Here is a 69896-nt window from a genome sequence, read left to right as displayed (position 1 = left end):
GTAGTGGCCACCGAAGGAATAGGCTGGCCCAACGGTCAGACATTTGCACGTTCTGGAACCATCCTCTCTTCAGAATGGAGTCTTCTGGACTTTTGAGTATCCTGATACTATTCATCCTCTTTGTGAATATCCAGGGACCTGGTCTAAGTGACTGGTTCTTTCCCAGTAAGTATCGGGCCTCTGCTCTTGTCGTGGACAGAGAGAAGTTTGCTGGGAGGAAGGAACCAGGAACAGTCCCTCAGATGTGGGTTGCTTCCTCCATCTTAGCGCTGGTCCTGGGCTGGGAGAGGAGGGAGCTAATTAGAAGATCTCTTCTGTGAATGCAGGAACCCAGACCGGGCAGTTCTTGGGGCAGGGGCTGGTGGGGTGGATAATGGGATCTAGCAATTGTGGGAGGGGTTATAGAAACCTGGGAAAACTAAGGGTCCTTCCCTCGCCCACAAGAAAAATAGATCTTTTTCTCAGAATGCTATCTCGATCTTCTGTTTCTTTCCAATGTAGTCCTATGAAGTGTCTTTACATCCCCAGAGGGTTTGACTGTGGAATAAGAATAGCTAAGAGTCCCTTTAAATGTAAGACACTAATACTCCACGGATATATAAGTAATAAGGACAATTGTTAGCATTTTCTGAACACTCAGAAAAATGGGCATTTCTGAGTAGAGATTTTTAAAGAGAAAAGGATTCTGGAGTCATACTTAGAGGTTGAATCCTGACAGCCATATAACCTTGTGCAAATTATATCAATTTCATATGCTTCAGTTTCCTGATCTGTAAAATGGGGATAATAGTAGAACTGACCTCACAGAGCTGCTGTGGAAATTAAATGAGGTGATATGCTGTAAATACTTAGATGAGTGTGTGGCTTGTGGCAAATACTTACCACAACTGTGCCTCCATCACTACTACGATTGGAGCTTTACACTCTTGGTCTCGTTTCTTCCTCAAACTCCCTAAGGCCAAAACCATCTTACAAAGAAAATGAAGAGAGTAGTTTCAGAGAGGGTCAGCGGCAGACCCGTGTTAGAATTCAAACCCAAACTGACTCCAGAGTGCGATGAATCACGGTAAAATGTCGCCCTCCAGAGGAACTCGCAAACCTGGCCTCCTCAGCAAGTTAGAAACTAGATCAGCTGAAACCTGTGCCTCTATTTGTGGCAATTTTGCCCACAGGGGACATTTGCAATGTCTGAAGGCATTTTGATTGTTACAGTCGGGGAGGGGTGCACCTAATAAATTGAAGCCAAGGATACTGCTAAATGTCACATGAGCAGGATGACCCCCCTCCCAACAAATGTCACCTGCGGTTGAGAAATTCTGCCTTTGAGGGACTGGCACAGGAAGTGGGACGAGGGGCCAGGGTGGGAAGGTAGAGATGAGGCGTGGTCTGGTAGGGGGCAGTGTGGGTTGGGCTGGGAGGTGCCCAGGGGCACCCTGAGGAAGAGACTCCTGAAGGTGGCCGGAGTGAGAGCAGACCTTCCTGGCCACCCAGAGTCGGATCTGGAAGAGGGCGGGCAGGGACCCTCCAAGTTCACCCTTGTAATCCGCTCCTCCCCCAGGAAAATGTCCCAGAGTCAGAGAGCAATGTGAATTCAGAGAGAGGGACCTGTGTACGAGGGACAGACAGTGCCCGTACAACAAGAAGTGCTGCGTCTTCAGCTGTGGGAAGAAATGCATAGACCTCCAGCAAGGTAACCTTCAGAGCCCCAGGACAGCCCCGGCCCCACGCTCGCCCTCACCTTCCGCCACCGGGCTGGCTTGTCCCTGGTTCACGGAGGGCTGGTCTCTGGGCGGGATTGCTGGATGTGGGAGAACTGGGATTGAGGTTCGTTACTGCTCCTAACATGGTGTATGACATGAATTATGCCCTGATCCTATCAGGTAATGTCTGGGCCTCAGTTTCCCCAAACAAATGATGGGTAGAGCAATGGGATTGCATCGGCTGGTTTCTTGGTCACTTTTCACCCTTATGATTTTCTGAGTCCTCAGATGGGTCCTTGTCCTTTTTGTCCAAATATATACCAGTGATGTTTGTTGCTGCAAGTGACAAATTAAGAATTTTCTCTTTTTCCCTTCTCAGTATTGAGTATTGAACCCAGGGCACTGAACCACTAAAATACCTCTGAAATTCTGAAAAATATCCCCAGTCCCTCACCCCTTTTTGAGACAGGGTCGACCTCAAACTTGCAATCCTCCCACCTCAGCCTCCCAAGTTGCTGGGATTATAGGAGGGTGCCGCCATGCCTGGCTAAATCAAGCAACATATCTTTCCTATGTTTTTGCTCCTGAACGACAGCCTCTTGGCCTATATAAACTTTGCACCAGAACTTCTGCTGACTTCTCCAGACCAGAGGGGTTTTCCTCTCCATCTCCCTGGGCTCCAGAAAAGACTATCAAGGATTTTTTAGTCATTCATTTAGCTAATATTTACTGAGTGCCCCTGAGATTCATTGTATTGATCCATTTTGCATCACTCTAAGGAAATGCCTGAGGCGGGCTAACTATAAATAAAAGAGGTCTATTTAACTCACAGTTGGAGGCTGAGTCCAAACAGCATGGCACAGGCTCTGGCAAGAACCCCATGGCAGATGTGGAGCACCTGAGAGAGAGAGAGAAAGAGAGAGAGAAAGAGAGAGAGAGAGAGAGAGAGAGAGAGAGAGAGAGAGAGAAATCACATCGCCATTGCCAACAGAGGCCCAAATAGAGACTGAGCTCTTGTAGCCCCTTCAAGGCACACTGGCAATTGACCCAAGGACCTACCACTAGGTCTCACCTCTTAAAGGCATCACCACCCTCTGGACACCACCATCTTGGTGACCAAGATTCCAACACATGCACCCTTGGGGGCACACACTTAAACCATTTCCAAACCAGAGCACCCGTAATAGGATCTAACCTGCTCGTGGTGGGCTGGGAGGATAGGAAGAGCTTCTGTGGGAAAGCAAACCTGGAGTTGAGATCCGAATGAAGGGTAATATTTTAGACAAAAAAAGAGGAGGGAAGGGCTTTTCAGGCACAAGGACTAGCACAAACAAAGGCTCAGAAAAGCAGAAAGTGAACAAGAACATGGCACAGGGAAAGAAGATCCTAGGCGTGTAAAGATCAAGCAATTCAGGCCTGGTGGGCCAGATCATAGTTTCATCTTGATCCTAAGAACCAAGGAAATGCACTGGGGAAGGATAGTGACATGCCCTGGTTTGTGTGACGCCTCCAGGGTGTGCTAGGGAAAGCGGAGGAATGGAGTGTGCTAAAGGGACTCGGGAGGAAAGAAAATGGTAGCCTGAGCTAGGAGGTAGCTGGGGATGGGGTGTGCTTGAAAGATATCAGGAGGCACAGGCCTCGACCATGCATGGCGAGCTGTTCATATGCCTTCAGGAGAGGGCTGCCCAGTTAAGATCTGAGCCCCAGGTTCAACCGGATTTTTTTATCTTGAGCAAATCACAACTTTCCCTCTCTCTGCCTCAATTTCTTCAGATAACAAAGATTACTTTGAGGATCAAATAAATGGATGCTCCTGAAGTGCTTAGTGCAATGGCTGGCACATAGTAGCCACTCGATACCTACTAACTTAAATCATTTATCTTTCTTGACTGGGAAGTGCTAAACAGCAGACTGACTAGGCCTTTCCTTTGTCCCTTAAAGTGTTAGCACACAATGCTAAAGTGCCCAAGGAATTATGTACTCAGTTCAGGTCAGGAGACATTTGATTTTTACCCCCGACATTCCATAAAGTTCTACACTGTGTCAGGCCACCTGCGAGGAACTGGAATTCCAAGATGAAATCAGACTCAGTTTCCTTGTTCGAGAGAAACTCACACTCTCAGGAATGAGCCTGAAGATATGAACTAACAGTAAAGGTAGACACAGAATCAATGCAGACTTGGTTCCGGCACCTGGGATGTAGAATGGAGTCAGGAGAGACCTCACAGAGAAGTCGTTGTCTGAGAAAGGTTTTGAAGGGGAAATATAAGTGTCAGGAGTGAGCAACAGTGGGCCATGGAAGTGCAAAGGCGTGGGATAGAAGAGTACGCTGAATGTCGCTAAGCATGTAGCTCAAGGGGGTACTGAGGCAGGTGAAGAGCCAGAGCCAGGAGCTGGAGCCAGAGGATGAAGGGCCTTGCGGGGGATGGGAAGGATTTGTCATGAAGTCAAGGTAGGTCTTACCTTGGCTTGGCCTTCAGATCTATTGGTTCCTTCTCCCTGGCATGAAGGATTAGTTGGAGAGGTCAAGACTAAGATGATTCAGTAGCCCCGGTGTGAGATGCTGAGGCTTAAGTTAAAGGGACTGGAAGAGAAGTGAGCTATTGGAAAGTAGAAACCAACAAGACTCAATGGCTTAGCTGTGAAGATTCGCCTTCACCAAATTCATAGTTTGGTTGGGACCTGTGTTCTTTGCTAGGGTTGCCAGAACAAAGTAGCATGGGCCGATGGCTTAAGCAGCAGTAATGTGTTGTCTTACAGTTCTGTGGGCTTGAAGTCCAAGGCCAATGTGCCAGCAGAGTCCGTTGCTTCTCAGGATTGTGGGGAAGAATTCTGTTCCATGCCTTTCTATTAATTTCTGGTGATTTCCTGGCCATCTTTGGTGTCCCTTGGTTTATAGACACATCACTCTGATCTCTGCCTTCATGTTCCTGTGACCTTCTTCCTGTGCGCGTGCCTATGTCCAGATCTACTCCTTTTTAAAAGGATGCCATTCATATTGGATTAGGCGACTACTCTACTCCAATATGACATCATCTTAACTGATTACATCTGCCACGATCCCATCTCCAGGGATTCAGACACCTGCTCTGGGATCTCCCTGCAAATGTATGTAGCATAGCCACAGAGCCGGGCTTGCACAGTGAGACAGGGAAAGGAAGCACATTCCCGTTCATTCGGGGTGATTGCTAAGGAGAATAATAACAGCTGTTTTGTTCCGGGCTGAGCACTCTGAGTTCTCAACTCTGGGGTCTCTCTGCAGACATATGCAATCTTCCAAAAGAAGCTGGCCCCTGCATGGCTTTGTTTCGTCGCTGGTGGTACAGTAAGACAAACAATACCTGCTACAGCTTCGTGTATGGTGGCTGCCAGGGAAACAATAACAACTTCCAAACCAAAAGCATCTGCCAAAATGCCTGCCAACAAAGAATGTGAGTCTTGGGGCCCCGATCTCCCCTTGTCACCAAAGCCATACTGGGAGGTCTGCGTACCGATTGATCCAGTCCAGGGTAGCTAAGTCCTTGATAGACCAGTGCCAACAGAACCAGCTTCAGTCAGGAGGGAAGATGGCACCTGGCAGAGGGGAGTCGGGGCTTTCTGGGAACCGAGGATGGGAAGGGACACGGAGGTGAATCAAAGCCAGCAAACGTCAGGGGATTTAGGCAGTCTGAAGGGAGGATGCGGTGGTGCCATTTCAGAGACCAACTAGAAAAGTCACGGAGCAGCCTCCCTCGCACTGGACACGTTGCCCAACCGATGGTTCCTTGCCATCTGTTTTCTCATTGCAGCTCTTTGCCAGCAAAACAATCTCATTCATTTTTCCTTGAAAGAGACTAATAGCTCCCCAATGCACACTCAGTTTTATAATCTCCTCCTGTAAAAAGATGTATAAACATAATCTCAAGCTTCAAAGCCCAAGACGCTCCGCTACTTTTTATACCTACACTCTCAACAGGCTTCCTTTCCTGAATGGATAAGTGTACCTGGGAGCAACCACCGGGATTTGGCTCCTGCTCCAGGCTCTAGGTACCTGACCGATGCTCCAGGTTGACTCGCTGTTCCACGCTCGGCGCTGCAAGGTCTTAGTGCTTCCCAACAGTGAACCCCAGGATCTGCCCTTCTTCCTCTATCTCTGCCTCTTTTCATGCATAATACCTTTCACTTGGATTCCATCTCTCTGCCTAACCTCCACCATCTCTAACTCTCAGAAATTCTTATTTACCCCTGTGCGGCTCCCAATTTTTTTTCAATAAAGTGCTTGGTTTCATCCTGCGCTTCTGAGGCTGAGTAATTCACATCTGCTTGGCATGTTACACTTTGCAGAGAATAAGGGATTGTTGAAGCTTCCAGTAACACCATTTGAGCAAGTGAGGACAATCAGAACCTTGAGAGCTGAGAGCTCCAGGGATATTGTTATTCTCCTCCGTTTCTTTAAAAAAAAAAAAAAATGAAACTCTTAATACAAGGGTCCAGGACATTGCCTTAATTTGGATGCCCCAGAAAGGGACTATGGGACAAGGGCATGGGTGCACATAACTGATCTGGGAGATGTCCCAAGAAGCACAAGGTGGAAAGTGGGGTGATTCAGGGAAGGACAGGATTCGATTATGAGCTGGTTGCCACTGAGGGCCACAGTGGCTCAATCCTGCCAGGCACCTTCCCAGGAATCACGTGAACCATGTAGAACATGCCTCCAAATCTCCATCTGCCTCCAGTGACGTGGAAGCTGAGGTGTTGATCCACTGGTTCCCACTGGATACCTGGGGCAACGAATCCCTCACTATCAGATAGTTCAACATGCAAGCTAAGGAAGCTCCTAGAGAGTCAGAGAGAAACCTTAGCAGAGAAGTAGGAACTCTGCCCCTTTGAAACAGGCAACTCTGTGTGCCCTGGCTGTTATTTGGCCATAAGCAGGAATGCCACACCAGTACACACTACACTGTGGATGAACCTCAAAAACATCACACTACGGGACAGAAGCCAAGAACGACAGTTGAGTCCATTTATGTGAAGTATTCAGAACAGGTAAATCTACAGACATCAGAAGCAGTTGCCAGGGGTTAGAGTGGGCTGGGGGGAACTAAGGAGGGACTGCTCACGGGTCCAGGGTTTTAATTTAAAGTGACAAAAATGTTTTATCACCTTGGAATTAATGGAGGGAGTGGTCACACAACTCTAAGAATGTACAATAAAAGCCACTGAATTCTTCACCTTGAAATGGTTAGTTTTATGTGATGTGAAATCTACCTTGATTTAAAAAATGAATTAAGAAAAAAATGTTCTCTGGGACTGACTGTCTCTTGCAGCTGCAGGTGACACTGAAGGTAAGCCGAGAGCATGCTGGGATGTGGCAACAGCGGTCCCCACTGCAACGCACCACTCACTCTCTCTACTGATACTTCAAGACTTAAATTGATGCAGCAATTCAGGAACCAGCAGTAGAACATTCTTCAGGCTCTGCTGCTGTGGTGGGCTCTGAAACTATAACTGACGTTTATTATTACTTTCTTGAATCTCGTATTCTAATTTGCATCTGATATTACAAGGTCTTGGGAGCTCTAGAATTCTTTCCTGCTTGATCTAGACAGATACCCTGTAGACTCAGTTCAACTTGGAGTTAATCTTTCCTAGCCACCCTTACTCACGGCGATATCTTTACTCTTTGAAAACGGCTAAAGAAAAGGGGTTAAGTGGGCACAGCTGCACACACCTGTAATCCCAGCAACGTGGGAGACTGCAGGTGTGTAAGCAGGAAGCAGGTGCTGAGGCGGGAGGAACCTGTTCTAGGCCAACTCGGGCAATTCAGCAAGATCCTGCCTCAAACTCAAAATTGAAAAGGGCTGGGGATGTAGCTCAGTGGTTAAGCACCCCTGGGTTTACTCCCCAGGACTGCAAAGGAAAAACAAAAAATGGACCCAAGAAAAGAGAGAGGGAGAAAGAAGGGAAGGGAGATAGACACACAGTGGAAGGGAGTTGTTGAAAAGGAAGGGGGAGGGGAGTGGAGCAAGGTAAGAACACAAAGAGGGACAGAGAAGGGAAAGAGAAACAGAAAAATAAACACAAATCGATGCACCAAGAGAAGAATAAAATCAGAAAGAGGGAAGTAGGATGCACTCAGCCTCCAAAGCACCCCTGCAGAAAGGAAGGTTCTGGAGTTGTGCCTGCCTTCTGCTGGGGGCTTCTGGAATGCCCTGGGCAAGTGTGACCCCACCCCCCACCCAGTGGAACAGAGAGCCTTGGATTGCCAAGTGTTGGGAGCAGCCTATCAAAAGTCCCTTCCCCCAGGGTTGGTATTGTAGGTGCCAGCTGGCCCCACTGATGACCTGGGGGAGGGAGTATGGCTGGCTTGACTCCAGAGTTGTTTCTTGGACTGTGCCAGGCAGCCATCGCTCAGAGGCAGCTCAGGGAGCAGCAGGACCTAGTCTTGGTGCCATACGCCGGCACCTCCTAAAATGAGACTCTTGGGACTTCTACCATTCCTGGTACCACTCATCCTCCTGGGGGGTGTCCAGGAACCTGGGCTGGTGGAGGGGCTCTTTCTCAGTAAGTATTGGGGACATGGTCCCTCTAATGCAGAGAGAGAACTTGATGGGGACAAAGGACAAAGAAGAGTCCCTCAGAGGAGAAATGCTTTCCCCACTTTGGCCTGGACCCTGGGCAGGAGAGAGGGGAGGTATTTGGAGTCCTTTTTCCAGTCCCCTTTCTTCTAGCAAGACACCTCTGTGAAGGCAGGAACCTGTCTGTGGCAGTTCCCCGCCCCCACACCCACTGCATCCCAAGCAGTTCTTCTTGGAGGTGCCTGGACCTCGGCATAAAGTGGACTTGAGGAACTAGATAGCCAGAGGGACTTTCCCCCGAGGACACAACACTCCCTAGCAGCATCCCCACTGACTTCCACATTTCCACACTGAAGCTCCAAAAAAGTTGCCCCACACCTATGCCCCCACCTGCAAAGGAGCCTTGCTTTTGTGGTAAAGTATTGTCTCCCAAAGTCCCTTGTAATATTGAAATAGAAAGATTCCCACATTAGTAGGTAAATATACCGAGCACTGAAACAGCTGAGGTTGGCAGTGAATTCTCAGGGGCCACATGTGGCCCTGACTCCACTCTTAATAGTTGTGTGACCCCAGATGAGTTCACAGAGCCTCCCTATACTTCGGATTCCTGCTTATGAGATGTGATATTAATAGGATTTACCCGTGTATTGGGAATGAGGATTAAGGAGAAAAGTCCAGGGGCATAGTAAGTACTTCATCAATACATTATTATTTTGTCCCAGGCAGCTTGACGATGGCTTTTCAAACTTTGGAATGACCCTCTAGGCAAATGAGAAAAGGAAGGTTCAGAGAGGGTGCCCACCATACCAAGGGTTGTAAGAATCCTAAAGCCCAGCCCTCTGATGCGCAAGTGGAGATCTCAATTGGCAGGAGCTACAGCGCCCCCTAGGGGAACCTCCCAGCACAACAAAGCCGAGTGCCCATAAGAGTCCTCCTCCCAGTAACCTTACAGGTGGTGGGGAGGAGGCTTGGGAGTGGGCTCAGGGATTAGGTGATGAGTCACAGGGTCGGGAATGTGGCTAGTGTTGTGAGAATCCTGAGTCGCCTGAGGGTTCCTATCCTCCTGGGACAGGAGAAGGGAATCAAGTTTCCTCAACTCTGCGGAGGTGCCCTGGGCCTGGGAAGGGGGAGAGATGCCCACTTCCAGAACTCAAGGGAGCATATCTTCTCCTCTCTAGAGTCGTGTCCCAAAATCAGAGTAAAATGTGAAGTCGAAGAGAGGAACCAATGTACGAGGCACAGGCAGTGCCCAGAGAATATGAAGTGTTGCATGTTCAGCTGCGGAAAGAAATGTTTAGACCTCAGAAAAGGTACCTATGGATCCCGGAACAACCGCAGCCCTCTCTCTCCCCTCCCTGCCCCTTTCCGCACCTGAACAGTCCAGATGCATCTTCTCCTTGACACAAATCGCGGCAGTGCGGGGCTGGGAGACCTGGACTCTATTTCAGTTCTGCCCCTATTCTGTATGTAATGGGAGCGATGAGGCTCTCCCTCTCTGGACTTCAGTTTCCCCCTCCGTAAGTTGCACATGGGTACTGGACCACATGGTCTTCAGGTTCCTCTTTGACGATCTTCTGAAATGCCAAGTAGCCACCAAAGTCCTGTCAGATGCCAACATCGCGTCAGGTTATATGATCACGTAAGACAGGAGGATGACTGGTATTTCCTGGCATTTGTCCCCAGCCCTCTCGGACTATATATATCCAGGCGACTTTCCATGATCACCTTTGACCTCTATACTCTTTCCTCTCTGCCCTATATAATTGGACTCTGAAGAAGTCCATCAAAGACCACACATTCATTTATTCAATCAACAAATATTTATTGGGACCTCTGTCACCCACTTCACTCGCTTGCTGTGGCCAGGGAGGGCTGGAGAGATTTTTCTAGGACAGGAATCCATGGTTTATGATCTGAAGGATGGGTAAGTATGTAGGCAAGAAATGGAGGGAAGACTTTTCCAGGTACAGGTAACAGCATGAGCAGAGACCCTTTGTGAGGAAGCAGCAGGCTCAGGCCTCAAAAAGTCAGAAAGCAGAGGAAGTCTGAGAGGACGAGACGAGAAAGATGGGGCTGGGTTAGCCAGAGCCCAGGGGTCAGTCTTGGTCCTAAGTGTGGTGGATTATCTACATTTGAATCCCTTATCATTCACCTGGCTTCACTTTTGTCATCTGCATGGCAGGAGCAGTAAGAGGGACAGCCACATAATATTAAATGTTAACACATTTTAAATGCGAAGAACATGACTGACATTTTAAAAAATGCTAAAATTGTTTTGATGTGGTCCAGACTGGAATTGCTAAGGACTGTATTTGTACCCCTTAGCACTATGGGCAAAACAATGCCTCTTTAAGTTCTGGATACATTCGTTTTGACAGTGAATACTCCTATAACATCCTCTCTGTGCCAGATCTGCTCAAACTGCTGTACAGAGATGGCCTAAGACACAGTACCCACTAGAAAACCTTATATTCTCATAGAGGAGCCAGAAAATATGAATGAACAATTACACTGAAGTGGTTAATGTGTGCCACAAAAGTGACAAATGTGCAAGATTTAAAAGCAATAAAATAAAAAGCAAGGAGTAAAGAATGAAAACAGGAAGGGCATCACAAAGATTTGGTGTCTGGGAAGGGTTTTGAAGGATGAATAGGAGTGCACCTCATTAGTGAGAGAGGGATAGACATTTGGGTAGGCATAAAGGCAGAGATGGGTAAGATCATGATGTTCTTAGAGCATGAAGTTAAAAAGGTGAGTATGAGGCACAGCAAAATAAATAAAGTCGAAGAGAAGGAGAAGATGGGTTCTGAGAGAGACTTTTTTTTTGCAGGGGCGAGTGCTGGGGATCAAACCCAGGACCTCAGGCAGGCAAGGCAGGCACTCTACCCCTGAGCTATAGTCCAGTCTAGGAAATGGGTTCTGGAGTCCCTCTGGGTAGAACTTTGTCTTGATCCAGTGGATCAGTTCTTCTGGAAACCAATGTGGAGTAGAGCAGAGAAGTGTGGCATATCAGTCAGTAACCTTTCCAGACAGTTCTAGAAAAAAAAAAAATAGTGCTTGAATTAAGAAAATGATAGAAAGGGAGCAAAAGGAGAAGTACCTCACTCTCAAAATCATGGAGATCTTAGTTGCTCAGATGTTGAGGAGGCATAACAAAAGAGTCCATGTGGTATTGTCACATCTGCTTCTTACAACAGCCCTGCAAGATGAGCAGGGTGGCATTTATTTTGATATAGTATCTTTATTTTGTTTATTTATTTTTATGTGATGCTGAGGATCAAACCCAGTGCCTCACACGTGCTAGGCAAATGCTCTACCACTGAATCACAACCCCAGACCAGGGTGGTATTTTATATTCCCATCTTTTTATTATTATTATTTTATTGGTTCTTTTTAGTTATACATGCCAGTAGAATCCATTTTGATATACAAGCATGGATATATCTTGTTCTAATTCAGACCCCAGTCCCTCTCCTTGCCCTTCCATTTTCCTACCCTCTGTTCCCTTCCCTCTGTTGATCTGTTCTGCCATTTACCCATAGTTATCTTTTTTAATTAATTTCTGTGGATGTACAGGAAGTCAAGGACCAGAGAGGTTAAAGTGAGTGCTCAATGTTCACACTGAATTGGGAACAGAATTCTGAGACAAATATGCTTCTCAGTAAGGACAAGGGGAGCAGGGGTCAGAGGTAGGTGGAGGTGGACATTGTCCAAGGAGACAGTATCCAAACAGCTCTGCTCTGTGATCTCCCTGCAGACGTATGCAGTATGCCAAAGGAAACTGGTCCCTGCATGGCCTTTCTCCCACGCTGGTGGTTCAATAAAGAAACTGAGATGTGCTCCAAATTCATCTATGGCGGTTGCCAAGGGAACAATAACAACTTTCAGACTGAAGCTATCTGCATGGTTGTCTGCCAAAAAAATATGTAAGTCCCAGAGGTCTCAGGCTTCATGCTCAACCGGGCCTCACTGAGAGAGCTGGGTGTTGGTCCATTCCAAGACCGCAGCAGGCCTGGGGCTGACAGTTCCCATCAGGAGATAAGGGTGCATCTTGTGGGAGGGCGAGTAGAAGGATGATTTGAGAAAAAAGGATAGGAAGGAGCCAGTAGGCAAAGGGAAATTGGCACGTATGAGGTGAGAAAGGGATGCAGAGAAAGTGCATCTGGGAAGTGGTGGAACGTCCCAGACCAAGTCAGATGGCAGTCTAGCCCTGGGTGTCATTCGGGACCCAATCACGACAGTCTTGACTTCTCATCAAAACTTGTCACAACTTCCCTTTCTTTGAAAGATGATTGAAGGCCAAAGCAACCTGATGTCCTTTCTTGGCCAGACCAAGACACTTTGGAGACACTTAGGGTTGTCATTAATTATTTTATTACTCTGTGACATAAACAGACATAAGTTGGGACTCTGCTGGGCAAATCAGGAACACATGATCACTCTGTGGGCCCCCAAACTCAACTCACTTTGGTTTTCACTTCCTGCCAAAAAATGTAAAAATGATCATATCTCCTTTTTTCCATTTCCAAGCATCTCACCCTTTTATCTGCTGTCTTGCAGACACAAATTCCTGGTAGGATAAGGAGGAGCTGAAGCCATCTTGGGGCTTGCTTTGCAGTCCAGGACTCTCTCCATATGTGCCTGACCAAAGCTCCATATTGGCTTCCACTGGTCACCTTCTGCCACTCCAATGTTGGCTGCTCCAAAAACTGAACCCCAGGATTTCCTTACTCCTTTTCTCTTCTTGACTTCTCCTCAAACATGATGGCCTTCACCACGTGGGCCTTCCTCAGTGTGAGACCCTATTTCTTCAACTTTCAGGATCCCCATATATCGCCGTGAAGTCTCCAGTTTCCCCTAATAAAGTGCTCTGAGTCCCAGTAGCCTGATTCTGAATGATTCCCGCTGTAATATGCAGGTATGCACGTGTATTCCCATCTCCTTCTATGCAGTTTTCAGAGAACAAGAGGTTATTGGGTTTCCCAGCATCAACAAGGAAGGAGAGAGGAGAAGGAAATGCTGGAAAACAAAAAAACTGATGGCACAGTCACCCTGGTCAAATTGTCACAAGATGCTTAAGAACAGCCTGAGAAGATCTGGGCTTTGTATGATCTACAACTGATACGCAAAAATACCACAAATCGCACAAAGTCCATAGAAATTAATTACTTATTTACATTTATGATGTTAATTTTGCAAAACTCAATCTCTATAGAGAGCTTGGAAAAGTGATTCAATCTTTCATTCAACACCACTGATCAACCATGGTTATATTTTTAGTCTGATGATAGTTGGGATGCATAAACCCTGTGCCTGGCAAAGCCACTTTTAATATTTGTAGTTTTATTTACAGGCTTGTGTCTGAAAGCACAGGAATCTTCATAAATTCTCTTTTGTATAATCCCATCAAAAAGAAAATATTCATGGTAGAATACTAAATTAGCAAGGATGCTCTTACTAGTAAAAAACTTCTGACCAGGCTTCCATTAAGAACTGATATATTTTTTTTTTTTTGTTTATCATTTGATGTAACTGATGTTTGGAAGAACTTTCCAGAGACTTTCAAAATTTGTTTCTCCTCACTACTCACAGACTTCCAGGGCTAGGTACATTCATACTCCAGTGCAACCTCAAACTCCAGGACAGTGTCATGATGTCAAGGGACGACAGGAGTACTCTTTGAGGCCATGCCAACACCACCTGGCCCAGAAGAAGTGTGACAGGGAACTGGAGTGGGGAGTAAGGAGGCCTGGTTGGTGAGAGCTAGAATATCTTATTTCTACAGATGTCACAAATCATGTGACCATGTCCATATATATCTAGAGCCACTCTCAGACTCTTAAAAGGGGCCTGATCAAGTGCGGACCCCTGAGGCTTGAGCTCCATCCATGTCATGGCAGTCTATCTCTGAAAGGGCTCGTAGATTTGTTTTCTGGGGCTTCAGTAAAGGAGGCGGTTTCACAGTGTGGTGCAGAAACTCCACCATGGTCACTGATCATGTCTGAAAATGTCAGTAGACATCACATTGGAGCCACTTGGGAGGGGGAGGTTGGTTAAGATGGGAAGCCTCCAGATCTGGTAAATTGCTGTCCCTGAGGAGGGCCCAGACAGGGTGGGGTGGAGGGATGCTCCTCTGAGGACACATGTCCCATCTATGTGATGAAGGTGATGGGTTGATGATGTTAAAGGGGACTTAGAAGTTTGAGAAACTGTGACAGCAGAGGAATTTTGCCAAATCTGATAAGCTCCTGCTGCTTGGTGTTCACCCGTCCCTGGGCACCCTTCAGTCCCTGATTGGAGCTGACACACATGAATGACTAGAATAAACTGCTCTGTCCCAGGAGCCTACGCACCCAAAAGGCCCTTCAAAATGGCCAGAGTGCCCTGTGGTTGATAGTATCTGCTCACCTGCTCTGCTCAGGGGTGAACTCCGAACCCCTGCCGTACAGGACACCTCAGTGGAGCTAGAGGGTCCTGGGTTCTTGAATACTGACTGTTGGGTTGTTACTCTGCCCTTTAGATCCCATAAGATACCTCAAGTGGACTCTGGAGGTGTTTCCCAAAGTACTATGCAGACCCCGGACCCCTCATCTTCCTTTCCTACTTCTCTCTTCAAAACTGCCTCCAAAACCAGAAATGCCAAGGGGAAGCTTAGATGATTTAGAAATTCAAGGTATGTCTGAGCTGAGAGGCCTGGAGAACTCCACCAGTTCCAGTACAACTTCTAATGGAGAACGGACTTGTCTGTGATCACAGAACATTGGTAGCAAAACTGGAGCTAACATCCAGATCTGAAAAGGGCTAGGTGTTGTCAGATCCGGCAACCAGGATCTGGAAATCAGGGCTATTTGTCATCTTGCTTTTTAATATTCAACATCTAAATCTTATTCCTGTGGTTGAAGGATTCCCTGCTGGGGGAGCATTTCACTATAAGAGCTGAAAGGGCCAGGCTCTTGGTCAGGGTCTAGTAAGGAACACAGAACATACACCAAGCATTCCAAACAGAAAGGAGTCAATACTGAGAACCAGGTGCATGAGTACTGGGAGGGTGAAAGGGAGAGGAGCTGCTGAGTCACTCATTGCTCCTAGATTTGGAAAAATAAGAGATTATTACTGGGAGAATCTAGAACTTTATAGAGGAGGTACAGCTGGTGCTGAGACCTCTGGGGAGGACAGAGAGGCAGGAGCTATGTGGCTGAATCCTCCTCCTCTCAAGTGCTACACCTGGCATTCAGACCTCTGAGGACTCAAATGGTACTTGGTTCCCCTGGTGGGGAGGTACTAGTGTCTTTGGCAGGGGTGGAGGGTTGCAGCGCAACTGGTTTGGAGAGTGCCCAAAGGATCCAGAGACTGTAGCTGTAACAGTTTTCTGTAGCTGCTGGACAGAAATTGGGAGGAACCAGAAACCAGATGAAAGCTCCTTGTCCCCTTATTTCACCTGTCAATGTCTTCTTGGTGGTTTCCATTCAGAGTCCAACTTGAAGCAAACTAGGAAAAGATAAAGGAGAAACCCAGTGTGCAGAGTCCCATTCCCAGCACTGTGAAAAAGACTACAGAAGGATGGGCTTGGAGCTGAGATGCAGGAGATAAGTAACCAGCATGTTTGCTTTCCCAGCCTCCCTTGCAGCTAGGAATTGGGCACTCGACTTAGGCTGTCAATCAGACACCCTGAGACAGTAAATTGAAACCTAGTGAGGAAAAGCAGCACAGACAATGGAGAATTCATTCTGATGGCAGCAGCAACAGCAGGCAGTCTCCTCCTGTTTCCAGGGAGCAGCAGTAGCAGAGATGATAGTGATGGGTACCCAGTGCCCCGTGTCCTGTTGACTGTGGCCCTGGGCAAACAGCCTTCCTCATTTCCACCCATTCTCCATTCTCCTCATTTTCTAATCTTTTCCAGACTTGCTGGTGATTCTATAAATTACCCCAATTTTTAAAAAATAAATTTCCTTTGTTTAAAATAACCAGAGTTGCAAAGGAGTTCTCCCATGATGACCCACTGGGAGGTCCTGAGCAGAAGCGGACCTTCCTAATTGTCTCTAATCAAGGGAAGGGGGTCAGTTGCATTTGGCCAGTTACTGGATGTCGGTGAAGTGGCTCCCTTTGACCAAGGTCAGTTCCCACAGAGAAACTCACTTGTGAGCCTTCAGTGGCCAACAGTCCCAGCAACTGGGGGAATGAGCGCCTCAGTCCTGAAGGGGAATCTGAGTGATGCTCCCTGGGACAACATGACATTACACACTAGGTGTGAGATTGTGTAGGTATTAGATCCGGGAGTTTCTGAACCCTATCCAACTTCTTATTCTCTGAAGGGGTTCCCCACTTTTGGAGAAAATGAGATCAAAATATGAAACAAAGTCCTACTATGAAATACATGGGCAAGATTTTTTGATTAAAATGGGGTTTATCACCCGGCTTAGGCTCTCAGCTCCCACCCCACATCTGAATTTGACGTGTTTGGGCACGAGTGCTTGTGGGGAAAGAGAGATGGCCAATCTTCAGAGTAGGTGACAATTCAAATGCAGATAAGAATCCATCATCCAAACAGGACATTTCTGAGAGAATAAGAAGGGGCTGTTAATAATGGCAGCAGACCATGGGTTTAGGATGTATAGTCACCCTAGTTATTGTTAGCTAACTTGCTCATCCGATTGCAAACTGTGGGGAAATGAGAGGAGCAGTTCTGTTCTTAGGTGTGTGGCAGGCAGCCCGAGAAGTGCTGAGTATGGATACCCATCTTAAAGTCACAACAGAGAGTAGCCACATTCACACAAGCACACACGGGTACGCTTACACGTACCTGTGTTTACACATCTCACCTCCAGAAAGTAATGAAATCGCTTATATTTGAGGAAGAGGCTCATTAGAGGATAAATGTATCCTAGATATTTATCCCAGGGAAGGACTTCCAGTAATGGTGACCTAAAAAGGCCAAGTACTTTCTCACTACAGAAATCAAGTGTAAAGCTGAATAAAATCATCCAAAACAAATCAAGATACTGGAAATTTACCAAAATAAAACAACAAATTATGAAGCATTTATTCTTGCAAGACAGAGTTTCAGTTCCAAGAAGCTTAATGAACCCCATGTAGATTAAACATAAAGAAAACCACACTTAGACACATTAGAGTCAAACTTATGAAAAACAAATAAATATTTGAAAAAAAGCTACAGAAAAATGACTCATTATTCACAGATGATCCATAATAGAATTAATAGTTCAGTTTTCATCATAAACAAATGGAAATCAGAAAGTATTGAAAAACTATGTCAACATGCTGAAAGAAAAAAACTATCAAAGAATAATTCTATCCTTCAAAGCAATAAATTATACATACAATAGCTAATGTCTATAATGAATGAAGAGCTCTCAAAACTCGATAGTTCACAAATAATTCAATTAGAAAATGGGTAAATGACCTGAACAGACATTTTGTCTAGAAGGAGACACATACTAAAAACACATGAAAAGACATTCAATGTTATTGGACATTCCTGAGATGTGAATTAAAATCACAATGAGATATTGCTATACACAATACATCAAAATGTCTAAAATTTTTTTAAAAGGGAGACAATAACAACAAATGATGACAAGGATTCAGAGAAACCAGATTACTCCTGCATTGCTGTTAGGAATGTAAAATGGTACAAGCTCAGAAAACATTTCTTATAAAGCCAAATATTCAATTATCATACAACCCAGCAATTTCACTCCTAGGCATTTATCAGAGAAATGAAAATGAGCGTTCACATGAAGACCTCATAACAACATTATTCATAATAACCAAAAACTGAAAAGAGCCCAGATGTCCTTCAACAGATGAATGGCTAAACAAAACTCAGGAGCATCCTGAACCACTACCCAAAAATACAGAGGAATGAGCTCCTGACGGATGTAGGAACTTGGACGAATTCCCATAGAATTGTACTGGGGAAAAAGCCAATCTCAAAAGGTTAAGTATATGGGATTCAAATCATAGAAAATTTTTGAATGATAAAATTTTAAAAACAGCACAGGTTGGTGGTTGCCAGGCACTATGATCTAGAGCAGGAGATGGGGGCGGGAAGGAGAGGATCGTGGAACAAAAGGGAAATTGGCAGTCCCTGCAGTGCTGGATCTGTCCAGTGTCTGACATGTGGTGACATGCACAAGTTCACACACGTAATAAGCTCTACTAGAACTAAGTACTTACATGCACACACACACGAGACCAGGTAAAACTGGGGAAATCTGAATGAGAACAGTGGATGGTTTCAATGTCAGTATCCCAACTCTGATATTGTTTCACAAAAGAGTATCATTGGGGGAAACTGGATAAAAAAGTGCAAGGGATGTCTGCACTGTTTCTTACAACTGCATGTGAATCGACAATTATTTCAATAAAAATTCCAGCCAAAGAAAACAGACTTCCCCATATCGACAAAAATCCATTTCTCTCAGACCAGACCAGGCTGAAATTACCAGGTGGTAATTTGGATTCATAGGAAAGAATAAAGAACACCAGAAACGGTAAATATATGGTAAATACAAAAGTGTACGTGTGTATGGTTCTCTCTTGATTTCTTTTAAAAGGATAATATTTTTGAAGCATTCATTATAACACTTGTATTTTTAGGTTTATAACATACATAAATATAATGTATATAATGGTAAAGCCCAGAGGAGGGAAGAGGAGAGAGCTATACGGGGGCAAAGTTACTAAATTTTACTGGAGTTAAGTCAATGTACACACCCAATTCTATCTCTAGCCAACGCCCCTAGGCGTTGCCCCACCAGACCCTGCTCTATATGTTGTTGGTTTCTTTCCTTGTCTTCTACCAGACTCCATTCCTAGAAGGAATAAAGACCAAAACTGGACATGAGGTAGTTAGCAGAGAATCCAGTGAATCCAGTCTGCCTGGGATATGAAGTGACAGAGGGCATTGGTCACACTGTGGGACAAAGAGCCTTGCAGGGGAAGGGGCTGGAAGGACTGGGAATTATGACTTTACCAAGACTTGAGTCTGAGAAACTTTGAGTTAAATCTCAGTCAAGTCACTAGTAAACTAAATAAATTTGTCTCAGAACTTCCCCGGGTCTTGGTTTGCTCATCTGCAAAATAAGCAAAACAGTAAAACTGTGCTATACAGTGTTCCTCAAGATCACTGAAGGGGACTTATGTAACCTGCAGAACGTACTGCTCAGTATGTACAAGATGTTCCATAAACAATCAGATGAGTATTGCTTTCAGTGCACGACAGATGCCACTTTATGTGACTACTGAGATGCAAACCCCCAAGGTCACAGCTGCCAGGGAAAGGGTCAATCTGAGCCCCCACAGTAGGAATTGCCCATATTTTATGTTAGGGGTCCTGAGCTCTACAGACATTTTCTGCCCTACTCTACAGTACCTATTTGCATTCAAGCTATTAGTCATAGAATGCTAAAAATTATTCTGTGCTAAAAATTCCACTTGAATTTTTGAGAGCATAAATTGAATCTATTCTTAAAGTGGCCAGCCCTATTTTTCCTCTCTGGACATTTATTTTATCTTATTTTTATTTCATTTCATTTTGATGTTGAGGATTAAACCCAGGGGCGCTGTACCTCTGAGCTAACATCCTCATCTCTTTGTACTTTATTTTGAGACAAGGTCTTAGTAAGTTGCCCAGGTTGACCTGGAATTTGAGAACCTGTCTTCTCAACATTCCGAGTAGCTGGAATTACAAGTGTGCACCACCATGTCTGGCTGGACATTTATTTTAAACGTATATAAGATAAAAAGAAAAACAGACACTATTGACATGTGTGTGGTTATGATAACTATATTAGTTCTATGTACAAAGCACGGTTCCTTCCTACAACTCATTCTCCTGCTTGATAAGATGAGGACGACAATAATATCTGTCCAAGAACTTTTCCTGAGAATTTACTTAGGCAAAGCAGAAAACTGCCTGACATCTAGCAGGTGCACATATTATGTCAGTCCCCTTTCTCCTCCTAGAAAAGGGAAAGGCTAAGTAGAGGTTAGGATCCAAATGGAGAAATTATTCTTTTTTAAAATATTTTTTTAGTTGTCAACAGACCTTGATTTTATGTATATGCAGTGCTGAGAATTGAACCCAGTGCCTCACACATGCTAGGCAAGCTCTCTACCACTGAGCCACAACCCTGGCCCCGGAAATTTTTCTTTAAAATCCCACCTTCATTTGCTTCTCCCAACCCTACACCACCATCCATGGGTCGCAATCAAAACTCAGTATCTTTACACACATGCCATGCATGTGGTTGACATAGGGTGAAACTCCTTCTGCAAGCGCAAGGTAACTCTAGCTTCTGTATGTACTTTTTAAAAATTATTATTCATTGTACACAAATGGGGTACAACTTTCATTTCTCTGGTTGTACATGAAGAGTCACACCATTCGTGTAATCATACATGTACATATGATGTTTGTCTCATTCTATTATCTATCTTTTCTCCACCCCACCCTCTCCCCACCCCTCATTTTCCTCTTCACAATCCTTCCTTCCTCCATTCTTGCCTTAACCTCCCCCCACCCCCCATTATGTATCATCATCCACTTATCAAGAAATCACTCAGCCTTTGATTTTTTGGGATCGGCTTATTTCACTTAGCATGATATTAAGTGTTACACTTGGCCTCCACCTTCTGGAATGACAAAGACACTGCCACCAGATCATCTGTGGAAAGCCTACGTCACTGAGTCATGATGACAGTGTTCCCAGGGAAACCTGGGTACACAACGCCTGCTTTTCAAAGGTTGGTGTGTCCCAAACCCACTTGCCAGGCTCATTTGACTAAATAAGGACAGGCACCCCCTCATCAAGCACTGTCGCCTGCTGTCCTGAGCCCTTATCACACTGTTAATGACAAAAATAAGTTTTTCTTTGTTGCTGAGGATCAAATCCAGGGCCTCATGCATGTTAAGCAACCACTGTACCATGGAGCTACATTCCAAACTCAGCGATGGAAATATTTCATATTTTAAAAAATTTTTAGATGTTCATAGACCTTTATTTTATTCATTTATTTACATGTGGTGCTGAGAATCAAGCCCAGTGCCTCACACATTCTAGGCAAGCACTGAGTAACAATCCCAGCCCCGATATTTTATATTTTAAAAAGGTATTTATTACCCATAATTCTTCTGCGGGGTTTCCTAACAGTCTTAACAATCGCATTTAACATTTAAGCGATAACTCTTTGTCGGGGGTGGGTGCCCTGGGCATTGTGGGATGTTTGGGAGGATCCCTCCTTCTACCCACTAATACAGATAGGCGCTCCTCATTCCCAATTTGTGACCATCTAAAATGTCTCTAGACATTGCACATGTCCCTAGGCTGAATAGTGTGCTAAAGGCAGCTTTTCGCTTCCCTAGCTGCTCCAGAAGAGAGAGCTTGGTGGTGAGCCCCTGCCAAGAAGCACCAGTAGGCACCCCTGCCTTTCCTCTTCCTGATTAGTGGTTGCCAGTCAACTCACCCCTGAGAGGCCACCTTCCGCCACTATTTTGTTTTCTGATGAATAGACTAGACCATCCAAGAGGATAAGGATGGAAATACCGGGACAATTCTGGTGAGCCCACCAAAGTGCAAAAAGATGTTCACACGTAGGCTTCAGAAGTGTCTTCAAGGAAATAAAGATGGAGTAAGATCAACATATGACAAGAGACTTGACCAGCAAGCACGTGGACTGTAGTTGGAAGATGCAGTGGCCAAGGAGTGAGCATTGTGGCTTCGGGGATTTAATGTGCAAAGATGGAAACACATTGCTACAGGGATCGAGTGTGGAGCTGACCCAGGCAGCACTCTCAGCTCCAAAACGGCATCATGCCACACACGCTCACCAACGGCATGAACCCGTGCATGAACCCATAAGGTATGAAGCATTTGACTATTCATTGGACTTTTGTGCCAATTCTAGGAAGTATACTACTAGCATAATTAACTGAATTTAGAGATAAGAAAAACCGAGGCTCAAAGAAGATAAATGACTAGTCCAAGGTCAAGAGTAACCAGACTTGAATCAACTTAGGTGTCCATCAGAGGCCGACTGGATAAAGAAAACATGGAAGCACAATGAATACTATTTAGTCTTTGAAAAGAAAGACATCCTGCCATTTGTGACAACATAGATGAACCAAGGGAAATAAGAGGGGCACAGACAGAATGACAAATACTACATGATCTCACTTATATGTGGAATCTAAAAGAGCTGAACTAATAAAAACAGAAAGTACAATGGTGGTTACCAGGACTGGGGATGCAGGTTGGAGAAACATTGGTCACAGGATACAAATTGTCAGCCAGATAAGAGAAACTGTGGAGATCTGTTATACAACATGGTGACTATAATTAGTGACGATGTATTCTATACTTAAACACTACCAAGAGAATAGATTTTAAGTGTTCTCACCACACATACCCACACACCCTGACACACGCACGTGCACACAAAGTGCTATAGGTATGTGAGATAATGCGTATGTTAAGTAGCTTGTTAGTTGGGTCACAGTGTACACCTTTGTCAAAACATCATGTTGTACGCCATAAATATACCAAACTTTTGTCAATTAAAAATAAATGAGGACTGGGGATTTAACTCAGTTACAGAGTGCTTGTGCTAGCTTGCCTGGGTTCAATCCCCAATACTGCAAAAATAAGTAAGTATGTAAATAAAAGAAATACGATAAGATGATTGATTAAAAAAAAAAAAAGAGTAACTGAATTCAAGCACAGCTTCAGACTTCAGATCCAAGGCTCATTAAATCCCACGAATGCATGCCAACTTTGTCTTTTAAAAACAATTAGATCCAGGCAAGGAGACAGGAGGGAAATGTGCTGGACTTAGGACTGTATGTGTTTCTAGACAGAACGACACTCTGAACCACCCGAAGCCAGGCCCACATTGAGCTATTGACATTTCCTTTTATATATACCAAGTCTGCTCTTTTTCCAAGGCGGTAGCCGTTTCTGACCTCATACAATATATGCATGCTGTCGCCGTAATTCCTTTGGAGCACCCAGCTAGCACAGAGGTTGCACCTGACACTGTGCCCAGTGCACTGTGGGTACTTGATGACTGTTTGCTGATTGAAGGAGAGACACAAAAGCAGACTTGGGTCTCAGGATGGTTCTGAAACTTGCTATCCATGGTCAGAGAAGTGCAACCTCTCCTCATTTACAAAATATTGGTCAATTTTCCTTTGCTATAGCAAAATACCCAAGTCTGTGTAACTTCTTCTCTCTTTTCTTGTACTGAGGATTAAACCCAGGGGTGCTCTACCACTGAGATACATTCCCAACCCTTTTTATTTTTGTTTTGAGACAGACTCTTGCCAAGTTGCCCAGGCTGACCTCCAACTTGTGATCCTCCAGCCTCTGTCTGCCGAGTCTCTGAGATTACAGGTGTGCACCACTGTGCCCAGCTGTGAAGCTCCTTTTAAAAGAGGTTTATTTTAGTTCACAATTTTGGAGGCCGGAGTCTTGCAAGATGAGGTGGCCCTCCCAGTGTGTCCTCTGGTGAGGCCCTCTTGGCTGGGTCCCATTATGGCAGTGGCATCGTGGCAGAAGCACATGAGAGAGGGAGAGATGACCCGGTGAGAGGGAACCAGAGCAACTTAGGGGCCAGGCTTCCTGTCTCCACAACAACCTGCTCTCAAGGGAACTAACTGGGGTCTCATGAGAGAGTCATTAACCCCTTCCAAGAGCAGCACCCAGTGACCCCATCACTTTAACTAGTCTGTTAAGGCTCCACCCCCTCCCACATCACCATGCTGGGGACCATGTTGAACCCCCAGACAACACACTCAACCCATATCCAAACCATAGCATGGAGTTCCTAAGTCCTGAGGGGTTCCTGTGTGGATTCAAGAGATAGACAATGTATAAATCATATTTTAATTAAAAAAAACACACAAATAAGAAATAAAGAGTGTTTTACATGGTGCCGGGGAAAGTAAAAGCATTTGATGCATGTTTTCAAATTTTTAAAAGGGTTTTTCCCCCTGTAGTGGTAGCAAATTGACCTGGTGGCCAGATCAGATAGGTCAGGAGGAGAAAAGAACTGAGCTTTAGACACTCTGTTCCAAAGGCAGCTACCCCCCCACACACACTCCATCCCTGTGAGTAGCAGGAGTTAGGAGTGAATGAGCAGAATATGGGGTCATCCCCAGCCCCTTTATTGTCCCCTTTCTCCCTTGAAAGGCAGCCCTGGGCTGGGCCACTTTGAGCAAAACCATGGACTTCCAGATTCTTTCTTATTTCTCCCACTTCTCACCTTCGAAGAGATTCAATCTCAATCTGAAACAGGTCAGCGTGGAACGTGGGATCTCAAAGAGTAGACCAGGACTAGAGCAGAGGCAAAGTGCACTTCTCTTCTCACAGGATTAAGGCCAATTCACTTAAATATACGTGGAGTGCATGTTACGTGTCAGCCACTGTCCTAGGTGCTGGGGTTAAGGCTGGAGTCGAAGGCCCTGCCTTTGTGGAATTCATAGTCTAGTGGGAGAGAGACGTATAGTATGGAATATAGATAATAGCATGCTAGATGATAAAGTGTTGTAGAAAAGAGAAAAAAGTACATCAGGGAAAGGGAGCTTCAAAGTCTGGGCTTGTGGTGGCCCAAATTTAAGAGATTTGGTCAAAATAGAAAGCTTACAGGAAGGGGCTCCTTCCTGCTTCTCCATGATCCTTCACCCTTGGAGTCAGCCTTGCAGGAGGGGGATGAAGCTTTCTCTGCCTGGGCTGCCGCCTGAAACGCTGTCACAGAGAGGGAGGATAGAATCCCTGCGAACCTGCGCAGCTAGTCTATGGTGAGTTTGATTCGAGGTCCCACCCCTTCCCCACATGATGTCAGGGCAGGCACTTGATCTCTCTGACCTTAGTTTCTTCATGTAACGTTGGAAGTCTTAATAGCTGCTGTCAAGAGTAAATACAAGGATAAAACCACTCAGATGGTGACAGAAAGAAGCTCCAACACTCCTCAGAGGAGCTCCTAGTTATTGTTCTCTGTTAACAAATATTTACTGACAACTAAGAGCCAGGCCCGCATTAGGCAGTAGGACTGCAGAAACAGCCCAATGACATGCCTGTGCTCAGGGGTTTTCTTGGTTAGGAAAGCAGCTAAGAACAGTCACCAGTTAGCAGTGATTTTCATTGGTTATCTCTAACCCCTCAATAAGCCTAAAACGGGGATATTAGACACCTGTTTTACAGTGAAGGAAAATGAACGTCCCAGAGATCAGTCATTTGTCCACGGTCACACAGCTAGAAAGTTACCGAGTCAAGTCTAAACCCTCCTCTCAGGTTCAAAACCTGCCCTTTCCCCTGGGGCTATCTATTCTAGAACTGACTTTGAGACAAGAGACAGAAGCCTGATGGATCTCACTCTAGAAAATCTGATCTTGAAAGGTACTAGGAGATGCGAAGTTGGACTCCTTAACGTTACCCACGAATAAACAGACACTTGAGTGGAAATCTCCAGTACGAGATCTGCCCCCAACTGGCGATGTGATTTGGAAAAGTAACTTGGCCCCTTGGCTATCTCAGTTTTACAGGGTGTGAAAAGTGAAGTTTGAGCTAGAATAAAACCAAATGGGTTGGCTGGGGTTGTAAATCAGCTGGTAGAGGGCTTGCCTTCCGTGCAAAAGGCCCTGGGTACAATCCCCAGCACCGCAAAAAACGAGGCACTACTTCAGGCAACTTCTAAAAGCGGAATCTTCAACTTCTGTGGACTGGAAGGAGTGGGACAGAGCCCAGCTGCTGTGGGCTGTCACACCATTGTGCTCTGCGTCACCTTGGCCCCTGACAAATGGGTTCGGACAAGGGGAGGGGTTTGGCTGCCCTCAACTGCTTTCTCTCTGCAGATCGGAGTGTATGCAAACTGCCTCTGGGCTCCCGTGGAGCCACCTTGTACAGGTGACATTATAATTCAGACACTAACCATTGTGAGTCATTTCTCTTCAGGAGCTGCAAGGGCAACAGATTTATGGAAAAAATACTGTGAGGAAGCCTGCAACATCACCTGACTTCCCAACAAGAACACGGCCCTCCGTAGAGTCAGGGTTGCCCAGGGCGGTTGGAGGCGTCTTATTTTCCCCTCATAATAGAAGATTCATTCTTCCACCCCAAAATTTATTCTCCATGTGTTCCTAATATCACTTCATCTCCAGGCCTGAGATAATAAAAATGTGGACATTATGTTTAAGTCTCAAGAGTTTCTTTGTAATATACACCCATGGGAACTAAATTTAAGAGAACTATGAATCACTGCTTTGCCCACTGGAAGATAGAGGCTTTGAAGGGGGAGGGAGTGAATGTGGAAACCTGGGGCAGGGTATTGAACGGGCTTAAGTGGCTAAGGAAAGGCTTCTGGAGTCTTGTGACATAGGAGATAAAGGAACAACAGAAACTGGGAAAGAAAGGGAAGAGGAGGGAGGACCTGAAGATTTTTAAGGCCATTTTTAATAAAAAATTAGTGCATTTTTAGGAAAGCCCTTGTCTGCTAAGCCTATACCTCACCTTCCAGCCTCTCCGGAGAGCGCCGAAGAGCCTGGTCTAGAGTGCCTTGGTTGGCCTTAAGTGAGGTCAGTGGTCACCACTTGGAGGAAGAGGAGAAAACCATGAGGTGCTCTTTTCATTTATTTCAAGAGGAATAAATGAGCCTCAAAGATGGGTAGGAACTTCTTTAAAATCGCACATTGGGAACCAATCAGAGACATCCCTAATCCCAAAAGTGTCCCTTCTCATGCACTACAAAGCTCTCCCCATCATTTTCTCAGACTTTCCCTGTCCTCAGGACTGGAGGGCAGAATGGAAGCAGGTGCATTCATTTGGGACTCACCTTCCCCTGCCAGTCTCCTTCAGGGGCCTGTCTTCAAGCCCACATGAGTCATTTCTCACTGTCCAAGGAACTTGATTCTCATTCACCCAGCCAGGCACTGTGCTATGCTCTTTATGAACAATACACATAAACCTCAGGGTCACTCTGAAAATTAGATTGGCCCTCCGGCAGCACCATCTTCTTCCTTCTGTGTGAGTCTATAACTTGGGACTTCTCTTAATTATTCTGAGGATTTTGAGTAGCCAGGAGACCTCATGATCCAACCTCCCAGCACTGTGTCTGGCACACGGTACACACTACTGCTACCATCAGATGCCCGGCAGTGAACTGGAATGACTTTGGAGGCATTCCATCGTTTCTCTGACCTCTCTTCTCATTCATCACCTTTGGAGAATAATGACCGACCTCACAGGATTGGTGCATGAATTCATCAGGAAAGTGCGAACACACAGAGACCAGGCTGAATTCGTGCTAATCATTTCAGAGCTAAGCCCGCCCTGAATGTCATGCCTAGATGATCTGGCTGCCCCCCACTTGCCCACCCACCTCAACCCAAGTCACGGGAAACAGGGACAGAGTGATAAGAACAGAAGCAATGGCTCGACCAATGCTGAAAGTGGTCACTTTATTGGTGGGAGAAAGGAGAAGCCGTGGTCAGCCCAGGAAGGAATGCAGGACCACAAAGAGAGGAGGGTGGCTCTGATGGAGCCAGGTGTGTGGCCTGGCAGAAGCTTCCCTTCCCCTTTCCTCAGGCTGGTGGTGGCTGGAGCTGAAGGAAGAAAATCACAACAATAGTGTCAACAATGACATCTAGCATACTGGCCCAGAGTGCTCCTCCCAACCCACCCGTCCCACTCACACCCAGCAATGCTTCAACTTTTGGGGACCCTGCTTACATTTCTGTGAAGGTTCTAGATTCATCTCTTCTGCTTCAGATCATCCCCAGGACACACCTGAGTGTACCATGTTCCTGACTGACCACTGTGACCTTCCTGAGGGACTGTAGGCATTTACCTCCCTAGGATTCCCTGTCCCACTAGGAACTTTCATTGTGGTGTCATTCCATAGACTAAGCCGAGATGAGCTGATCAAAGAGATCTTGTTTATTCACATTCTAGAAGCAAAACAGTTGTGGTTCAGGGAGGTGAAAAGGTTATTTAAATGTCAGAGCTGAAATTGGAACCTGGGTCTTCCTGCCTGCAGAACCCACCCGTGTGCCTGGCATCAGAGGACAGCTCTGGGTCCTGGGGAGACCAGGGCTCCCGCCGAAGCACTAAGGAGTACATTTTGAAACAGCAGGACCTGGGGTAGGTCCTCCCTCTCGGGCTTCAGTTCTCTCATCTGTGCACTAGTCGATTTCATCAGGTGACCTTCAGGTTCCTTGGCTGAAACTGTTCAACCAAAGGGCACTTCCAAGTTCCTCTTCTTCCTTCTGCCTGAACAGCCACCCGACCCCGCTGCACTGGCCCACCGACCTTTGACTCATCTTTTAATTGAGGCTCAGGTCACCCCTCTGCGAGGCCTCCCCCCACTGGTCTGCTCCATCTGCCACCCGCCCCCACCCCGTCTGTGTGACGTTTCCTCCTGTTTCCCACAGCACCAGGAGCTGACTACCGGCACTGGGCATGTCATCCAGCCATCAGCCTCAGCTCCTGGACTACAAGCTCCCAGGAGGAGCAGTAGTCACCTTTCTGTCCCAGCACCTGGCATGGCCAGTGACACAGTACAGGATCACCCAGTGGGCCAACCAAGCTTTTGCTTTGTTTTTGCCTTTCCTTCCTTACACTTACTTTACAGATCAGTATTTATTATTATTATCTTTTTTTTTGGGGGGGGAGGCTCCACAATCTTTTCCTTTCAGGGCCTCAGTCATTAAGGGTGGCCGACTTTAGCCCTGGTCTACTTCAAACATGTGATGAATCGAACTGAAGTTAAGTGATCTCGACCACATTTGTCCCCCAAATCTTGATGAAAGCAAAGATCAAATCTTCTGCCTCCCCTGGCCTAGCAAAGACCCTCCTACCTCCTCCCCATCGCTTTCAGCCTCTCTCCCCGCCCCCAGGGCACAGCTGCCCTCCAGCTCCTGACTTACTGAGGCACCTCTGAAACAAAAGAAGGAGACCTCCTGTTCTCACAGTCCAGTCCATCAGCAAACACCGTGCCACCCACCTCTGCCACATTCCAAACCCAGCCACCTCTCTGCCCTGCCTCCATCCTGCGCTAGGGCATCTCTCTTCCTGAAGAGCCCCAGGGATGCTCCTCTGCCTTAGCACCCACAGCTCCCTGTGCTTGAAACTCCCTGGACCTCCCCACTTTCTTGGGCAAGCCTTCACTGTCCACCACGAGTTGCAACACTGTCCCGTCTTCCCCTCCCCTGGGTACTTTCTCCTTGTAACATGCTACAAAATCTGCCTGCTGACTTATTTTGTTGATCACCCGCTAGACTCTAAACCCCACCAGGGAGACATTTTTGTCCGATTTGTTCACTCATGGAGCATCCCCAGCCCCCCAGAGTGTCCACGGCACATGACCGACATTCAGTACGTATTCCTTGCGTGAATGAAAGTAAACAAGTGGACAGAGGCATGCGCTCCGGAGCATGTGCGCGGGCCTCCCTTTGCACCTGTTGAAGGCGCCATCATTCCTGGATATCCATGCACCGCCTTCCTCTCTCCCCACCTACCTCAGAAGTTGGGTGTGACACAGGACACCTTTCCACAGCCATTGCGGCAGCATTTCATCAGGCCGGGACACTGGCTGTCCTCCTGGCACTGGTCCTGACAGATGCCAAGTTGGGGTAAGTCCACATTGGGACAGGAACCTGGCTTCTCTGGGTAGAAAAAGGAGTAAGAGGAGGCCGATCAAAGGGGTGCAGAGAGGTGGTGACCAAAGCAAGATCCCCCACAGCCCTTCACCCTGATTCATGAACAGTAGAGCTACCTTGGGGTTCTGATTTTGGAGACCTGAGCCAGGGAGGTCACCTGCAAATCCCTCCTTCTGCTCCCAGATGGTTTCAGAATCATAAGATCCCCCAGGTGAGTCCCTGCTCTGCCATTCGTGGACTGGGGCCAGAAATCTCTCAGAACCTCAGGGTCTTTACACGTCACATGGTATCAGTGTTGCCCTCATGGTGTGCTTGTAAAAGCAATAGAGGCAAACATACACTGTTCTCCCCCAAGGATCAAACTACTTTGCAATAAGAATGAGTAGTCACACCATTGAACACTTCATTCCCTGCTGCTGTCTGCCAGGCTTTACTCTAAGCACTTGACGCATATTAGCTCATCTGATTCTCAGAATGTCCCTAAGAGAAGAGGAGGGACCTGTTAATAGTTCCTCGTGTTACAGAAGAGGAAACTGAGGAGAAGAAGAGTCTTTTGGTTCTTCCCGAAGTGCTCCGGGATGCTCCTGCTTTCATGCCCACTCTGCTAACCTCTTTAACAGATAAGGTTAAGCTGTCTGAGGTCACACAGGATTGAGGCAAGATCTGAGCTGCAGGAAATCTAGCTCCAGAGGATGTGCGTGGGCCAGTGCGCACTGTGCACTGTGCTGTGCACATGCGAGACACACTCAACGTTCTCTTCACTACCTCCAATGACTTACTCTCAATTACAGTCACTCAGCACCATGGCTATCCGTACTTAACACACAGATAAAACCACAAGTCCTCAGAGTGGGAGAAAATCTTTTCCATACACACTCAGACAGAGCACTCATCTCTAAAGTTTATAAAGAACTTAAAAAACTTTACACCCAAAATACAAAGAACCCAATCAATAAGTGGGCTAAGGAAATGGGCAGACACTTCACAGAAGAATATATACAGGTGATCAACAAATATATGAAAAAGTGCTCATCATCCCTAGTAATTAGAGAAATGCAAATTAAAACCACCCTAAGATTTCATCTAACTCCAATTAGAATGGCTATTATCAAGAACACAAGCAATAGTAAGTATTGGCATGGATGTGGGGAAAAGGCACACTCATACATGGCTGGTGGAGTTGCAAATTGGTGCAGCCACTCTGGAAAGCAGTATGGAGATTCCTCAGAAAACTTGGAATGGACCCACCATTTGACCCAGCTATCCCACTCCTTGGTTTATACCCAAAGGACTTAAAATCGGCATACTACAGAGATACAGCCACATCAATGTTCACAGCAGCTCAATTCTCAATAGCTAGATTGTGGAACCACCTAGATGCCCTTCAATTGATGAATGGATAAAGAAACTGTGGTATATATACAATGGAATATTACTTGGCAATAAAGAAGAATAAAATTATGGCATTTTCTGGTAAATGAATGAAGTTGGAAAATATCATGCTAAGTGAAACAGGCCAAGCCAAAAACACAAAAGGCCGAATGCTTTCTCTGATAAGTGCATGACAATATATAATGGGGTGGGGGAGAGAAGAATGAAGGAACATTGGATGGTGTAGAGGAAAATGGGGTGAGGGACAGAAAGACAGTAGAATGAAACAGTATTGCCCTGTGTACATGTATGATTACATGAATGGTGTGAATCTACATTGTGTACAACCATACATTGTGTACAACCATAGAAAATGAAATGTATCCCATTTGTATACAATGAATCAAAATGCACTCTGTAAAAATAAAAGAGATTTTAATTAAAAAAAAAAAAAAGGTCAGGCGCCTATCATCCGCCATTTGCCTGCCTCTCGCCTGTCCATCGCCTGCCTTACACCTATCCATCACCCAAGGCACGAGGTTCACCTCCCGATCATCCGATGACAGTCAGCAAACTGATCGCCGACCGCCAGTGGAGCACCAGCTGCCTGCTGTTGCCTGGAAGTTCACTGTCACAGTACCTGCAGGTTTGATTATACGTGGCTGCCACATTTTGAGACAACAGCCAGGCTCCATAGGACCCCTGGCCGGACTGACTGAGCCCCATCTCCAGGATCCCTCAGCCCGAGCGATCACTCCCTGCCTCTGGGGCCCTCACATCGACTGACTGCTCCCTGCCACCAGGACCCCCAGACCAACTGACTACGCCCTATCACCGGGACCCCAGACCGACTGATTGCACCCGGCCTCCAGGATCCCACAACCACACCAAACACAGTCAAACTCCAGGACCCCTGCCTGACCAACTGCATCCCACCTCCAGGACCTCCTGCTGACCACGGCCACACCCTGAGCTGCAGCTCCCCATTTGCCAACACATTTGGAAGCCAGAGCAGCCATCTTGGATAATCCTGGAAGCCTTAGCTCCGATCTTTAGGTGGGGCAAATCCCATCCTGAGATGCCTGCTGGAGGCTTGAAACTCATTGTCAGGTACCTCTCATTCATCAGGCTGCTGAAGACTGGGAGGTTTCATTACTATATGACTGTTACGCTGCATATTTTCTTTTTTCTCCTTATTGAAAAAATTTTATTTCTTTATTTTTCTTGTTCTCTTTTCCTTTTGTTTACCTGTTCCCTCAGAGTCTTTTTCTCCCTTTTTTGCATGCTAACATCCAATTTCTTTTGATTACACTCTCACCCTTTCTATTATCTAGAACTTCTGTATATTCTTTTCTTATCCCATTAACAGCCACATTCTACATCCCTGCATCCATACTCTGCATCCTCTTTGTCCTCCATTTAAAACTGCAGACCTTCTTGCAAATCTGTTTGTTTTACTGAAGATAACATTTGAACTCATTCTGTTTATTATGACAATTTTGTTATTGTCCTCATAGGGGCTATTTGGTCTAGGATTGCATAGTGTCTGAATTAGGCACTGCTAATATTGATCTCCCCTTAAAGAAAGGGTTTTGGAAACTTATAGGGCCACTATAAGCCTATAGGGGGAAATCTGCAATACCCCAGATCTGCACTGCTAGAGGGGAAGATAATACATAAACAACATGAAAAAACAAGGGAAGAAAATGATCCGAACAAATCTAGATTCTATATTAATAGAACCCAATGACAGTATGTTAGAAGAAATGTCAGAAAAGGGCTTCAGATTACATATGATTAGGATGATTCACGAAGCAAAGGATGAGATAAGAGAGCAAATGCAGGCAATGAAGGATAATACCAATAAGCTGAAAGAGCAACTGCAGGAAGCAAAAGATCATTTCAACAAAGAGACAGAGATTCTAAAAAAAAAAAAAAAAAAAAAAAAAAAAACAAAAAACGGAAATCCTTCAAATGAAGGAAACAATAAACCAAATAAAAAGCTCAATGGAAAGCATCACCAACAGACTAGACCACTTGGAAGACAGAACCTCAGACAATGAAGACAAAATATTTAATCTTGAAAGTAAAGTTGCCCAAACAGAGAAGATGGTAAGAAATCATGAACAGAATCTCCAAGAACCGTGGGATATCATGAAAAGATCAAATTTAAGAATTATCGGGATTGAGAAAGGCACAGAGATACAAACCAAAGGGATGAACAACCTATTCAATGAAGTAATATCAGAAAATTTCCCAAACCTGAAGAATGAAATGGAAAATCAAATACAAGAGGCTTACAGAATATCAAATGCACAAAATCACAACAGATCCACACCAAGGCACATTATAATGAAAATGCCTAACATTCAAAATAAAGATAGGATTTTGAAGGCCACGAGAGAAAAGCATCAGATTACATATAGGGGGAGACCAATATGGATAGCAGCTGACTTCTCAACCCAGACTCTAAAAGCTAGAAGGGCCTGGAACAACCGTATTTCAAGCTCTGAAAGAACATGGTTGCCAACCAAGAATCCTATACCCAGCAAAACTAACCTTGAGATTTGAAGATGAAATAAAATCCTTCCATGATAAACAAAAGTTAAAGAATTTACAAATAGAAAGCCTACGCTACAGAATGTTCTCAACAAAATATTCCATGAGGAGGAAATGAAAAACAACAATGGAGGTCAGCAAAGGGAGGAACTTCCTTAGAGAAAAAACACTCAAAGGAGAAACCAAGCCAACTTAAAAACCAAAATTAAGCCAAATGACTGGGAATACAAATCATATCTCAATAATAACCCTGAACGTTAATGGCCTAAACTCATCAATCAAAAGATAGACTGGCAGAATGGATTAAAAAGAAAGACCCAACAATATGCTGCCTGCAAGAGACTCATCTCATAGAAAAAGACATCCACAGACTAAAAGTGAAAGGATGGGAAAAACCTACCATGCACATGGACTCAGTAAAAAAGCGGGGATTTCCATCCTTATATCAGATAAAGTGGACTTCAAGCCAAAGTTAGTCAGAAGGGATAAAGAAGGACATTTCATACTGCTTAAGGGAACCATAAATCAGGAAGACATAACTATCATAAATATTTATGCCCCAAACAACGGTGCATCCCTGTACATCAAACAAATCCTTCTCAATTAAATAGACCACAACACAATAATTCTGGGTGACTTTAATGCACCGCTGTCACCGCTAGATAGATCTTCCAAACAAAAACCACCCAAGGAAACCATAGAACTCAATAACACAACTCAATAACCTAGACTTAATAGACATATATAGAATATTCCATCCATCAAAAAGTGAATTCACTTTCTTCTCAGCAACACATGGAACCTTCTCAAAAATAGACCATATGTTATGACACAAAGCAGCCCTTAGTAAATGCAAAAAAATAGAGATACTGCCTTGTGTTCGATCAGATCATAATGGACTGAGAATAGAAATCAATGACAAAATAAAAAACAGAAATTACTCCAACACCTGGAGACTAACTAATATGCTATTGAATGAAACATGGATAACAAAAAACATTAGGGAGGAGATAAAAAAATTCTTAGAGGTCAATGAGAACGACGATACAACATATCAAAATCTCTGGGACACTATGAAAGCAGTACTAAGAGGAAAATTCATTGCATGGAGTGCATTCCAGAAAAGAATAAAAAGTCAACAACTAAATGACCTAACATTATAGCTCAAAGCCCTAGAAAAAGAAGAACAGAATAACAGCAAAAGTAGTAGAAGACAGGAAATCATTAAAATCAGAGCTGAAATCAATGAAATTGAAACAAAAGAAACAATTCAAAAAATTGGCAAAACAAAAAGTTGGTTCTTTGAGAAAGTAAAAAAAATAGACAAACCCTTAGCCACACTAACAAAGAGGAGAGAGAAAACTCAAATTACTAAAATTCGTGATGAAAAGAGAAATATCATGACAGACACCACTGAGATACAGAACATAATGAGAAGCTACTTTGAAAATCTGTATTCCAACAAATTAGAAAATACCAAAGACATTGACAAATTTCTAGAGACATATGATCCTCCCAAACTGAACCAGGAGGACATACACAATTTAAACAGCTCAATATCAAGCAATGAAATAGAAGAAGCCATTAAAAATCTACCATCCAAGAAAAGTCCAGGACCAGACAGATTCTCAGCCGAGAATCCTTCAAAGAAGAACTCATTCCAATACTTCTCAACCTATTCCAGGAAATAGAAAAGGAGGGTACCCTACCAAACTCATCCTATGAAGCTAATATCACCCTCATACCCAAACCAGGCAAAGACACATAAAGGAAAGAAAAATTTAGACCAATATCCTTGATGAATATAGATGCAAAGATCCTTAACAAAATATTGGCAAACCATATCCAAAAACATATTAAGAAAATTGTGCACCACAATCAAGTGGGGTTCATCCCTGGAATGCAAGGATGGTTTAACATCCAGAAATCAATAAATGTAATCCCTCATGTCAATAGACTTAAGGATAAGAATCATATGGTTATTTCAATTGACGCAGAACAAGCATTCAACAAAATACAACACCCCTTCATGCTCAAAACACTAGAAAAAATAGGGATAGAAGGAACATACCTCAACATTGTAAAGGCTATTTATGCTAAGCCCATGGACAACATCATTCTTAATGGAGAAAAACTGAAACCGTTCCCTTTAAAAATGGGAGCAAGACAGGGATGTCCTCTTTCACCACTTCTATTCAACATTGTCCTCGAAACTCTAGCCAGAGCAATTAGGCAGACCAAGAAATTAAAGGGATACGAATAGGAAAAGAGGAACTTAAGCTGTCACTATTTGCTGATGACATGATTCTATATTTAGAGGATCCAAAAACCTCCTCCAGAAAACTTCTAGACCTCATCAATGAATTCAGCAAAATAGCAGGATATAAAATCAACACGCATAAATCTAAAACATTTTTATATGCAAGCGACGAAACAGTTGAAAGGGAAATGAGGAAAACAACTCCATTTGCAATAGCCTCAAAAAAAATAAAATACTTGGGAATCAGTTTAACCAAAGAGGTAAAAGATCTCTACAATGAAAACTACAAAACATTGAAGAAAGAAATTGAGGAAGACCTTAGAAGATGGAAAGATCTCCCATGTTCTTGGATAGGGAGAATTAATATTGTCAAAATGGCCATACTACCAAAAGTGCTATGCAGATTCAATGCAATTCCAATTAAAATCCCAATTACATACCTTACAGAAATAGAGCAAGCAATCGTGAAATTCATCTGGAAGAATAAGAAACCCAGAATAGCTAAAGCAACCCTTAGCAGGAAGAATGAAACAGGGGGTATCGCAATACCAGAACTTCAATTATACTACAAAGCAATAGTAACAAAAACGGCATGGTATTGGCACCAAAAGAGACAGGTAGATCAATGGTACAGAATAGAGGACACGGACACAAACCCAAATAAATACAATTTTCTCATACTAGACAAAGGTGCCAAAAATATGCAATGGAGAAAAGATAGCCTCTTCAACAAATGGTGATGGGAAAACTGGAAATCCATATGCAACAGAATGAAACTAAACCCCTATCTCTCACCCTGCACAAAACTCAACTCACAGTGAATCAAGGACCTTGAAATCAGACCAGAGACCCTGCATCTTATAGAAGCAAAAGTAGGTCCAAATCTTCAACTTGTTGGCTTAGGATCAGACTTCCTTAACAGGACTCCCATAGCACAAGAAATAAAAGCAAGAATCAATAACTGGAATAGATTCAAACTGAAAAGCTTTCTCTCAGCAAAGGAAACTATCAGCAATGCGAAGAGAGAGCCTACAGAGTGGGAGAATATCTTTGCCTCTCATACTTCAGATAGAGCACTAATTTCCAGAATATATAAAGAACTCAAAAAACTACACCAAGAATACAAATAACCCAATCAACAAATGGGCTAAGGAAATGAACAGACACTTCACAGAAGAAGATCTACAAGCAATCAACAGATATATGAAAAAATGTTCACCATCTTTAGTAATAAGAGAAATGCAAATCAAAACCACCCTAAGATTCCATCACACCCCAATTTGAATGGCGATTATCAAGAACACAAGCAACAATAGGTGTTGGAGAGGATGTGGGGAAAAAGGTACACTCATACATTGCTGGTGGGACTGCAAATTAGTGCAGCCACTCTGGAAAGCGGTGTGGAGATTCCTTAGAAAACTTGGAATGGACCCACCATTTGACCCAGCTATCCCACTCCTTGGCCTATACCCAAAGAACTTAAAATCAGCACACTACAGAGACACAGCCACATCAATGTTCATAGCCGCTCAATTCACAATAGCCAGACTATGGAACCAACCTAGATGCCCTTCAGTTGATGAATGGATAAAGAAACTGTGGTATATATATATACAATGGAATATTACTCAGCTATAAAGAATAATAAAATTATGGCATTTGCAGGCAAATGGATGAAATTGGAGAATATCATGTTAAGTGAAATAAGCCAATCTCAAAAATCCAAAAGAGGAATGATCTCACTGATAAGCGGATGATGCCACTTAATGGGGGGTGGGAGTGGGACAAGAATGGAGGAAGGAGGGACTGTATAGAGGGAAAAGAGAGGTGGGAGGGGTGGGGGGGAAGGAAAAAATAATGGAATGAATCGAACCTCATTACTCTATGTAAATTTATGAATATGCAAATGGTATGCTGTTACTCCATGTACAAACAGAAACAATATGTATCCCATTTGTTTACAATAAAAATAAATTAAAAAAAAAAAAAACTCTACACCAAGAATACAGATAACCCAATCAACAAATGGGCTAAGGATATGAACACACGCTTCACAGAAGAAGATCTACAAGCAATCAACAAACATATGAAAAAATGTTCACCATCTTTAGTAATAAAAGAAATGCAAATCAAAACTACACTAAGATTCCATCTCACCCCAATTAGAATGGTGATTATCAAGAATACAAGCAACAATAGGTGTTGGAGAGGATGTAGGGAAAAAGGTACACTCATACATTGCTGGTGGGGCTGCAAATTAGTGCAGTCACACTGGAAAACAGTGTGGAGAGTCCTTAGAAAACTTGGAATGGACCCACCATTTGACCCAACTATCCCACTCCTCGGCCTATACCCAAAGGACTTAAAATCAGCATACTAAAGAGATACAGCCACATCAATGTTCACAGCTGCTCAATTCACAATAGCCAAACTGTGGAACCAACCTAGATGTCCTTCAATTGATGAATGGATAAAGAAACTGTGGTATATATATACACAATGGAATATTACTCAGCTATAAAAAAATAATAAAATTATGGCATTTGCAGGCAAATGGATGAAATTGGAGAATATCATGCTAAGTGAGATAAGCCAATCTCAAAAATCCAAAAGGTGAATGATCTCACTGATAAGCAGATGATGACACATAATGGGGGGTGGGAGGGGGGCAAGAATGGAGGAAGGAGGGACTGTATAGAGGGAAAAGAGGGGTGGGAGGGAAGGAAAAAATAACAGAATGAATCAAACCTCATTACCCTATGTGAATGTATGATTATGCAAATGGTATGCTGTTACTCCATGTACAAACAGAAACAACATGTATCCCATTTGTTTACAATAAAAATAAATTAAAAAATAAAATTAAAAATTAAAAAAATAATAAAAATAATATTAGGGCTGGGGATATAGCTCAGTTGGTAGGGTGCTTGCCTCACAAGCACAATGCCCTGGGTTCAATCCCCAGCACTGAAAAAAAAAACAAAAAACAAAAAAAACACACACACATCCTTACACACACACACACCAGAGTGAACACTGCAAAGGCGTGCTGTGTTCTCTCTATGGAAAACTGTTATCTCCTTTAATCTTTATGTGAACTATTTCCATTATAGGGGATTTTCTCTCTCTCTCTCTCTCTCTCTCTCTCTCTCTCTCTCTCTCTCTCTCTCTCTCTCTCTGTACCAGGGCACTTTACCACTGTACCACACCCCAGCCCTTTTTCAAAATATTTTCTTTTCAGTCAGTCTTGCCAAGTTGCTTAGGGCCTTGTTTGGTTGCTGAGGCTGGCCTCAAACACACAATCCTCCTACCTCAGCCTCCCAAGTCACTGGGATTGTAGGCATGGGCCATCACACCCAGCTGTAAGGGATATTTCTAATCCTATTTGTATCATGCATGAGAAAAATGAGGCACAGAGAGGTGCCACCCAGCAGCACCCTGCTGCTCAGGAGTAAACTAAGACCTGAGCCCAGTCTTCTACAATCCACATACATACAGACAGACACACATACACACACCACTCTACTTACGGGGTCAGGGAGAGGGAAACCAGGCCCAGGCAAATGTAAAAATGGGCAGAGAACTGGGTGATTAGCTGCAGAGGAATGCGCTTGACAGAGTCCTAACTTCCTAATACCAAGAAACGCATTCCCTTGAACAGGGCAGGGGCTCTCAATACCAGGCTGCCCCGGGAGAAGGGCATAAACAAGGAACCGCTCTGTTAAGAGTGAGCCACGGTGTGTAAATGTCCCCGTATTAATTGGAAACTTCCACGTCCCACTTCATTTAGCTCTCATATCAATCCCACTTTGTGGACAAGAACGCAGAAGCTCAGCGAGATAAACAACTTGTCCAAGAGCACATGCCTAGGGAAGGTCAGAGCTAGGATTCTAACCTCCAGGCTCCTTCCCTGGTCCAGGCAGCCCTCTGGCCTGTCCCTCTTTATCCACCTAACCACACACAGACACCTTCTGCCCCTCCACCTGGCTCATGGTCAGTCTGCCTCTGGCTTCCTCTCCCAGTCTTCGTGTCTCCTTTGGTCCTCCCTTCTCAGGTCCCCAGAAGCTGCCCTTGATAAACGAGTCCTCCGTCAGCCCTCATTGTTCTAGAGTCTTTAGGAAAAATCGCAGAGGCTGTATTCTGGATAAAGACCAGTAATTACAGTGCCTTGTTCTCTACACCCGCCTCCCACGCCTGCCCCTTCCCCCAGATCATATCCCTGCTGTTCGTGTTCTTCCCTTTGGGAAACGAGAAGCCTGGATTTCATGCCAAGGCCACATCCCACCCTGATCAGGGTTCACAGCCCGGGGCAGAGAATGAAGCCCCAGGAAGCACCCCGGACAGAGAACCTAGGCTCTCTCACTGGGCACTTAGGATGGAAGAGACAGAGATTCAAAGATCAGGAAGGAGGATAAGGAGCCTGGCGAGGAGTCCTGACATTCTTCAAACCTCTCAGCCAATAAGTGGCAAATGGAAGGAAGGAAGGAAGGAAGGAAGGAAGGAAGGAAGGAAGGAAGGAAGGAAGGAAGGAAGGAAGGGAGGGAGGGAGGGAGGGAGGGAGGGAGGGAGGGAGGAAGGAAGGAAAGAAGGAGGGAAGGAGGGAAGGAAGGGAGGAAGGGAGGAGGGAAGGCAGGGAGGAAGGGAGGAAGGGAGGAAGGAAGGAAGGAAGGAAGGAAGGAAGGAAGGAAGGAAGGAAGGAAGGAAGGAAGGAAGGAAGGAAGGAAAAGGAAGGAAGGAAGGGAGGGAAGGAGGGAAGGAGGGGAGGAAGGAGGGGAGGAAGGAAGGAAGGAAAGAAGGAGGGAAGGAGGGAAGGAAGGGAGGAAGGGAGGAGGGAAGGCAGGGAGGAAGGGAGGAAGGAAGGAAGGAAGGAAGGAAGGAAGGGAAGGAGGGAAGGAGGGGAGGAAGGAGGGGAGGAAGGAAGGAAAGGAGGGAAGGAGGGAAGGAAGGGAGGAAGGGAGGAAGGGAGGGAGGGAGGAAGGAAGGAAGGAAGAAAAAATAAAATTGAACTGTCAGCCACGGGATGGCGGTGCGACCTTGGGCAAGGACATTTCTTCCTCCGCGGCTCACGTCCACAGTTTAAAATGCGGGCGCTCATCTAACTCTGTGAAGTTGTGTTTGTTTTGTTTGTTTTGCTTGCTTGCGTGCTTGCTTCCGCCCGCCGGGAGGGAGGAACCTGAGGCGTCTTGCCAGCCCGGGCTCGCAGTCCCTCGCCCAGGGTCGGGAGACTCGAGCGAGGGCTCTGGAGCCAGAGAGCCCGGACCGCCCGCGCAGCTCGGGTGCCCGCCGGCCGGGAAGGAAGCCGCAGCCGGGTCCCCGGGCTGCCGGGAACAATGTCCCGCTGTGCGTGCCCGGAAGCCCGTCACGCATCAGAGAGCCGAACCCCGCCGGGCGAGGGCCGCCTCCCGCTCCGCCCGCCCCTGGACGCCCGTCTCCCCCGGGCCACGCCGGGCGGGCGCGGGCGGATCCGGTTTCACCCGGGGTCCCCGGGCGTCGGGCGCCCTTCTTCCCGGAACGCGGCGCCCCGCCCGTCGCCGCCGGTGGCCGCGGGTACCGTTGGGTACGGAGCAGACCGTGCCGCAGCCGGCCTGGCAGCACTTGCGGTGGTCGGCGCAGTCGCTGTCCACGCGGCACTCCTTGGTACAGTTGGCGTCCGCCTGGAGCTGCTGCGGGCACACGCCGGCCCTCTGCACGCCTGCACCTGGGGGCGGGGGGACTGTCAGGCCGGGGGATGCCCACCTCCTACCCCAAGGACCCCAGATCTCGACTCCTAGGCATTCTCACTTTCGGGCCTTCGGGGTCCCCTAAACTCCTAGAGGGCCCGCCTCCACTCCAGGGCTTCCCGCCCCCTGGCAGTACCGGGGTTCCCAGGCGTGGCTTCGAACCCTCAAGTCTCAGTGCCAGGGGACCTGCACGGCTGAGCGCCTGGGAGCCTCCGACGTCTAGACGGCTCCCCGCTCCAGGGCAGCCAGTGCCCGCCCTCCGCGCAGGCCCCCGCCCCTCCAAATGCTAGCCCTGGGGAGTCTCGCCAGCCCCCGTACATCGGCTCCCACACCCCGACTCCAAGGGTCACTAGCTTTAGGCCCCAGAGGTCCCCAGATTTTAGTTTTCATGGGTGTCCCCACTTCCGCCCCAAGAATCCCCATTTCCCCAGCCCCCAGAGAGGCTACGCCTCTGCCCGACTCTGCCTTACGCCGGTGGCTCGGCCCTTTGGGCACCGGGCCTTTCCCCGCCCCACTTACCTGTGGCCGGAGGGAGGCCGAGCAGCAGCAGTCCGAGGAGGAGGGCGGCGGCCAGCGCGCAGAGGCGAGGGACAGGCATGGTGCTGCTCCGGGGCGGGGTGCAGGTGCAGCTGCAGCCTGGTGGGGGGATTTAACGGCGCGCGCGGGGGGCGTGGGGTAGGGGCGGGGCCGAGAGGGGGTGCGGTGGGGGCGTAAGGGCCCAATGGGCACCGCGGGAGCGCTGCCACCTCATGCCATTTCACAATCCCCCGGGATCAGGTGTCACTCTTGGCCCCGGTGGGAACCAGGAACCTAAGCAGCTTCCAGGCCAGGAGCAGCTCGACCAGCTGCAGCCGGACCCTTGTCCACCCCTCCCTCGCTTCCTCCCTCCTGGGGCCTGAGGGCAGAGCAGGGCAGCGGGAGGCCAGCATGGTCCAAGCCTGGGCTCCACTTTGAGACCGAAGATCTCCCTGGAATGCCCAGGGCTTAGGGTTGGAGGGGGAAAGGGCAAGGCCACAGGGAGGCAATAGACCCTGGGGATTAAGTGACTGGGCTTGGGGTCAGCTGGATCATAGGCAGATCCCTGTTTGGGGATTAGTGGTGGAGGGCTGGGTGGTGATACAGCGCACATAGCACAGGCTGTAGAAATAGCGCTTGTTGGAATAAATGAACCCATATGACAGGGAACAGGCCCATGAAGCGGAATCTGTCAACAGTTCAGCCATGCCGGGTATATCTTTCTGCCTCTTCCTCACATCACGCTGTCGGGGTTGACTGGGCACCAGGTACCCGTGCTCCTTGCCTCAAGGAATCTCCCTGCGGCCTTTGACAAGACAGCTATTCTTGCCAGCTGGATATGACAAACTGTATGTAGGGAGGGTTAGGAACACCCCACCAAGGTCCCATGCAAAGCTGTGCAGACAAGCCTTTATACCCAGATCTCTCCCTGCGGGCCTTGTTTGGAGACGCTTTCCCCCACACCATCATAAATATTTGCTGGGCGTTATACACATACAGATACGTGCCATAGAGAAAGTCATCGACGGGAGTCATCCAGCTCTGTTTTTGGTGACAGGGTCTAGGTTTGACACACCTCCACCACTTTCCATCTGAGAGTCTTTAAATGACTTATTTCTCTATTCAGAACAGCCATTTTGCCATCTACAACATGAACTTGAATATAATGTTCCTGCCGTGGAACACATATGCACTCATGGAAGGTGAGTTCACATTAATTGACCTAGGAACCCCAGGCCTGGCACATAATAGGTACTACATAAACAGCCTCTAGTGCTCAGTACACACTCGTTTCTTTCTATTATTCCCTAAACAATACAGTATACAACTACTTACATAGCATTTACATTGCCGTGGGTATTCTAGGCAATCTCTACAGGATTTAGAGTATATGTGAGTGTTCCCAGGCCATATTCAAATATTACTCTATATATGAGGCATTTGCGCATCTGTGGATGGATGTACGCAGGGATCCTGGAACCCATCCCCTGCAGGTACTTAGGGACAACGGTGTATACCGAGCTTTAGAATCCAGGGTGGTAAATGTCAAAACCCTTGCCAAGGGAGTTAGAAAGAAGTGCCTTCACACATTTTTCTTGCTCCAGTGATCTGAGGTTCTGGAAGCCCCGGGAAGTCTTTGCTGCTGGTGGCTGGAGGGGTCTGGGACAAAGAAAATCAAGATGATAGGTGAGTAGTTTGGTGATGTGGGTACAACCAGCCACTGTTCCTTTGATGGGTGTCCATGAAAGAACGTCTGAGAAGTCTCCCCCAGCTTCCCATGCCCAACCTCAGCACTGGAGACATGCCGTTGCAGGGAGGGGCCAGGACTATTTGCTCTGAGCTCAGAACAGTCAACATCAATGAGGGCAAGAGCCCTGGGCAGACTCCTGAAACTCAGGGCACGCAGAGAACACTTTGGTGAGCCCCTGGGTTCAGCCTGTGGACACTGCTGCCCACTGCTTTCTTCCAGGACTTATCCAGCACCCCCTCGACAGGAAGCCGCCAGCCTCGCCCCTCCCACCTCTTCAGAGCCCCCCTGCTGATTGGCTCGCTCCTAAAAGAATGCGGATTAGTGTGAGGCTCAGGAAGTGGGGTGGGGTGGTAGAAAGATGGAGAAGAGTTCCGTAGGCCGATAGGCGTGAGATGTTTCAGATGAAATTCATATTGTTTTCTCTACTGCATAAGTTAAAAGAGCAGCGACTTTAAAACCAACGCATCCAGGTCTCAATAAGGGGTTAGCCACTTTCTGGCTGTGACTTAGAGCAGCACTTCACTTTTAGGACCTACATCTTCCTCCACGAAATGAGCATCATCATAACATCTTATGATTATTCTAAGGATTAAAGGGAAGAGCAGACACCAGAGGCTGCAAACCCAGCTATAGCACATGTATTATCAGCCCACACAGTACATTTTTAAAATTTAAATTAGTTGCCAAGATTTAAACGTGGGGAATTTCAATAAAAATAAACCTCTTTCATCTCTTGGAAGAAGTATAAGGCTGGCAGCACGGTCCTGCAGTCCTGCAGCCTTCACGTAGCAGCCGTCAGACAGAGTGTGGCTCTCAGAACAGCCTATATCAGAGTCACTTGGAGGGCTTGTTCGAACACTGGTTGCAGGATCCCACCCCACCCCCAGAGGTTTTGTGGGTTGTTTCTGTTTTATTTTTGGTACTGGGGATTGAACACGGGTGCGTTACCACGGAGCTACAGTCCCCAGTCCTTTTAATTTTTTATTTTGAGACAGAGTCTTGCTAAGTTGCAGAGTCTTAATAAATTTCTGAAGCTGGCCTCAAACTTCCCATCCTCCTGCCTCAGCCTCCAGAGCCACTGGGATTATAGGTGTGCACCACTGTGCCTGGCACTCCCCGGAGTTTTTATTCAGTAGGTCCAGGGTGGAAATGTGCGTTTGAGAGGTTGCCAGCCAATACTGCTGGCTAAGGGATCACACTTTGAACGTTGTGACCTAGAGCTAAATGGAGCTGCCCTCTTTATGAAAGGAGCATTCTTTCCATTTCCCCATCATCTCCACCATTCCCTATTGTTTCACGTGCCCTGCCCCCAGCCACTTCAGTTGATGTTACCTGCTTGTCCGTGGAGGGCATTTAAATGTGTGACCAGTGGGTGAGCATGTAGTAAGTGTTCAGTTAGCTTGCATGAATGTAACTGTCTTATGGAATAAGTATTTTACAGGTAAAGAAATGGAGATTCAGATAGACAAAGTGACTGACTGAAGAGACACAGTCAGTAAATCAGAAGAACGGTATCAATACTTTTTGCATATGTGGTCCCAGTTATTTCAGTATTACACACACACACACAAATATTTGCACACACAAAACTATTTGAGGTTAAAATAGATGATACATTCAAAAATTTGGAAATGACTTCATGAGTGTAAAGCAATGTTTATCAAGGAAGAAGAGAAAGGAAATAGGAAAAGAAAGAAGGAAAGGTTTATAAAGGGAGGTGATGTTAGTCACCTGTAGCCACGCCTACTCTAAACAGACTGTAAACAAGTTAATGGTGAAGATTTGAGAAATTCCCAGGAACTAACAGGGTGTCTTTAACTGTACAATGCAGCCTTGTCCTCTTGAACTGTTGGACTCAATGAAATTTCATTTTATGGAAACCAACCTCCCTCTGTCTCTGCCCACCCCCCCCCCCTTCTCTGTCTGGGCATATTGGCTATTTTGTTTTGTCACCTACCATCTGTTTATCTTTTTTCTGATAAAGTGCCCTGGTTTGGGTTTGGCAGAGTGACACTTCCTCCACCAGGATGGGAAACCATCAATCCAGGCAGAAGGGCCGATCAGATGTTGTCCCTGGAATTTTCATCTTGAACAAGGAAGGACAAAAGACCTGAGCTCATTCCAAGGTCTCTACCTTGTTTACTATCTTTTCCAAACCAGGTTCTTTTGGGCTTCCCTTCAGTTCTGTGAGCTAAACGAATCAGTTAGTGCCGTTGGATGCCCCGGCTAACTTAAAGGAGCTGTTTGTTAGAAGGGGAGTGGGTACTGGGCACATCTCCGTGCCACTTTCTTCAATGCCTTTGTTGATCAGTGCAAACTTAGCAACTGCAGAATTAAAAAGGACTTTGTTTGGGGTCTTGGTAATTGGACCTCAGGAGACACAGATTCAGGGCACTCTGAGTCCTTGTTCCAAAGAAGTCAGGGCTTAAGTGGACAAACAGTGCAAGAGATGGAATCCCTCTGCAGGCAATTCTGTTGAAATTGAGAAAGATCAGGCACCGAATGACAGGGGTCAGATCAAGAAAAGAATGTTCGTCCATAAAGCAAAAGTCCAAAAACCTGTCGATAGGCATCTTGAGTCTCTGGGCATGATGTAATCACCTGTTCAAGATGCATGTAGTCAAAGGGCGAGGGTAACCGAAGTTCACACTCCTAGCAGCAGTTTGAAAGGTCTGCTTCCTAATGGCCTCCTGAGTTCATTTCGAAAAGCTCCTTCAACGTTGCTTTCATCGTGAATTTTCCTTTAATTTTAGTGCCATCTCTGCTTACAGTAACCAGTTGGTTTCTGTTGTGAGCACCAAAGTGTTCTGACCTGGGTCACCATGAAGTTCCTCATTTCTAAATTCAATGGCTTTTTCTCAAGCCTCTGTTCTCGCCTAACTCATAGTAAGGCCTTCATGGAATATGGAATCAATGCAATAATGTTCAAACCACATCTTTTATTAGAAAAAAAAGAAGGTGTTTTCTCATGATTTCAGTGCAAAAATCCATGAAGAGCAAAGCTTCGTTACTTGAAGTGCCTGCAGTCTCCCCTTATGTCTCTCCAGGGTCTTTAAGGACACAGTTTTAAACCCTCACGTTTGGAGAACAGCTTTGGAGTCAGAGTCCTGAGTTGCCAACTCCTGCCATCAAATGCAAGGTGACCTTGGAGAAGAGTTTAACCCTCCGGGCTGTGGCTTACTGAAGATCTCTGTGCAATACTTGGCAGGAAGTTCCGCCTCTAAGTGGTAACGGGTGTTGGTTACTATGTTATACCTCGCTTCCCCTCAGGGATCCTGTCCACTCTGGGCTCTGACCTCCACTCAGAACCAAGAACTCACTCTGCTGCTTTTGCCCTCTGTGGTGTCCAGCAAACCCCTCACCTCCTCTGGGTCTGTTTCCACACACGTAAAATGGGATGATGCCAGTCCCCGGTGGGCACCTTTGCAGAGCTATTCATGATCACGATCCTGAAGCACCAGCAATGTGTCTGGCACATAGTAGGTGCTCAGTCTGCGTCCATTTCCATGCCCAACCCCTTCTCTGAGGCCGAGACGCTCAGGGTCTTTTCCATCCTCCTTCTCGCTTTCTTCCTCAATTGTTGGCCTTGCTTGTTCCCGCGACAGGGCATTTCTGCTCCAGCGTCCCCTCTGCTCCCGCTCAGCGCCTTTGTCAGAAGAGCAGCTGTGGCTCCTGCCTCGTCTTTGAGGACAAGAGGTTCGCGATCAGTGCCCCTTTTGACTCTTCCTCTTCCTCCCTGTCCTGTCGCTAAGCCCAGCCTTCCCACTGCATGTCTTCCCATCTGTCTTCTCCTCCATCCTCTTGCCTCTCCGCGGGAGAGGTTTCTCGTTCCCGGAGCCCGAGCCCAGGCGATGGCATCCTCCTTAACTCCCTGTGTCCTGGCTGAGGCGCCCGACATGCATCCCAGGGCCACGTTCACCTACTTTTCCCAGCTCAGTAAACCACAGCTCCGATTCCCCAGGTGCTCAGGCAAAAAAACTCAGGGTCACCCTCAACGACTCTCTTTCTCTCGGAACCCAGAGCAGTGGATCTGCATCCTCGCTGGCTCTGCCTCCCGCTCTCCAAACACCTCCAGGATCCCCTTCTCAGAATCCACTTGCAGCTCCCTGTCTGGGCCGAGTGTTCTCACAGGGCACCTCTCCCTCCCCGACCTCCTTCTTTCCCGTCCACTCTCCACGGGCATCCAGAGCAGTGCGTTCTCACGCAAGCCAGACCGTGATGCTCCTTCCTTGCACACCCCAGTGGCTCTGTCTCATTCATGGGTCCAACTGACCAGCCTCGTCCGGCCATTTCCCCTCATAACACTGTCCAGCCAAACTGGCCCCTCACCCTTCCTGAAATCCACCAGCACTCCTGCCTGAAGTTCTTTTGCACCTGCTGGTTGTCCCCCGGCCTGACACGCTTCTGCCCTCTTCCCCCAGAAAGCTGCCAAGGCTTACTCCTTGTTCAGACATCCTCAATAAAGCTTTTTCTGGTCATCCAATTCAAAATGACAGCCTCCCTCACTTTGCATTCTGTGTTTCCTCTCCATGTTTAGTTTTTCTCCATCGCTCTTATTACCATCTGATGGAACACACATTTTATTTATTAGCTATTTATTTGACTGTGTCTCATTGTAGAGTAAAAGATCAATGAGGGCAGAGGACCAGTTTCATTTTATTCCTGGCTAGATCCCAGGTCCTAGGAGGGGCCTGGAGTAGGACTTGGTATCTGGAAAGAATGAGTCAATATCACGTCCTCAGGGTTTATTCCCCACAGGGCCATTGCAGGCTACTGTTGGGTTATGTCACTTCTCTGTTCAGATCCTCCGATGACTGCTCATCGCATGTAGAATAAAATCCCAAATCCCACCCTTAGCCGCAGACCCCACCTGGCTCCTATCTCCAGCTGTTTCCTGGCTCCTCCCCTCCCCTCACTCTCCAGCTCTGCGAGTCTCCACACTCTTCCTTGACCTTGCAAGCGGGTCCACCGCAGGGCCCTTGTGCTTGCTGTTCTCTCTGCCTGGCAGTCTCACCAGAGAATCACTAGCCTTGACCTCCTCCCTTAATTCCGGCCTCTGCTGAAATAGCATTTCCTCAAGAGGACTTCACTGACTACTCCGCTTATTTCCTCCACAGTGCCACCGCTAGCTGTCACATTACATATTTGTGGATTTACTGTTCTCTCCCTTCTAGAATCTTAACTCTATGTCAACAGGAATGTTCTTTAGTCTCTGCTATGTTCTTAGCCCTGTGTCTAGGTAGCACTTCCTGGTAGCAAGCACTCACTAAATATTTGTTGGATGAATACATGGAATAAACTCATTATAAAAATAACTCTCATTTTACCAAGTTCCTCCTCTGATTTGCCACTATATATTGATTATCTCTCTTAAACTTAAGAAGTCTTCCAGATGACTGTTTTTACCTGCTTTGTGAAGGCGGGGAAGGAAAACCAAGAGGTTACAGACATTGCCCAGGACTCGTGACCTGGTGGCTAAACTAGGATGCAAAACTAGTTCTGTATCTATGAGACTTTTAAAGACATTATGTTGATTCCACCCCAAGCCAAATAATCTCCTACGGCCCTGCTCTCTCCATGTGAACTCCCTGACTGTAAACTTAACAGGCTCTCCATGGCCTACAGGACAAAGACCAAGCTCCTTAGCCTGATTTTTTTTTTCTTTTTCTTTTTTGTTATCCAGAATTGAACCCAGGGGTGCTTAATCATGGATCCATATCCCCATTCCTTTATTTTTTTTTTTTTTATTTTAAGACAGGGTCTCACTAAGTTGCTTAGGGTCTCACTAGGTTGCTGAGGCTGGCCTCAAATTTGTGATCCTCCTGCTTCAGCCTCCCAAGTTGCTGGGATTACAGGTGTGGGCCACCAAACCTGAACAGTTAGTCTGACTTTTTTACTGAGTCCAGTTTTTACTTCTAGCCACATCCCTTGCTCTGTGCTGCCTAGACTTCCCTGGGGGCTCATTGTCCCATCAAATGTTCCTTGATCAAGCTGACCCCAGAGTTTTCTTTCCCAACAGCCCCCAGCCACCAATACATAGAAGCTTACAGTCAGATTCCCCCAGAATGTGGAGGAAAAGTCAATGGCGGGGCAGAATCAATGCAATATGCAACAGTTAAGCTCAAGTTTTTATGATCTCACCCTGAAGGCTAGGACACAAGAAGGTAAGACAGTTTCAACCTATGGACTGGGAATTTTCTTTTGCACAAGAGATGACCCGTCCCATTGAATTTACTCATTAAACAAATATTTATTGTGCCCTCAACACATCTGATGCCGTAGAATGTTAAAACGACAACGTGGCAGGTCATATTTTCTGAAGACTGTGGTGACATAATCGCTCACCCCGAACCTCGTCTGCACATTATGTGGCCCTCCCTTCACTGGGGAGCTTATTTCTCCACTCACTTGAATCCAGCCGTGTCTTCTTCGTGCTTTGATCGATTGCACTAGCTTGGCAGCTTCCATTTCCGGCCTCTTGAGACACTAGCTTTGGAGGCATCCACCACTTTGGGGGCATCCGTCTCGGAATCCAGCCACCATCCTGTGAGATGCCCAAGCTCTCCAGGTGCTCCTTGGTGACAGCCCCAACTGAGCTTCCCACCAAGAGCCAGTGCTTCTCTAGAGAGGGATTCGGCTTGGGGGGTCAAGCCCAGTCCAGCCTTCAGGTGAGAGTAGCCCCAGCCACCTTCTGACATAAGTGGAACATCCCCCATGATCCAGGGGAACCACCGACCAGGAGAGGTGGTAAATTGTCACTTGTCTGCCCACTCTCCTCCTTCAGTACTGCTCTGGGTCTCTGAGCTCTGTGCTCTGGTTCCTGCTAAGCTGATACCACAGGGCCCTCTCTCCAGCCATCACGATGACCTGCCTGGACCTCATCAGCATCATGTGTTCTCTGACATTTATAAGGGCCAGAAGACCACTGAAGGGTGGGCCTGGGAATGGAGGGCCAATGGCCAGCAGGACAGATGGCGACACCCTGGACTCACTCACTACTGGAGCAGCCCCTGCTGACAGTCCCGAGAGCAAGTACCAGAGCACAGTGACCACTGGTGCTGATGCCGTCACCAATCATCTCTGGCAGGAAACCAGCCTCACAGAAGAAGCCTGTAAGAAGTACGTGGAGAACTGCATGAAATCTACCAGAGCGGAACTGAAAGAGCAGAGGCCAGAAGAGCGCCACCTGCTAGGTACAGGAGCTGCGCAGATCAGGCACATCCTTGCCGATTTCAAGAACGACCACATCAGCAGGCACAGTGGCTCAGGCCTGTAATCCCAGCGGCTCAGGAGGCTGAGGCAGGAGGATCTCTGAGTTCAAAGCCAGCCTCAGCAACAGTGAGGCGCTGAGCAACTCTGGGAGACCCTGTCTCTAAATAAAATACAAAACAGAGTTGGGGATGTTGCTCAGTGGCCGCGTGTCCCTCAGTTCAATCCTCAGTACTCCCACCCCCCAAAAAAACCAATCAGATCAAAACATGAACCCAGACCGCGTGCTTGCCCTCTGAGGACAGTGTGACCCCTAACTGACTTTCTTTAAGGAGGGTTTAGAAATGGAGAAACATTAACCAGTTGGGCAATCACTGTGGGCCCATCGCCTGTCACCACACTGTCTGCTGATTGTCCTCACACCACATGGGGTCTTAGTGCGAAGGGCACGAACGTCATCCTGAGTTCTTCGTTTCTTTTGACCGTTTCCTTGAAGTGGAAGCATCGTTTTTAAGGGAGGAACATGCCGTCTACGTTGTCCAGAACATAAAATTCACTGAGACTTTTTTCAGAGAATGTCCCTCAGTTTAATACACATTTATCCTAAATCTAGTCTCTAGTGCTGTGTAGGAGCCAGAGCCTGGGTGGGGACCACACTAGGAAGCCGAAGGCTGGCTTGAGGTGAGCAATAATCAGAGCTTTGATTCTGAGTTTTAGTAAAAGCAGAAAGACCAGGCCCCTAGCAATGCCAGCGCTGTGAGGCCTTATGCATTATATCACTCGCAGCAGAAGTCCTAACTCTGGAAGAGACGACCAAGAGAATAAAAAGAGACTAATTCAGCTAGAAATGATAATAACAAATTGTTGTTTTAAACCACTAAGGTTTGAGATGTTTCCTTACACAGCAATAGATTACCAGGACAGTGATAAATCATGAACAAGATCTCTCCTCTCATGGACCAAACTCTATAGTGAAGAAAATAAGCAAATAAATTAGTAAATGGAAAATATCAGCTGGGTGCTGTGGCGGACTCCTGTCATCCCAGTGACTCAGAAGGCCGAAGCAGGACGTTCACAAGTTTGAGGCCGGCCTCAGCAATTTAGCAAGACCCTGCCTCAAAATTAAAAAAATAAAAATAAAAAAACATGGGTACATGCTATAAAGAAAACAAAGTAAGGTCACATCATTGTAAGTTGGGGGTGAGGGAACCAGGCAAGGGCTCTAGGGGGGTGAGATGTCTGTGCATACTGTCATCTGGGGCGAGGGTTACAGGAAAAGGTTAGAAGGAGTCCAAAAGCTTCAAAGCAGGAACAAGCCTGGTGAGTTCCAAGAACAGTAAGAAACCAGTGTAGCTGGAATGCAGTGAAAGGAAATGAAATCAAAGAGCTAAGCAGGGACAAGATCATGTAGGGCCTGAAGGCAATAACAAGCAGTACGGATGTCTTCCGGGTACGACGGAAGTTGTGGGCTAGTTTCAGCTAGGAGGCTGGGTACAAAATCATCTTGATAACTTTTGAAAATCATCCGGCTGCTCCGAGGAACAGATTATAAGAGGGCAGTCGTGGAAATTTGAGTAGTAGGAGGGGAATTTTTGCAGTTGTCTTAGCAAAGGATGGATGGTAATGGCTCCTTTAATTAGGCAAAGGATAATGAATCACTTGGTGCTGGTCAGTCTGGGAGACAGGTTGATTTATTAGACTTGCCCCCCAGATAAAGTCCCCGGGAGCTGAGAGGTTACTGATTCATCTGTTAGTAGGATGTCGACCTCATGACCCTGACTCTGGTGGTTCCTGGGATTGAAAGGATGGGGTTCCATGTGATCATCATGAAGACCATATCCACCCCAAAGGAAGCATGTTGGGGATCCATGAGATTTCTTTTTTTTATTTTTAATTATTATTTTTTTTACAGATTGCATTTTGATTCATTGTACCCAAATAGGGTAAGACTTTTCATTTCTATGGTTGTACACAATGTAGATTCACACCGTTTATGTAATCATACATATACATACTGTGTTTCATTCTACTATCTTTCCTTCCCCCACCCCTTCCCATCCTATTTTCCTCTACACCATCCAAAGTTCCTTCATTCTTCTCTTCCCCCCTACTCCCCGCCACCCCCTCATTATGTATCGTCATCCACTTATCAAAGAAAACACTCGACCTTTGGGTTTTGGGGCTTGGCCTACTTCACTTAGCATGATATTTTCCAACCTCATGCATTTACCAGCAAATGCCATAATTTTATTCTTCTTTATGGCTGAGTAATATTCCATTGTGTATATATACCACAGTTTCTTTATCCATTCATCACTTGAAGGGCATCTCAATTGGTTCCACAATCTAGCTATTGTGAACCATGAGATTTCTTATCCCGTAGCCAATAGTGATGTGGCAGTTTTGAAACACGACCACAAGTGTTTTGATATTTCTCCAACTGAGAGATGAGCTCTCTGTCTCCTTCTCTTGGATCTAGGCAGGTTTGTGAGTGCTTCAGCTAACAGAGTACAAGTGATATTCCATGACTTCTGAGGCTAGCTCAGAAAAGCTCATGCAGTTTCTGCCCTTTCCAAAAAAAAAAATGTAAATGTTTAGCCTGACATGTTGGCACATGCCTGTAATCCCAGCAGCACAGGGGCTGAGGCAGGAGGATTGAGAGTTCAAAGCCAACCTCTGCAACTTAGCAAGACACTGTCTCTTTAAAAAAATAATAAATAAAAAAATAAAAAACATTTTATAAAGGGCAGGAGATGTGACTCAGTGGAAGTGTCCCTGCTGCAAAAAATAAGTACATGTTTATATTGTTTTGATTTTCAGACGATGCAAATACAGTCTTGCAGTTGTTCAACAAATTAAATATAAAAAGAAAGCATATAAAAATACATCAGTGACTTGGACATTCTTGCTGGGGCCGCAGGTGTGGACTGCTCTAGAAGTCCTGCGATGACAGAGATGTCCCTTTTTGTTTACATTTCTGAATCAAGTCATGCCCCCATTAGTCAGACAACGAAGTCAGTAAAGGTCCACTTCCAGAGTCCTCACCTGCTGGTGGATCTTACAAGCACACCAGGATCAGGTCCAAGCTAATTAGAAAGGATTCAGGCTTCAGTCCATGCAGTCAGTATTCTAATTTTTTCTTGAGCCTGTAGGGCACAGAACCAAGAAGAGCCTCCATAGCTCATTGCCTACACTCAAAGTCTGCTTCTGCCATTCACTGGCTGTGTGACCTTGGACAATTTACTAAACTTCTCTGAGCTTTAGCTTCCTCATCTGAGAACTGGGGCAGGACCCAGAGGTCTATATCTGCAGCCAGCCTCTCTGCTAATTCTTAGGCACACTGAGAGCAGAAAACCTCTGCATTCGGAGCAATTCCTTGAGAAAAGGAAAGAAAGATGCCTTCCATGCCCTTCCAATGAGCCTGAGAAAATCAAATTAGAAGAGGAAAAACTTGCTTTGATGCCGTTTCAGAGGTTTCCATCCACAGTCAGCTGGCTCCATGGCTTTGGGCCTGAGCGGAAGCAGAACTTCATGGCAGAAGAGCATGATGGAGGGAAGTTGTTCAGATCACTGCAACCCGGAAGCAAAGAGAGGAAAGGGCCGAGGAGAAGATCAGCCCTTCCGGGGCAGCTCCCCCCCAACCTACCTGCTCCAACGAGGACCCCCTTCGGGTAGTCCATTCAGGTTTCCGTGGCTTAACCCACTGGTGCAGTCAGCGCCCCTGATCCAATCAGCAAAGCCCCACCGGAACACGGCTGCACTGGCGAGCATGCCTGTACTGCACGAGCTTTGGGGAACATTCTAGGCCGAATCCTAGCCATCCCACCCGCTCCAGTGAGGCTCAGGCAGTCTCAGGCCAGGTCCTCCCTCCCTCGCTCCCCATCCATTCACGATGCCCCCAAATAATTTTTCTTTGCTTTGTAAAGTCAGGTGTGGTGGTTCCTCTGCCTGATCTCCCTGAGAGACGCTGTAAGAGACCATCCCAGACATCCACCCATAACTGTCCCTCTTCCTCACTGATGGCTTGAATGTGTCCCCCACAAGTTCTTGTGTTGGAACCTTAATTCCCCATGCATGGGGACAGAGGGGGCAGAGCCTTTAAGAGGTGGTTAGGTCTTTACAAAGGAATAATGCCCTCGTCTTGCAGGGGGCCCTCCTCTTACAGGCCCGGATGAGCTACCAGGAGATCGGCTTGTTATAAAGCAAAGCTGCCCCTATGCTTTGCCCTTCCCAGGCACCTGCTTCTGGTCCGGTTTCCCATCATGAGGAGAAGCAGCTTGTGGGCCTCACCTCATACAACTGCCTTGGTGTTTTCCAGCTTCCAGAACTGTGAATCAAAATAAACTTCTTTATGAAGTCTTAAATCTCAGATATTCTGTTTTAGCAACAGAAAATGAACCAAGACCCTTATTAAAAATAAGGCTTCATTTTGCAACAAATACCCTGCTAAAAGAATAGGCCCTGTTGACCTCCCTTGCAGCTAAGAGTGTTCATGAGACACAATTTTACCCCATGGCGCATAGGCAGAAGTTTGTGTTTCTATGTCCCAATGAACTATAAAAACTCAAAGAAAGAAAGTTTGGGGTTTTTCCCCTTTTTTAAAATTGAGATTAGAGACATGATGCCTAGGGAAACAGCAGCCATCTTGTGAGCATGAGGTAACAAGCATGAGTATAAAATTCTTTATAAACTGGAAATCTGGAAAGCCCCTGGTGGCACCAGGAGAAATATGCTACATATGACTACCTACTCCAGACTGTTTTGTTCTTAAGACTATTAGACCTTTTTATTTTTCTTTTATTTTATAAATGTTTTAACTGGGAATTGAACCCAGGGGCACTTTACCAATGAATCACATCCCCAGTCCTTTTTTTTTTTTTTTTTTTGAGACAACTCTTCACTAAGTTGCCTAGGGCCTCTCTAAGTTGCCGAGGCTGGCCTGAAACTTGCAATCCTCCTGCCTCCCAAGTTGCTGGAATTATAGACACGCACCACCATGCCCAGCTTAGACCCTTTTTGAACTTAATCCACAGTCAGATTTTGTTTTTCTAAGTTATAACAACATTTACCAGGGTAGGAATTAAAGCCAATAACTTTAAAAAGTACTTCATTTTAAAACAATAAATCCATTATGTTTACTTCTTTAAAAGGTGAAAAATGACCCTATTTTTCAAAACAAAACAAAATCAGTGCAGAGAGTGTGGCAACACTGTTCCACGCTTGCGAACCTTTCGTGTCTGGCTCTGGGGAGGCAGCCGCGTCTGCTGCTGCATCTGCTCTGCATCCCCAGATGTGTAGTTGGGCAAAGCGTGGTCCTTGGGCCACACTTTGGAGGGCATTGTGTAGCAGTTGACTCTAATCCTTACATTCTAGAAAATATAGAGAACCAAGCAAAACTGGAGGAGGAAGAGACATCCCAAAAGTCCCAGATCAGGAGTCGGAGGTCGCAATCCGTGAAGCAGTTGCGGAACGCCTCAGGGAAGGGAGCAGCCACTGTTGCTTGTACGGTTCGGTGTGAGCTGACGGGATGCTGATGGGAGACTTATTTTTGAGGTAACTTGGGAAGAGGGGTGCATGCCAGACAGCCAAGGAGCGGGAGCAGGGACTTCTGTGACTCTGGCTCCTCCGTGTCTGCACCCCTCCTCCGTGGGCAAACCCTCTGGTAGTGAGTTCTGGTGTGGTCCTGCCTCTTCCAGAGCCACGGGGGCCAGGCGACTTCTCACATTCTGTTCCACAGAACAGCACACACCCGAGGCCCAGCTGCCACATCCTCCCTCATGGCAGGAGATTGCCGACTTCCCGCAGCAGCCAATGACAGCCTCTTCGAGGAGTGGTCCCTAGGACCTTGACTGGGTTTCCAGTAGCAACTTCCCAGGACCCCCTTGTGCTTGCTGGACTTGACCCCAGGCTTCCTGCCGGTCTGTGACTACCTGTATCCTCAGGGTCTCTTCTGAGTCAGAGCCCTGGAGAGGGCTGGAGGGTGGTCCCCACCCGGGCCTGGCCGCAGCCCGCTGCTTTCCTGTTCCCAGCACCCGCCACCCAGCTGGTCTCCCGGCTGCAGCCGTGACCTGCCACAGTATCCAGCATAAGCCTGTGGAGAAGCCTCGGGACCACAGCACGTTCAGAAAATTGTCCCCGAAGGAGCAGCCAGGTGGCACTAGTTTATTGAGAGGTCTGAACGCAGGGTTCTCCCCTCACACCTCAGATCCCCAGCAGATTCCTTCAGCTGGCAACAATGAAACTTACTTTAAAATCACAGAGAATTTGTAAAACAGAGGGCAAGAAAGTAACTCATGATCTACCACTTATTCTGTGATTCCTTTAGAACGACCTGGTAACGTTTTAAATTCTTGGGCCAACAGCCCCCTGTGCAGATCGTGTTCTTGTTCCTTGGGCTGTCCTGTCTTTCTCCAAAGAGGTCACAGGCTTGGTCATGTGCTTTGGCCACCAGAATGCACAGACGTGACACATGTCCCATGCACGAGCAGGACGTAATACCCTGCACTGCAGAGAACTAGAATACACGTGAGCTATGTTTGTGCTCGGAAGGTTGAGCTTGGCCTCCTTTTTCTGCCGTGGGAAAGAGGAAAATGACTCAGGGGACTCGTTCTTTCAGCCAGGCACCCAGAATACAGGCACCTAGTGAGCAGCACAGTCGGATTTCCCATCATTCATAGCCAAACAGTAACGTATTCCTTTCCTACAGCTGCTGTAACGTGAAATAAAATAAAATAAAAGCCACACTCCCTGTGGCTTAAACAACAGAAATGTATTCTCTCTCAGTTCTGAAAGTCAGAAGTCCAAGATCAAGGTGCTGGCAGGACCCCCCACGCCCTTCCTCCAGCATCCCGAGACTCGTTGGCGATCCTTGATGTTCCCTGGTTTGTGGGAACATCGCCTGATCTCCACTTTCACCTTCACATGGCGTTCTCGGACACGTATTGGCCCCCAAATTTCCTCTTTTTGTAAAGACATCATGCATACTGAATTAGCGCCCACCCTATGACCAAATTTCAACTTGACTTCCTCTGTGAAGAGCCTATCACTGGATCAGGACCTATTCTCACATTTGCAGCCACGGGACTCCACCTATGAATTCGGGGAGACACTCGAACCCCTCGCAGGGACCTCAGCCCTGTGTCCTCAGCTGCAACGCTCCCCACGGCCTCTCCCACTGCTGTCTTTTCCAGGGCCCGCCCAGCTCCCGGCTTCCTTTCCTGGTAAGAGCCTTGAGTCTCCCGACGTGCTGAGGGAAGACAGGTATCCTGAGCCCGGTCCTGGGCCTCACCGGCACGTGAGCCTCACTTTGGCTCCTGCCTAGTGTCTCACCCAGCAGTGTCGCTCACCAGGCCACCAGCCATGACGTTTATGTGTCTGTTTTCTCCACTGGCCTGAGGTCTCCCCAAGAACGGAGACCAGGAGTGAATCACAGGAACTGAGTTCAACTCCTGCCCAGATTCTCAACTCCCAGACTCTCAGATCAGACGCCTGGATTACCGGCTTTTGCCTGACTTGAACCTTAGCTCAAGCCCGTAGGTACGAGTACCTGCCAGGCCCCCCTCCAGGAGTTTGTGTCTTGTGGAAAGACAGTAAACACGATGGCAGCGAAGTTCTTGCACTTCACGCAGGGGAGGGACAGAAGGCGCAGAATCGGGGTGATCAAGTAGGGAGACGGGGCCTTCCAGAGGGGCGCGGTCCTGAGGAGCAAGGAGTTTCCTGGTCAGCGGAGGAGTGGAGACCAGCATAAGCAAAGACCCCGGATTTCTGTGGCGATGGCTTCACGTGACTGGGGAAAATGCCCCGGGGGTGCCATGGAGCAAGCGGGGAACGGGGGGGGGGGGGGGGGGGGGGGGATGGCGGCTGACCCTGCAGGACCTTGCTTTGGGTGGATTCCGTTGAGGACAACTAGCGACAGAGTTGGCAGGGACAAGGAAGTGGGAGTAACGCAGGGAAGGGAGCTGCCGAGGCCTGGCTGAGTCAGCGGCCTTGAGATGGAGGAAGACGGCTGAGTTTGGGAGACGTTGAAGAGTAGAAGCTTCTCTCTGCCCGTTTGTTCTTTCCGTTGGTTCCCAAAACCACGCCTCCTGCTGAGCCTGAGGCCACCTCTCAGGTAATGAGTGATTTGCTGCTGAAGAGACACCCTGGTCTGATAGAGGAGACTCCAGGGTCATGGTGTGGATCCCCACCATCCTCTGTTGGAGGCTTGGTTCCCACTGTGCCAGTGTCCACAGGTGGGGCTTTGGGGGTGCGATTGGGTCCCCAGGGCTCTGACTCATCAGTGGACTGACCCACTGGATGGACTACTGATCTGAGTGGACTGCTGGATGGTGACCACAGGTACCTGGTTGGAGGATGCAGATCATGGGGCCATGCCCGCGGGAACCTGGTCTTGTCCCCCGCCTCCCTGTTCTTCCTGGTTTTATGTGTCTAGCAGCTTTTCTACACCGCACCCTTCCACCACAAGGCCTGCCTCGAAGTCAGTGAATCACTGACTAAAACCTCTGGAACTCTGACCCAAACAAATCTTTCTCCTCCAAGATGTTTGTGTCCGGCATTTTGGTCACAGCAACGAAAGGCTGGCCCACCCTGGGTATTCAGAGGCCTGGAGTGCGATTAAAGTCAGGAGAAACGAATGCACTTTACTTAAGTGACTCGGGAAGGGTGGCAGCAGGTTTGGGGTCCATCCCACAAATGTGTACTGTATGGTCTTCCAGAGGGCCAGACACGAGGGACATAGCCATGATTAAGAAATAGACCAGGCACAGTGGCGCATACCTGTCATCCCAGCGGCTCAGGAGGCTGAGGCAGGAGGATCACGAGTTCAAAGCCAGCCTCAGCAAGAGCGAGGTGCTAAGCAACTCAGTGAGACCCTGTCTCTAAATAAAATACAAAATAGGGCTGGGGGTGTGGCTGAGTGGTCAAGGGCCTCTGAGTTCAATCGCTGGTACCAAAAAAATAAAGAAGAAAGAAAGAAAGAACTCTGCCCTTGAGCCTGATGGCTCAGTGACCAGAGGCACAAAGAAGTTCTGGTGAAAAACAAAGAAAAAAATTTTTAAGTGCTGTGGGAACCCAGCAGGAGTTACTGGGTAGGATTACTCCTGCTGCCTAGATACACTGAAGTCACTGGGAACTTGTGGGGACAGGCATCCTCACCCCAAACTGGGAAAGTGGGGAAAAGTCAAGTATTTACCCCACAGAAGTCCCAGACCGGGAAGAGGACAGACCCACTCCAACATCAGAGGAACCAGCCCCGAGCTCCATTTTTATTGGTTTTATGAAACAGTAGACAGCAAAATAGCATTTATAAGAGATGTTGCAAATAAAAAGCAGTTGTGAAATCGGCATGGGTGGGATGTATGTGTGCTTGCTGTGAGGACATTAAGGGACCCGTGAAGCCTTCGGGTGCCTCTTGGGCCATTTCCCTGTCCCTCCTGCTTGGACAGAGCCAGCGACTGGAATTCCGTACTTATTAGTTCCTTGCTTTGTTTAATAGTTCAACCACATGCATATTTGTCCCCGAACAATACTTAACATAGACTCTCCTTATTCTACCCTTTGTGAGATACCTCTAAAATCTTACGTGTTCAGGGGCTTCATTCCTCTGTCACTTCTGCTGACTCTTGTCCACCAAGCCTTGCTTCCTTTTTATTTTCTAATTTTTGACCATGAACTCAGGTTCCTTAGAAGTTTATCTGGCTGGGGAGATAGCTCAGTTGGTAGAGTGCTTGCCTTGCATGCACAAGGCCCTGGGTTCGATCCCCAGTACCGCAAAAAAAAAAAAAAAAAAAGAAGTTTATCTGTGGGGCCGGGCACCGTGGTGCACACCTATAATCCCAGTGACATTGGAGGCAGAGGAAGGAGGATCACAAGTTGGAGGCAAGCCGCCCCAACTTAGCGAGACCCTGTTTCAAAATAAAAAATAAGGCCAGGGATGTAGCTCAGTGATAAATCACCCCAGGTTCAACCCCTAGTACCAAAAATAAAAGAAGAAGTTTATCTGTGGGAATTCTTTGAGTCCTAAAACGTAGAGTCCTCCAAAGATGCTTTGTTTCTGCCACGTTCCCAACGAACTCAGGACCTCTTTAAACCACTGAAGCGTCGGGTTTTTCTGGCGGAGCAGGTAGCGCGCACTGGGGAGCCGGCACCGGTTAGAGGCTGAGCCTTCTCTCCCCTGGGACTTATCTAATGTCAGGCCCCCTGTGTTTCTGAGGGGTGGACAGGGCAGATCTTACCACCCCCACGTTACAGAGGATAAAACGGGCTGAGCAGGCACCCGGGCCTGGGGCTGCGCAGCGCAGACTCGCGGAAGTGCTGGCGGGGTTTGTCACCGGTGCCTGTCGCAAACTCGTCAAGGCGCACGACTGCACAACGTTCAGCAGCATCGGGGATGCAGACAGGAACGTCCAGGTCATCCCGCCAGCACCACCCTCCGCGGCCCACGAGAACCCAAGGGAGAGGTGACCTGGCCGAGGCCGCCTTTCCCCCAGCCCACGCCGCCCACTCCTGTGACCCCATTTTCTTTCCAGGTGAAAATCTCGGGTGGCCTTGAGGCCCTGGGTTCCCCGTCCCCCGAGCTGGGCGCCCAGGCAAGTCTCAGAGCAGGAGCCACTCCAGACCCGTTCCCTTCTCGGTGACTACGCGCTCTTCCTGGCGGTCAGTGATCTTGGAAAACAGATCGCGCTGCTCCTGCTCACGCCCTCCGTGGTGCCTGGGCCACACCTGCGTGCCGCCCCGGGACGCGCTCCGGCCTGCCTACCCTCCTACCTCCCTTCAGCACCCCCAGCAGCGGCCCCTTCCCTCACTCCTGCCTAAACCGGTCCCTCCTTGTCCATACCCGGCACGGTTTCCTGCATAGTTGTCACTCTGACACATGGGTCATTGTCATTTACTTATGTTCTCCCTCCTGCTGGAATGTCAGTCCAGGAGGGCGCGCGCCGAAGACTGTATTCACACTGTGACCAGAACCAGAACTGGGCCCAGCCGCCCGGTAAGCACTTGGTGACGGCTCAGCTCTGGGGTCCTCCCTGGGGCAGGCACTCTTCTGAAGTCCGACGTGTACCTCATGAGCCCCTTCTGTCCTCAGTGCCCACCAAAGAGGAAGTACTGTCTTCCCCGCTTTTTTTTTTTTTTTTTTTTTTTTTTTGGTACCAAGGATTGAACCCAGGGGCACTTGACCACTAAGCCATGTCCCCAGTCCTTTTTATTTTTTATTTGGAGACAGGGTCTTTAAGTTGCTGAGGCTGGCCTCAAACTTGTGATCCTCCTGCCTCAGCCTCCTGAGTTGCTGGGATTATAGGCAAGCACCACTACCCCCAGCTTCGTCTGTACTTTCATAAATACTCGCTTTAATGTTCCCTCAACAGCTTCACCTAGATGTCCCCCAATCACCACAAACTCAACATGTACAAAATTAAACTCATTCTCCCTGCAAAGACTTGCTCCTTCTCCATTCTCCCACTTGCTCAGGTCAGAAAACTGACCACTCTTCTAGATCCTTCCTTTTCCTCAAAGCAAAGCCCTTTGGTTCTGCCCCCTCACCTCTCCTCTCCACCAGGGTGCCTCCGCTCCCTCCCCTCCATCCCTCACCAGAAACATTCTCCCCGATGTCCAGCCTTCAGATAAAGCCCCAACCCTCAGCTTGTCCCTGAAGCCTCCATGTGTTGGTCCCACTCTGCGTTCTGCCCCCGTCCTCCTCATTGGTCTGTGCCTCTCTTGCTTGGCCCACATCTCTGGGTTTGCCTCTCTGCTCTCGGTAACTCTACTCCTGTCAGGTCTCAGCTGTGGGAAGCTTCCCTCCCTCAGGGCAGCTTCCCACTCACCGTCAATGACAGCGCCTCAGAAGCCAGCTCTCCCGTCACCTGCCTGTTTCCTCTCCCTGGGGAGAGGAAAGTGAGGTTCTGGGGAGAGGTGAGGAGAGGCTGGAGAAAAGCAGGGCAAGCCGCAGCCCGGCCCTGGGCGGCTGGGCTCCTGGGTCTCAAGGGAGCAGATCCCAGCATACCCCTTAGAACCATTTGTTCAGTGCTGACCAGCTTTCTTGCAAATAAGCGCACACTATGAGAGCAGAGATTTTTGTCTGTCCTGTTTATGATGGGTGAATTCATATTTTATATTAACCATTCATATTAATTTGTAATTTATGAACTCAATTTCTCTATCAAAATGAGAATAGTTGGGATATATCTCAGCAGTAGAGCACTTGCCTACTCAGAGCTCAATGCTCTGAGTTCAATACCCAATGTTGAAAAGAAAGAAAGCAGAAAAAAGTCTTTGGAAAGCATTTACCCAAAGAATTGTCTTCCAATGTAGGCGGCTGATGTGCTTGGGTGAAGTTGAAAGCTGGACTTCCTCCTTCTGCCACCAGGGGGAGGGCAGGGTCTTTCTTTAAAGTGATTTTTTAGGGCTGCAGAAGGGGTATCTTTGTCCGAAAGAGATCACCTCCCCACAAATTTGACAGGCAGTGGAATGGGTGGGTTTTCCAGGAACTGGATGGTTTGAGGCTATCACTGAAGCACTAGGGCCTTAGTTCCCCCCAACGAAGTCTGGGACCCATCTAGACTGCGGCCCTCCTGGGGCCTAGTGGGCCCTTCTGGGGTACACTTCCAGGGGGTGACACTAAAGTGCTCTTTGTTTGTTTCTCTTCTTTCTTTTTTCTTTTTTTAGTACCAGGGATGGAGCTCAATGGCACTTGACTACTCAGCCACATCCCCAGCCCTTTTTATTTTTTATTTTGAGACAGGGTCTCTCACTAGGTTGCTTACAGCCTCACTGGGGCATATGAGCTCTCAACTTGTACAATCTTTCTCCTGCCAAAGGACAAAGGCCTGGGTTCTGCCACTTAACTGCTGTGAGTTTAGTTTTGTCCCCCCAAAAAGGACACAGTGGAGTTCTGACTCCCAGTATCCCGGAATGTGGCCTTATTTGGAGATGGGCTTTTTTATACAGAGGTAGTCAAGCTAAGATGAAGTCACTAGGGCAGGGCCTCATCCAACATGACCGTGTCCTTGTGGAAAGGTGAAATGGGAGACAGACAGGGTGTCTGTCATCAGGCAAAGATTCAAGATACGCTGCTACGAGTCAGAAGCTAGCAGACAGGCCTGGGACAGATCTTTCCCTAGCACCCGCAGAAGGAGCCCGGCCCTTCGGTCATCCCAGCTACTAGGAAGCTGAAGTCGGAGGATCACTTGAGACCAGATGGGCAACATAGCAAGACCCAGCCTAAAAATTAACAAACAAATTAAATAAACCTGGATCAGTGGCACACTCCTGTAATCCCAGACACTCAGGAGGCTGAGACAGGAGGATCACAACCTCAGCAAAACAGAGAGACCCTGTCTCAAAATAATAAGAGTCCACCTGGGTTTAATCTCCAGTACCAAAAATTATGTGGTATAAAAACAGGGACCATGCCAAGCATGGTAACACACACCTGTAATCCCAGCTACTTGAGAGGCTGAGGCAGGAGGATCACGAGTTTCAGGCCCTAAACAACTTAGTGAGACCTTGTCTAAAAAGAAAAAATAAAAAGGACTGGGGATGTGACTCAGTGGTCAAACACACCTGGGTTCAATCCCCAGTACAAAAAAAAAAAAAAAAAGGCTTTGAAGTGGAAGCATCACCCAGGTTTTTGTGTAGCTTGGGGTAGCCATTAAGAAGCAGATGCGACTGTACAGGGTTTGCTTCCCCCAATTGGCAGGGCTCAGCAGAACAATGGGAAACACCGCTGGTTTTGCAGATTGCCGTCGATTAAAGTAGCAAACAACAGAATCAACTGCAGTTAGTTTAATCAGAAAATGAATGTATCTGAATATAAGGCCCGAGAGACTAGAGCTTAAAATCACAGAGACAGGGAAGATGTCCAACATCACAGGGGCTGGAAAAACTCTTTCTGGAAACCGCCGGGCTACCCCTGCTCGCCATAGCTGATGCTCAGAGCTGGATGCCAGAAGTTTCTCCTGAGGAAGAGGGGAGGGGGAGGTTAGGGCCGGGGCCGCACTCAGACCCCTAGCCCTGCCGCAGTCCTGGGCAGCAGATGTGCTCATCATCCATCCACTCACTCCACAAATACTAAGGGACGGTCTCGCCTGTGCCTGCGACGGTGTTGGGGACAAAGTGGTCAAGAACACAGAGGCACACAGTTCTTATTCTTGGGCGCTTAGGATCTACTGGACAAGACATATTGAAATAAGTGAGCCCCTGGGGAGAGGAAAGAGAGGTTCTGGGGAGAGGTGAGGAGAGGCTGGAGAAAAGCAGGGCAAGCCGCAGCCCGGCCCTGGGCGGCTGGGCTCCTGGGTCTCAAGGGAGCAGATCCCAGCATCTCTGCAAGAGAAAGCGACTTGCTGACTGTCACCCCGATGGCCTTAACCTGAACAGATCCTTGCACCCTGGCAGACCCCAGGCCACCCCAGAAATGAGCCACGGAGGGGCTACCACTGCAGGGGACCCAGGAGAGGGCAGGGAGTTCACCAAGCCTGGGTAGGGAGGGCAGCTGCCCCGTGTTCCCATCTGGAAAGGGGCAGGTGAGATGGTTCAGATCTCACCAAGGGCACTTCCAGCAGGGACCCTCTGCCAACTGACCAGGAGGACGTGCCAGTCTCCGGTTTCGCAACACATTACCACTTCCTCCTACCAGGGCAGGAGCGCCCGGGGGTCTGAGGGTCACCGAGCAGGTGTGGGGCACGTGGGCCCCCTCCAGCCACCCCCAGCCTCACCAGGGTTGTGATCCTCTCCCCCACAGATCCTCATGCACTCCTCCTTCTTCAGGAAGCGGTTCTCCTTCCCTCTGCAGCCGCCATACACAAAGGTCTCGCAGCGTCCAGAGGTGGCATTGAAGAAGAACCTGGGCATCATGGCCCTGCAGCGGCCCGTGTACGGAGGCTCCAGGCAGAAGGCAGGCCGGTCTGCAGCAACAGAGAGGGCCCTTGTCAGCTGGAAGGATGGCCACACAGCACCGTCTACGCAGCAAGCCACGGAAACTGGCATGTCCAGCAACAGAGAATTGGCGGGGGCAGGTAGAAGTATGATGACCTGCTTCCTGGGACGTTATTATTCATCTTGTTGGGTATGACAATGATATGGCGATAATGTAAAATAAATTATACATCCTCTTGGAAGCATTTGGTGATTAATTGGAATGATGCCTGAGCTGGGTGCAGCGACCACGCCTGTAAACCCGACAGCTCGGGAGGCTGAGGCAGGAAGATGGCGAGTTCAAAACCAGCCTCAGCAACTTAGTGAAGCCTTAGCCTCTGAGTGAGACCGTCTCTAAATAAAAAATATTTTTTAAAAAGGGCTGGGGGCTGGAGCTGTGGCTCAGTGGTAGAGCGCTTGCCTGGCATGTGTGAGGCCCTGGGTTCAATCCTCAGCACCAGATATAAATAAATAAAACAAAAGATCCACTGACAACTAAGAAAAATATCGTTTTTAAAAAAGGGCTATTATGGGCTGGGGATGTAGTGCAGTTGGTAGAGTGCTTGCCTTGCTTGCTTGCCTTGCTTCAATCCCCAGCACCGCAAAAAAAAGAAGAAGAAGAAAAAGAAAGGGCTAGTAGTAGAGTACCCTTGGGATGAATCCTCAGTAACAACAATAAAAACTTCTTTACATCTTTACTTTCTTCCACTATTTAAAATAAGCATATATTCTCTTTATAACTCAAAAAGTAACTATTTCAAAATATATTACAATTTTTGAAAATTCGTAAATAAATAATAAGCTAAAAGACTATTTCTTGTCGTTGTGAAATGGTCGCAGTGTATTTTGGACTAAGGAAAACACTATGTCCGGTGACATCCTGTGTATTTGAAGGGTTAAGTCCATGCTGAGTGTGGCATCAATCCTTTTGAGCATCAGACTTCACTTTTAAATGAAATCTGACCACAAGAAAGTTGTTGTGGGGCTGGGGATGTAGCTCAGTCGGTAGAGTGCTTGCCTCACAAGCACAAGGCCCTGCCCAGCACCGCAAAAAGGATACAAAAGAAAGTTGTTCCGGTAGGTCTCTGGATGTGGACTCCGGAGCCCCTTCCCCGGCATCCTCACTAGCCCCCACCCCTTCCCTTCCCGGTACTCCCTAGGGCTCAGAAGCAACCTGGAATACCTAGACTACATGTTCTCCCAGGTCTTAGCGGTGCCACTCAATGGCTGTGTGAACTCAGGGGAAAGTTAACCACTCCGAGCCAGCTGGCTCAGACGCTAATTGAGTTCCAGGGGCTATTCATATTTCTGACCAATGATACAGATTTGGGGGTCTCACGACCCATCTCAGGTTTGACAATTCTCTAGAACTCAGGAATCTATCCTGTGGGTTTATTGAGGTTTCATTATGGTAGCAAGGTGGAGTGACTCACTGGCCTTGGTGATTGCACTCAATCTCACCAGCCCACTCCCCTCCCTGGAGGTCTGGGTAGGGCTGAAATTTCTAGCCCCTAATCACCAAGTTGATCTGAAACTCCGTGGTGGGCCTCCCTTCAGTCACAACGTCAGCCTGCAGGACAATAAATGCCAAGAGCACATTCCAGGAGCACATTCCAGGAACTGGGAACTAAAACCAAATATTTACTCTTCTAGGCCACAGGAAGTTTCAGGGAAGGGGTTGATGACCTGGGATGGGTAAAGACCAGGAACAGACAGAGTCTCAGCGATAGGGTCCGGGATCTGATAAGCATTTGCTATGATAAACCTTTTTTTATATATCCTGGGGATTGAACCGAGGGGTGCTTTGCCACTGAGTTACATCCACAGTCCTTTCTTTTTATTTTGAGTCAGGATCTCACTAAGTTTCTAAGGGGCTCACTAGATTGTTGAGACTGGATTTCAACTTGCAATCCTCCTGCCTCTGTCTCCTGAGTTGCTGGGATTGGAGGCATGTACCACCATGCCCAGCAGCTGTGATAAACTTTTTAGTCATGATGTGTCTCTGGAGTTAAAACTCATTAGTCCCAAGTTTTCAATTCCACAAATATTTCAACACTCGTGCATTAACATAGGATGGAGCTGAGCACAATGGCGCATACCTGGGATCCCAGCCACTAGGGAGGCTGAGGCAGGAGAATTGAAAGTTTCAGGCCAACCTCAGCAATTTAGTGAGGTCCTAAGCAATTTAGCAAGACCCTATCTCAAAATAAAAAATAAAAAAGGCTGGGGGTGTGGCTCAAAGGTAAAGCGCCCCTGGTTTCTATCCCAGATACCAAAAATAAAACAAAAACAAACAACAATAAAAAAAAAAACAATGAATTCCTTGAAATAAAACAACAATCTAGAAAACACTTCCATGATGTAGCTTATGTATCACATGTCTGCTACATATGTACTAGTTTGTTCCTTTGAACATCTACAAGAATGACTCTTGCAGCAAAGTCCGTGCATTTTTACATGAATTTTAAAGTACTTTCAAACAATCATTCACCTAATACTTTCCTTCAAGGAATTGGCCTCGCTGGGCGCGGTGGTGCACACCTGTAATTCCAATGGCTCAGGAAGCTGAGGCAGGAGGATTGCAAGTTCAAAGTCAACTCAGCAATTTAGCAAAGCCCTAAGAAACTCAGCAAGACCCTATTCTTAAATAAAATTTTTTAAAAAGGCTGGGAATGTGGCTCAGTGGTGAAGCGCCCCTGAGATCAATTCTGGGTACAAAAAAAAAAAAAGAGGCCTCTAAGAACATAATAATTATTATTTCAAATTTACCATACATGGTATATTTTTTTGTGCAATTTGTTTTTATAGGTATTCCACATCTGGGAAAATGGACGTAAATCCTCCTAATTCCCCAAGAACAATCCGGAACGGTCTGACTGTACCCCCTCACCCTTGTTCCTTCAGGCCCTCCCACTGACCACCTAGGAGAGGTGAGCCAGGACTTACCTTGGGAAATGATGCCCGCCACCAGGGTGGCCAGGAGGACCAGCAGAGCCGCAGAGAGGCAGAGCCGCTTCATCTTACTGACTCAGAGAGGAAGCTACCGTGGGACCCTAGCGACTGGCTCTTCATATCCAAGCTGAGGGGTGGGAACTCAAGCAATGGGAGGAGAGCAGAAGGGGGAGGAGCTGGGGTCCCACCCATCCATTACCCCATCTCCCACCTGCCCTGCATTCCTGCTTCTGCCCCGGGGATCCAAAAGGCTCAGCAATAGTGTTAAACACTACCAGGGTGGATCGCCTGGCATCTCCCTCAAGCGCAGATCTAGGCCTAAGCTGCTCCCTCCCCGCAGGTGCCTCAGAAGCCCCAGTTTCCTCTCTCATGAAATAAGCTGCTGGGCAGTACTTTCAGTAGGGAGACCCCAGGAAACCTCATCCAGGTGGGCAAAGGAGTGGACAGAGAGAAGGTGCCTTTAGCAGGCGGCACGCCTACAATCCCAGTGACTCTGAAGGCTGAGGGGGGAGGATTGCAAGTTTCAGCCAGCCTCAGTAATTTAAGGCCGCAAGCAATTTAGCGAGGCCCTAGGCAACTTAGAAAAAATAAAAAGGGCTGGGGGTGTGGCTCAGTGGTAAAGCATCCCTGGGTTCCATCCCCAGTACACACTGTCCCCCTCAAAAAGAGAGAAGGTGCCTTTCCCACATCTTAGAAAACTGCAGGGCCCTGGAGGAACCTGG

At 47.1% G+C, this 69896-nt stretch overlaps 4 protein-coding genes and 1 long non-coding RNA gene across 6 annotated transcripts in view; 3 read left to right on the top strand and 2 right to left on the bottom strand.

The window, feature by feature from the left end:
* The window catches only part of LOC306653543 (eppin-like), a 5997-nt gene extending 23 nt beyond the window's left edge, over nucleotides 1–5974 (top strand). Inside the window, exons 1-4 of the mRNA XM_079126548.1 lie at nucleotides 1–165; nucleotides 1559–1690; nucleotides 4963–5131; nucleotides 5656–5974. The exon at nucleotides 1–165 is cut by the window's left edge and continues 23 nt beyond it. Coding sequence (XP_078982674.1) covers nucleotides 75–165; nucleotides 1559–1690; nucleotides 4963–5131; nucleotides 5656–5677 — 414 coding nt within the window. The 5' untranslated portion in view covers nucleotides 1–74 and the 3' untranslated portion in view covers nucleotides 5678–5974. The remainder of the gene's footprint in view (nucleotides 166–1558; nucleotides 1691–4962; nucleotides 5132–5655) is intronic.
* A 2121-nt stretch (nucleotides 5975–8095) lies between these two features.
* LOC306653544 (WAP four-disulfide core domain protein 6A-like) lies at nucleotides 8096–13130 on the top strand. The gene is made up of 4 exons (XM_079126549.1): nucleotides 8096–8243; nucleotides 9436–9567; nucleotides 12015–12183; nucleotides 12818–13130. The coding sequence occupies exons 1-4, from the start codon at nucleotides 8153–8155 to the stop codon at nucleotides 12837–12839; spliced, it is 414 nt and encodes a 137-aa protein (XP_078982675.1). The 5' UTR covers nucleotides 8096–8152; the 3' UTR covers nucleotides 12840–13130.
* Nucleotides 13131–27714: 14584 nt separating this feature from the next.
* Nucleotides 27715–42517, bottom strand: WFDC2 (WAP four-disulfide core domain 2). Its single transcript, XM_079126995.1, has 4 exons — nucleotides 42360–42517; nucleotides 41672–41818; nucleotides 29790–29936; nucleotides 27715–27875 (listed from the first exon to the last, which is right to left on the bottom strand). Exons 1-3 carry the CDS (start codon nucleotides 42436–42438, stop codon nucleotides 29791–29793), a joined length of 372 nt encoding a protein of 123 aa, XP_078983121.1. The 5' UTR covers nucleotides 42439–42517; the 3' UTR covers nucleotides 27715–27875; nucleotide 29790.
* A 139-nt stretch (nucleotides 42518–42656) lies between these two features.
* LOC306653902 lies at nucleotides 42657–50253 on the top strand. Of its 2 annotated transcripts, XR_013761815.1 has the most exons (4): nucleotides 42657–43558; nucleotides 43961–44042; nucleotides 47154–47333; nucleotides 50126–50253. It is a non-coding gene; the product is annotated as an uncharacterized lncRNA (long non-coding RNA). The 2 variants fall into 2 exon arrangements; XR_013761816.1 differs by lacking the exon at nucleotides 42657–43558 and having other exon boundaries at nucleotides 43642–44042.
* A 14896-nt stretch (nucleotides 50254–65149) lies between these two features.
* On the bottom strand, nucleotides 65150–69293 carry LOC306653287 (serum basic protease inhibitor-like). The gene is made up of 3 exons (XM_079126257.1): nucleotides 69169–69293; nucleotides 66024–66212; nucleotides 65150–65267 (listed from the first exon to the last, which is right to left on the bottom strand). Exons 1-3 carry the CDS (start codon nucleotides 69239–69241, stop codon nucleotides 65242–65244), a joined length of 288 nt encoding a protein of 95 aa, XP_078982383.1. The 5' UTR covers nucleotides 69242–69293; the 3' UTR covers nucleotides 65150–65241.
* Nucleotides 69294–69896: the final 603 nt, after the last annotated feature.

This window comes from Sciurus vulgaris, assembly GCF_902686455.1.
Source record: "Sciurus vulgaris genome assembly, chromosome: 2".
Lineage (NCBI taxonomy): Eukaryota > Metazoa > Chordata > Mammalia > Rodentia > Sciuridae > Sciurus > Sciurus vulgaris.
Note: the sequence above shows the minus strand (reverse complement) of the source record. Positions and strands in the feature narration are given on the sequence as shown.

What these genes read in the sequence shown, in the direction of transcription:
- LOC306653287 (XM_079126257.1), bottom strand. Translation starts at nt 69,241, where the DNA reads ATGAAGCGGCTCTGCCTCTCTGCGGCTCTGCTGGTCCTCCTGGCCACC. An exon ending in GGCGGGCATCATTTCCCAAG is followed by an intron (nt 66,213 to 69,168) that starts GTAAGTCCTGGC and finishes CTGTTGCTGCAG; the next exon opens with ACCGGCCTGCCTTCTGCCTG. An exon ending in GGGAGAGGATCACAACCCTG is followed by an intron (nt 65,268 to 66,023) that starts GTGAGGCTGGGG and finishes CCTCTTCCTCAG; the next exon opens with GAGAAACTTCTGGCATCCAG.
- WFDC2 (XM_079126995.1), bottom strand. Translation starts at nt 42,438, where the DNA reads ATGCCTGTCCCTCGCCTCTGCGCGCTGGCCGCCGCCCTCCTCCTCGGA. An exon ending in CGGCCTCCCTCCGGCCACAG is followed by an intron (nt 41,819 to 42,359) that starts GTAAGTGGGGCG and finishes CCCCGCCCCCAG; the next exon opens with GTGCAGGCGTGCAGAGGGCC. An exon ending in GGTCTGCTCCGTACCCAACG is followed by an intron (nt 29,937 to 41,671) that starts GTACCCGCGGCC and finishes TTTTCTACCCAG; the next exon opens with AGAAGCCAGGTTCCTGTCCC.
- LOC306653544 (XM_079126549.1), top strand. Translation starts at nt 8,153, where the DNA reads ATGAGACTCTTGGGACTTCTACCATTCCTGGTACCACTCATCCTCCTG. An exon ending in GGTGGAGGGGCTCTTTCTCA is followed by an intron (nt 8,244 to 9,435) that starts GTAAGTATTGGG and finishes TCTCCTCTCTAG; the next exon opens with AGTCGTGTCCCAAAATCAGA. An exon ending in ATGTTTAGACCTCAGAAAAG is followed by an intron (nt 9,568 to 12,014) that starts GTACCTATGGAT and finishes ATCTCCCTGCAG; the next exon opens with ACGTATGCAGTATGCCAAAG.